This window comes from Petromyzon marinus, unplaced genomic scaffold, assembly GCF_048934315.1.
Source record: "Petromyzon marinus isolate PM22_M1 ecotype Great Lakes invasive population unplaced genomic scaffold, UKy_Petmar_22M1.pri1.0 PM_G_Scaffold_6, whole genome shotgun sequence".
NCBI classification, from domain to species: Eukaryota; Metazoa; Chordata; class Hyperoartia; order Petromyzontiformes; family Petromyzontidae; genus Petromyzon; species Petromyzon marinus.
The window spans coordinates 5,887,083-5,959,171 of NW_027423013.1; the positions used below are offsets into that span (position 1 = coordinate 5,887,083).

The window sequence follows — 72,089 nt, forward strand, 5'->3', positions numbered from 1 at the left end:
TGCTTTAAAAAATAAAGTCAACATAGCTTACCTTGACACTCGCGAACTTTAATGATTAAAATAATTAAAACAAAACTAAACACTCACACGCACATGGGCGCGCGGCGTTCAGCGTGCAGGGCATTAAAAATGGTAGCGTCCTCCCGCGATCTGATTGGTCGCCGCGTGCCAAAGTGGGGAGGGGGGGAGGGCCAGCGATCCGATTGGTCGAGAGGCAAACCTGGGAGCGTCTCCGGCGATGGTGCGCAGCGATTGGTCAACGGTTGTCCTATGCTAATTTTGGTATGCTAATTAATTTTAATCTGAATGCTAATGCAGTATATTTATCCATACTCATTAAGTTTAATGTTTATCCTAAATTAGTTAAAAATGTATGCTCGTTTAGTTAACATTCTATGATAGTATCGTTATATACTATCTGTGACATCGTGTATAAATCAGCCCCAAGTACTGTACTGAAGAAGCTTGATTCCATCTATCACTCGGCCTTAAGATTTGCATTGAACTGCCCATATTGGACTCACCACTGTGATCTCTACATTGGGTCAAACTTAACATCTCTTAATGTTCGACGGCTTGTGCACCAGATCTTATTTATTCACGATGTACTTGCAAAAAATTCCGCAGACTACCTACTGGATCTCCTCTCTGTTTCAAAGAACAAATTTGACCTCAGGTCTTCGCTCATTTACCAGCTTCACATTCCCTATTGCCGTGCAAAAACTGGAGGAAGGGCCTTTGCTATTGATGCCCCCAGGGTCTGGAATGCTATTGCCAATAAACTGCAACTTGAATCACTACCTATGAGATCAAAACTGCTCTAGAGGAGTTGTACACCCCTAGCTGCCACTGCTATTCAGTGGCCTAAAATATGGCTCTAGATTTTGGTGTTATAATTGATTTATGTAGTTTATTGTTAAAAATTCGGTCACAGTCCCTATGATCACTGTTACATTGGATTTATGGCTTTTATTTTGGTGATTTCGAAAAGTTTTTTTTGTTTTGGCCATATTTTTGTTTATTGTAGTACGGAGTTAGATTGATGGCCTTAATCTTAGTTGTCTTGTGGTTGTTGTTGTTGTTGTTATTTGACTCCCATCCCACTGGGATTTTTGCACACAGCGTTGGTGTACGGTGCTATTTCAGGAATATTTAGATTTTTTCCTGTATTTTCTGTCTGCACAGTCACAAAGTCACTTTAAGATGTTTTCTTGTTCATGTTTTTTGTTTGTTGCGGTTGCACCCGATTCAAGAGCCGAATGGCTCACAGGGCTATACCAAATAAATGAACTATGAACTAAATGAACTATACTTTTTTATGCTATAACAGCACTGCATACTGGCTGTGGTGGTACCTGCTATGATTACAGCAATGCATACTGACGGTAGTGGTACCTGCTATGATTACAGCAGTGTATACTGTGGTGGTACCTGCTATGATTACAGCAGTGCATACTGCTGTGGTGGTACCTGCTATGATTACAGCAGGCATACTGACTAGTGGTACCTGCTATAATTACATCAGTGCATACTGTGGTGGTACCTGCTTTCACTACAGCAGTGCATACTGACCGTGGTGGTACCTGCTAAGGTCACAGCAATGCATACTGCTTAAATGCTTTATCACGTGTCGTGAATGTGATAGTTTCATCCCAGAAATAGTGTCCTTGACCGGCCCAGAGCAGACATTTCCCTTTGCCTTAGAACCTGAGGTGGCACAGCATTAGCAATTCCAAGTTCTTTATGTGACCAATAGCAACGAATAATGTGGCAAGCATTTGAAATGAGTGGGTTATGACGTACTGTACTTCACTCTTATCGACCATTTACATAAGTCTGTGTGACTGGCGTTGTGCTGCCTTGGCTGGTACCAACTTCTTCTTTGACCACGTGGACCATGCGGATGAATGGTCTACGCGAGTCGAGCGACCGATGGAGAAGACCTATGGGGGCACGCGGCGGGAAACTCTCAGGCGAAATCGTGGAAGTCGCGTGACAGAAGCCACGCGTGGAGGATAGATGCATGCTGGCGAGACGTCGTCTTCAGTTTAATTTAAGTTTCATGTGTTAGGTGTAGAGCCCTGTGAGCCGTGCGGCCCTTGACTCGGGTGCAACCGCAACAAACAAAAACGTGAACATATTCATGTTGTGGGTCACTGTTGACGATGTGGGTCCCTACTGACGAGGTGAGTGTCCATATTCATGTTGTGGGTCACTGGTGACGATGTGGGTCCCGATTGAAGATATGGGTCCGGATTAAAGGGGTGAGCGTGCCTTTTGATGTGGGTCTCTATTGACGAGGCGAGCATCCCTGTTGACGATGTGGGTCCCTGATCACGATGTGGGTCCGTGTTAACGATGTTAGCACTCAATTGGTCCTCGTCTAATAGCCTATATGTTCTACTATATGTAAACCCATGCGACAATAAATGTTACAATACATAGCATGTATAAGAATTCAAATTCATGTCAACCACCACTCACCCTCCCCTCGACTCACTCCCACGCTCAGCCCTCCACTAGGGTACCCCCCCCCCCCGCCCACACCGGTGGCAGAGGGCCTTGTTTGACCCAAGACACCTCTCCTTCTTTCCACAGAGCTACAAGACAATCAGAGTCTAGTCGTCCTACACATCGTCAGCAAGACGGATGAGGTGAGCTACGTCTGGCTGTGTGTGGCGCCGAGCGTGAAGATTTTCTTCTCTTCTGCAGCGTGCGTCCACGTCAACTTTCACCATCAAGCGCGCCCAGACTCCTCCACGGCTCCGCTGTCTCTCCTGCCCTCGTCCTCCTGCTTCCGCTCCGTCCGATCGCCCCCCTCTCCTCCCGCCCCTTGCCGTCTCTCTTCACACGCGCACTCCGACCTCCCTCGCCTTCCACGTCAGGAGGTACGCCCGAGATCACTCGTCCTGCCCGCACCAACGGCTCACCCATCGTCTGACCGCGTCTCCGTTCATGCAGGTAAGGGCACCATCACGGCGTAGCGGTAAGCGGCGCTGCGCCATTCTCGCTCACGGCCAATACCAGCGACAATTAGGGGCCGTCCGTGAATGACGTCACGCACCTAGAGGTGGGGGGGGCGGGGTCAGACGTTTGTGACGATGTGTGACGAGGGGGGGGGGGGTTTGAGAAACGTGACGTGACATCAAATTGCGCAACTTTAAATAAATATAAACAAGTTCTACTTGATTAAATAGACTTTGTAATGTCTTCTACCTATGTAGTGAGTTCGAATTAGGTGCACACACGACTCCTTGGGAGGCAACGCTGATTTATTAGAACGGTAAGTAATATAACACTGCACATAAGGTGGTGACCACCAACCTACTCTAGCTGACACATACTTCTCAAATACTCTAGCGTGACCCAGCGAGGTGGGCTACTGCCAGGTCCGCTGACTGGAGGCTTGACTCTTCTTGGCGTCTTCACGATGCATCTTCGTTCTTGATACGGGCAGCCTCGAACCTCGTGAGGAGGCTGCTTATATGGGCTTCGGCGTGCCCGGGCCCCACCCCGGCCACGCCTCCCTTCGAAAACCCTCTCGAAGCCCCCCTGCTGTCCACGTGCCCTCCGAGGTGCCCCCTAGGCCCCCAGCCCCCACTGGGGTCCAGTCACGTGTCCAGCCGGGGTCACAGAGAGTGCCACGGCCCCACACCACCCTCGTGGCCTCCCGGAGCCCAGAACCGGCCCTGACGTCATTCCCGCCTCCAGCCGGGATGACGTCATGCGTGTGTGTAGACCCGCGTGGTCATGACGCTCCCCCGCATAGTGACGTCACGCTTGTGCGTGTGTACACAGTAGTGATTCTACAATCACTACATCACCCTCCCCCATGTAAAAAAACCAGCCGTCTCGGCTGTGACAATACAGAAAAAAAAAGCAGTGTGCCTCCAACAACAACGTCAACAAACAACCGGTGACCGACAATAATCACCCCAAGAAACATATGTACACACACCGAGAGGAGGGGAAGGGAAGAATGTATGGAATGAGGGGAACCAACAACAACATGTACACCAAAAGAACTGGTCAACCCACTTATCCCTTAGCACAGCCCATCCGTGTGAATTTGTACGCATGCACCGACATATGAATGTGGCTGCTTGACAACGGTGCAGGCAATCAACAAGGTGTGAGAGTCATGGACAGCGGCCAGTCTTCAAACGAATTCGCGTGGCCCTGCCTCCAGGGGAGGCGAGCACGCTCTCCCTGGAGGTCCTGGGGGAACTTGAAAAAGGCCCAAAAAGGGCACGGCCCCTCCCCAGGAGTTGGGCAACAGGATGAGCAGGAGTGACGTACGGGCGCTCCACTCTCCCCTTCAAGTCCACATCCGGTCAGCATAATCGGCGACTCCAAGGGCGGCAGGTGCATGAATCCTGTGACAAGAAGAAACCACCTCCTGAGGCACAGCACCACAAGCCCACGCCTCAGCTCGTCGGACACGACAGCCACCCGGCCCAGGGAAGTGGAGATGATCGTATTCCGCCCGGCGGAAGAAATAAAAACAAAAATACATAGATTCCGACGCATTGGATGCACAACCAACACCGGTAAATCAAACCAAAACCACACAACCACCCCATAGATGGCAGGGTCTCACACCGCCCTGTTACCGTTCCACCCCACAGGTGGCAATAGGGCGAAGACCGAAAGTCTAACACCCACCTACAAACACCACTTAACATTCCGGACGTCTCCCTACGTCCCAGGTCAAGAAGTCGCACTTCAGGGTCGACCCATGTACTGGCTCAAGGAAGTCACTCTTCAAGGTCGAGCCAGTATGCTGCAACCAAAGGTACAACCGTTGGATGTTGTACAACATCCCGGGTCAAGGAAGTCATGCTTCCAGGTTGACCCATGTACTGGGCAAAGAAGTCGCACTTCAGCGTTGCCTCAGTATCTACATTTTTTGTAAAAAAAGAATGTTAAATCGACGTGACAAAAAAATGCCTGCTCTTGCCCAGAAATGCTTCACACAAATACCCATGCATGTACAAAATGGCGGCCGCATGCACGAGCCGCATCCCCTGCGGTTTACCACGCTCACACAAAATGGCGACCCCACGCGCGTTTTCCGCGCTCGCACAACTCAGAAGCCCTCCCTTGAAGGCCAACCCAGACATCTCATGCCACTCGGTAGCACCCCCCGCCTTTCCGACGCGCACGTGTCGGCCGTATCGGGGGAATTATAACCCAGTCTCTCTCCAAGACTCGCATCGCAGCATGTAGCTGTTCCGACCGAGCTGAGAAGACACAAGAACACCTCTCTCCAGGACTCGCATTGCAGCAATCAGCTGTCCCAACCGGGTTGAGAGGACACACCAACCCCTCTCTCCAAGCCTCACATTGCAGCATTTAGCTGTACCAACCGAGCTGAGCGAGCAACTCACCACAAGCTCCCTGAGCCTCTGGCTCACTGTCTCAGACGCGCCTCAGAGTGTCTCGATCTCCGGGCCGCCAGGTCAAGCCATCAGCCACAGCATGACGGGACCACACTCTCCGAGCCATGTGAGCGAACTGCCCACTAGGATAGACACGCCACGGAGTGTCTCAATCTCCGGGCTGTCAGGTCAAGCCGTCAGCCACACCATGACGGGACCACACTCGTGTCAACACGCAACAATGACAGGGGGGCATTCTGGTCAGGATCTTTGGCCCAGATTAGCCACAGCCAGCAGCACAATCCAAATCACTGGCACCATGTCACCATCACAATTTAACGATCCGCAACAAGGATCACAACAATGTACGTCACAACCCGTATCAGTGCAGAGAGACAGTCTATGCAGTACACACAGTCCACACATCGCGATCTCGAGAAAAATCCCATACAATCAACACTTCGTTAACAAATGTGGCACAAGCTATACATTAACAATCACGAACAAAGCTCCATACAAAGCATACATTGTTAACACTCACAAGCAAAGTTTCGCACAGTCACACATTGACAACATTCACGAGCGAAGCGCCATACTGTATACGCAAAAACAATCGCGACTCCGCAACGGCAATCAAACAAAGTGTCAACAAATCATTAACCCGGCAATTCACTGGATCTTAACGGAGGCCGAGACCCCCCACATAGCCGAATTAATAATTAACTGGCTCCTTAAGATAGCAATCCCGACGCCGTACTTAACACTGTTACAAAGCAGACACACGCACGGGCGCCGCGTCAATCTGCCACGCACCCAACCCAACTAACACGCTTCGCAACCCAGCGAGTAAAAAAAACACCTAATCGCAACCCGGCGCACGCAAGATGGGTGAAGTGTGTTTTTAGGACCGGGTGCATTGTGTCACGACTCGCCTGAGAGGCCGTGAGGAACGGAGGCTGCACTGTGGAACTTGAAGACTCTTGGATGGTGAGCACAGGATGCCACCAAGACGGCCCAAGATCTCCCTCCACAGACGTTGAGAATGGCGGGAACGGCGTTTTGGCGGGAACCGCGTCCCGACCGCCCGCCAAGATGGCGGCCGCGCGTGTACCATGCGCGCGCGAATTTCCCGCCCAAGGAAACGGCAGCAGCGGCGGACTCTCTCCTCCAGCTCCGTCGCTCTCTCTCTCGATGGCGGCGAAGCAGCGACGTGATGTGCGTGCTGCTGCCCCGCCTGCAGCGCCATCTCCCTCCTTCACCGAGGCTGCAGAACCCCGGGGCTGCCCCGAAGATGATCGTCTCGCCTCCTCGTCGTGTGAAAGCGATCAGGTAAGTTGTAGTAATCGTGCACATATTATACTGACTAGGATAACACCTAACGTTATTTATTTTTCCGCAACTTCTGACACCAAATGTAGTGAGTTCGAATTAGGTGCACACACGACTCCTTGGGAGGCAACGCTGATTTATTAGAACGGTAAGTAATATAACACTGCACATAAGGTGGTGACCACCAACCTACTCTAGCTGACACATACTTCTCAAATACTCTAGCGTGACCCAGCGAGGTGGGCTACTGCCAGGTCCGCTGACTGGAGGCTTGACTCTTCTTGGCGTCTTCATGATGCATCTTCGTTCTTGATACGGGCAGCCTCGAACCTCGTGAGGAGGCTGCTTATATGGGCCTCGGCGTGCCCGGGCCCCACCCCGGCCACGCCTCCCTTCGAAAACCCTCTCGAAGCCCCCCTGCTGTCCACGTGCCCTCCGAGGTGCCCCCTAGGCCCCCAGCCCCCACTGGGGTCCAGTCACGTGTCCAGCCGGGGTCACAGAGAGTGCCACGGCCTCACACCACCCTCATGGCCTCCCGGAGCCCGGAACCGGCCCTGACGTCATTCCCGCCTCCAGCCGGGATGACGTCATGCGTGTGTGTAGACCCGCGTGGTCATGACGCTCCCCCGCATAGTGACGTCACGCTTGTGCGTGTGTACACAGTAGTGATTCTACAATCACTACACCTACAACATCAGAGTGCAGCGCTACATTAAATACGCACTACAATGACAATAGTTTAAAGGGATTTGAAGCATGTTTTTTTTTGGGGGGGGGGGGAGGGGGGCAGAACTTTGTGACGTCATAATTGAGGGGGAGGGGTCTGACTTTGTGTGACGTCGTGTGACGTCGTGTGACGATGGGGGGTCAAAAATCCTCTAAAATCGCGTGACGTCATTTAAGGTCGGCCCCTTACCTGAAGCAGTCCTGAGCGTCACTTAGGTGGACTCAGCCATAATTAAGGAGGTGGTGAGGTGGGTGGGGGTGCTAACATCAGAATTTGAGAGACGAGCGGCCAGCCGTGGTTCTGTCCACACCAGCCCCTGGTGTGGTTCCATTGCGACCCTCACCGGTGCTCGCTAACAGCGCACGTCCAGTGGGAGTCGATGAGTCCGTGGGTTTCTGTGCGAGAATGTGGGTCCATGTGTGGGTCTGTGGGTGCGTCAGTCTACATTGGGGAGCATTTGTCTTTGCAGTTTGGGGACTAGTGCAGCACTAGTGTGTAGTAGTGTATAGTGTAGTGTAGTAGTGTAGTGTATAGTAGTGTATAGTGTGTAGTGTAGTGTATAGTAGTGTATAGTGTAGTGTATAATAGTGTATTGCATAGTAGTGTATAGTGTAGTGTATAGTGTAGTGTATAGTAGTGTATAGTGGTGTATAGTGTAGTGTAAAGTAGTGTAGTGTATAGTAGTGTATAATAGTGTAGTGTATAGTAGTGTATAGTGTAGTATATAGTGTAGTATATAGTGTAGTGTATAGTAGTGTATAGTGTAGTGTATAGTGTAGTGTATAGTGTAGTGTATAGTAGCGTATAGTGTAGTGTATAGTAGCGTAGTGTATAGTGTAGTGTATAGTGTAGTGTATAATAGTGTTTAGTGTAGTATATAGTGTAGTGTATAGTGTAGTGTATAGTAGTGTATAGTAGTGTAGTGTATAGTGTAGTGTATAATAGTGTATAGTGTAGTGTATAGTAGTGTATAGTATAGTGTATAAGTGTTTAGTATAGTGTAGTGTATAGTAGTGTAGTGTATAGTGTAGTCTATAGTAGTGTATAGTGTAGTGTATAGTGTAGTGTATAGTTTACTATACTAGTTATCACGTGACTAGTGTAGCTAGCCAGGTGGTGACCACACTCGTGCGTGCATCTCCACCCGTCCGTGTTTGCAAGTAAGCGCTCGTGTGTGTATGTGCACCCGCGTGTTTGTTCGTGTCTGTATGTACGCACACTGTTGCACATGGTTCGCTCGTGTGGGTGCGTAGTGGAACGCACTGCTCATGAAAACGTTGCCTCGTTACGCGGTAAATGCTGCGGCACAACAGGAGGGAACTGCAGGGATGAGGCTCTCCAGTCTTGGTGCTGTGAATTAAAACAGCGCCAGGGTGGAGCGTCCCGTCCCTAAGGCTCGTAGCTGTGACGGAGCGAGAGTGATCAGCGGACAGCCACCATGGTTGCCAGGTAAGGGGAGACTTCACCCGGAACTCTCCTCCACACGTGTTCCCCGTGAACATTGTCGCAATAAACGTACGATCAGGGATCTTTAAAATATCCGACCTTTGTTGTTCCGCAATAATTTTAACGCTCAAACTCGTATCGAACTCTTCATGAATTCACTTGGTCAAACAGTTCAGGTACTCGGCAAAGCATTTCACCACCCGGTATGCAACAGTTAAACAATCTACTCCAAATCAACACCGAAATGTCAAATTATCATCCACCATTGACTTCCACATCGATGGAAGCCATTTGCCATGCCATCCAAGCCATTAAACACCGGAACAACGAACGTGCCATTCAAGTACATCTTGAAACCCATTATCTGAAGAAGTTTGTATTAAACAATAACTAAATAATAGAAACACGTTTACAATATTTAGCGAAGTTATAGTCACGGACTTTTTCCAACTTTAGCTCAACAGGACCACAAAAGCTCGGATATGTGGTGCATAATAAATGAATAAATCTGATTGAAATCATCAACTGGCCAAATACTTTCCGATTTCAACATCACATTATAAAAGAATAATATTTTAAATATAAGCGCACAACTTTATCTATCTGTGATGAACGCTGCACTTTCCGCTGTTTTCATGCAGGGGGCGCTGCAAACCTACGCACCCCCTGCATGGACGACAGAGGCGCAGGGACAGACGTTCGATTACGTTGGAATCAATCTGCAGACAGCGGTCTTCTCGCACGGCCAGCTCAGTGTTGCCTTATCTCGATCCCGCAATCCCAAACAGGTGAAAGTCCGCATCGAACCGAATCCCCGGCAAGGCCATCTACTTAATGACGAGAGAAAATTCACACGAAATGTCCTTTTCAATTAAGTCTTCCACATGTAAATTGATACAAGCTTTTAATGAAGAAATAAAATCATCCAATTCAAAACACAACACAATTCAAAGATGTTTCATTTTAAAACTTCAAAACGGAGCATGGGGTACTTGCGTGAATGCATCCTTCGTGTGCAAATGTTGTGACTTTCCTGGCCTGAAGGCCGTCAATGTGTTGGACCCTTATTGGTGCACAGCGTCTCAACAACAGCAGTGGGGTTTGCTTCAACCGATGGTTACGAACATCCAGACGTGAATCAGCAAGGAGCATTTATAGTCCCAGCTAGACAAAATCTACGTCAACACGTAAGACAAAACTACAATTCGTGTTGTAGAGAATGTACCTCCTCCTATACGTGTAACTTTCAAGTGGTATGCCTTGTAACTGATGAATGATCCGAGCGTGCTCCCTATTTCAAAGACGATGAGTTGCTCCAGAAGCAGACTCTTCGTGAAACACAAAAGTACCCTTTGACCTGTATCACAAGAACAACGGGTCTCACCTGAGTTCTCTGTACAGGTTACTTCCAAAACACACACACACACACACTTTGTCCTAACATCACTTATTCAATGTTTGACCCTCACAGACAAAATGTTACCTGTACGCGCACAGTCAGACAAGTATTAATTCTAAATTATTGACGGGCATATTAACAACATTGAATTACTGCAGCGAAATATACTGCATCACGTTACATCGTATTAACAAGAAGCTGTTTTAAAAAAATACGCACCGTCTGCTTAACAGTGTATGTACAACGTACTATTATTGCGTCATTCAAAACGAGTAGGCCGTTGCATGCTGGCGTCTGGGTCAAAATGTAGCAAATTCTAAACATTACGCTACAAATAATAGATCACGGCGTTTCGATGGCAACACAAGCAATCGTCATCAGGTGGGACAAGCACAGCAGCAATAAGAAACTGCTAGAGTAGGCGCCTACTACTTCAGCAGTTTCTCTTGCTGTGGTTGTCCCACCTGATGACGATTGTGCGTGTTGTGATCTAAACGCCGTGATCTGTTATGTTTCTACCCACGTGGTGACTTTACCGAAAGAACTCAAGAGTGTGGATTCCTGCAGTCACGAAAGCTTCGAATCAAGATTACCTACAAACTACACAACTGAGATGACGCATCAATCATCGCCCCCTACTGACAGGCTCTTGTCCACATGCAGGCTGGTGCAGGGTCACCACCCTGTGGCACACAGGGGCAGCTGCTACTTGGGGTTGCTCTTCGAGTGTTTCAGACGAGACACTAAACTCCAAGTTGCTGAGGCGGTTAAGCAAGCACCGTGTAAATGGAATTATTATGATAACATAGTGAATGCTTGGGGGATTATTGTCTCTCGCTCCTGGTTAAAGATCTACCCAACCCACAGGTCCACAAAGACTGGCCGCCCTTACTCTGCAGGTTGAACCTAGCAACTGAGTGTCCAACTTCACGTTCTTGTCATTAAAGGCCTGTGACAAAGGTGCATCCATTGTAGCGACATCATCTCAAGCTAACTCATCTACCGGGTCTCCACTTGACTTTGTATTGTCTCGGAGGAAGTCCACCCACACCTCCACTTCCACAAACTGCTGGGAGTTGCCTCGCTCTGCCTCACAGTCAGAATTCTCCTCTTGCTTCACGTTGCTTCCATTGATGTGAAGGTCCCATTTTGGAGTTGAATCTTCATCTTCACATTTCACCTTCACTTCTTCGCTCTTCACCATCACTTCTTCCCTCTTCACCATCACCTCTTCATATTTCACCTCGATACCTTTAAAAGTGTCCAAGCTGAGATTTTTGTCCGGTTCTTGTTTCATGAGGGATGGGCTTATTGTGGCACTTTGACTTTCACAAGCTGATTTCAGATTCCACTCCTTGCAGATCTTCTGATGCTTCCGTGTTCTCTGGTGTACTTGAAGATTTTATGACTGTGCAAACGCCTTCCCGCAGAGTGCACCTGAAGGGTCTCTCTCCCGTGTGTGTTTTCTGGTGTACTTTAAGATGTGATGACTGTGCAAACATCATCCCACACAGTGTACCTCAAGGGTTTCTCTCCTGTGTGTTCTCTGGTGTACCTGAAGATTTGATGAATGTGCAAATGCCTTCCCGCACACACTGCACTTGAAGGGTTTCTCTCCCGTGTGTACTCTGGTGTTTTTTCAGAGCAGATGAATGTGAAAATGCCTTCCTACAAACACTGCACTAGAAGGGTTTCTCTCCCATGTGTGTTCTCTGGTGTGATTTAAGACCAGATGACTGTGAAAATGCCTTCCCACACACACTGCAATTGAAGGGGTTCTCTCCCGTGTGTTTTCTGGTGTGTTTTAAGAGCAGATGACTGTGAAAATGCCTTCACACACACACTGCACTTGAAGGGTTTCTCTCCCGTGTGTGTTCTCTGGTGTTTTTTAAGAGCAGATGACCGTGAAAATGTCTTCCCACAAATACTGCACTTGAAGGGTTTCTCTCCCGTGTGTGTTCTCTGGTGTTTTATTAGATGAATCTGGAAATGCCTTCCCATACACACTGCACTTGAAGGGTTTCTCTCCCGTGTGTGTTCTCTGGTGTGTTTTAAGAGTAGATGAATCTGAAAAAGTCTTCCCACACACAGTGCATTTGAAGGGTTTCTCTCCCGTGTGTGTTCTCTGGTGTTTTTTAAGAGCAAATGACTGTGAAAATGCCTTTCCACACACACTGCACTTGAAGGGTTTCTCTCCCGTGTGTGTTCTCTGGTGTGTTTTAAGAGCAAATGAATCTGAAAATGTCTTCCCACACACACTGCACTTGAAGGGTTTCTCTCCCGTGTGTGTTCTCTGGTGTCTTTGAAAATGAGATGAATCTGAAAATGCCTTCCCACACACACTGCATTTGAAGGGTTTCTCTCCCGTGTGTGTTCTCTGGTGTGTTTTAAGAGCAAATGAATCTGAAAATGTCTTCCCACACACACTGCACTTGAAGGGTTTCTCTCCCGTGTGTGTTCTCTGGTGTCTTTGAAAATGAGATGAATCTGAAAATGCCTTCCCACACACACTGCATTTGAAGGGTTTCTCTCCCGTGTGTGTTCTCTGGTGTGTTTTAAGAGCAGATGAATCTGAAAATGTCTTCCCACACACACTGCACTTGAAGGGTTTCTCTCCCGTGTGTGTTCTCTGGTGAATTTTAAGAGCAGATGACTGTGAAAATGCCTTCCCACACACAGTGCACTTGAAGGGTTTCTCTCCCGTGTGTGTTCTCTGGTGTTTTTTAAGAGTCGATGAATCTGAAAATGCCTTCCCACACACAGTGCACTTGAAGGGTTTCTCTCCCGTGTGTGTTCTCTGGTGTTTTTTAAGAGTCGATGAATCTGAAAATGCCTTGTCACAGACAGTGCACTTGAAGGGTTTCTCTCCTGTGCGAGTTCTCTGGTGCTGTGTCAAATTTCCAGTCCAATCCGTGCAGTATGCATGCTGGTCGCATTGTTGACTTGTCGTCCCGGCTTGCTGTGCTGAGTGCATTTGCTCCATCAGACCAGCGTGAGCTGCAGACAGAAAATAAGAATATCCACACCATCTACACGTCAGTATCGAGCCATGGAGGAATGAATATATACAGTCACACGTGACTTACACGTCTATATTCATTCATGTATTCATGACTAGGTGTACTAGCCGGCTTCGACCGGGACTTGGATCCACCACGTCCGGCCGCCTTTGTCTCCCCAGTGGCGATGTTCACACCACGACAGTTACTCGTTTTAGGCTGAGTCTACCTAGGGGAGGCCCAGAAGCTGTTCAAATAATCGTCACCGGTGGTGGCCGTGAGCGGGAATCGAACTCGGGTCGCCGGGTTCATAGCGCGGCGTAGCGCTAACCGCTACACTACAATGCGTTAGGCTTCCACACACACACAGACACACACACAGACACACACACAGACACACACACACAGACACACACAGATACACACACAGACACACACACACAGACACACACACAGATACACACACAGACACACACACAGACAACGCTAACCGCTACACTACAATGCGTTACTCTTCCACGTGCGAGGGTCACGTGACAGATTTGACGTCACAGCTCACTTGCCGTGCAAAAAATCTATACATTATTGAGCTCCCCTCCCCCCACCCCAATAAAAACACAAAAGTGTATTTGTATAATGTTTGCATGGTGTACAGTCTGGAAAGTACCCACATGGCAAATTTCCAGTTTGTTGTATGTTGGGAAGTACGCTAAACATTTTGAACAGACACACACAATCACAACTTTGCTTTTTATATATATTTGGAGATGCAGTGAAAAATTTTCCCAAAATTCATCACGCGGTTTCAGTTTTTTGATTTTCAGTTTGATTTATTTTGGTTATAGTCCCGTGAGCCATTCGGCTCTTGAATCGGGTGCAACCACAACAAGCAACAAAACAAAAACACGACCAAGAAAAACATCTTACAGTGGCTATGTGTAACTGTGCAAACAGCACTGTCATGGCACGCAATGAGAGGGCAAATGTCAAATATTCCTGTAAGCTCTAGCATCTTCAACATTAATGTTGCCATAGAAACGTTGTGGGGTTTTTTGCTTCATTTAAAAAAGAAAAATGATTATCTGTTTTTATTTTATTTTCTATCTACGTGACTTTACCGAAAGAACCAAGAATATTAATTCCTGCAGTCACCAAAGTTTTAAGTCAAAACATTCACACACGTTGACAAAGCCTCACCTTGTGTTGTTGTGGGCAGGTCGCTTCTGATAACAAGAGCGGTATAGCAGCTCAAGCGGGCTTGGCCTGGTGAAAAAAATAAAAACTGCGTGAATATTGACAATAAAACAATGTTACAAAGTGGCGAGCCGGGTGAAGACAAATTAAACTTAAGCGAGATAATTAAAGTAAACGCAATCAGGCGAGGGCAGGAGGCAAGGCCCCGCGTGGCTAGGCCCCGCGTTGTAAAGTTCCAACCTGGACATCGATTCCCATGCTCGCTGCTACTCAACTGACATCCCTACGAGAGAGAGCGAGGCTCTACCTTGGTAAACAACAACAACAACAACCACAACAACCACCACCACCACAACAACCACCACCACTACCACAATGAGAATTTCTCACCTCGGATTTCAGTGCAAGCGCGCACACGGCAGCTTCCTGTTGCCTCGCGACAGCAGGAAGTAGTATGACGTCACTTCCCTCCCACGAGCTGCTCTGTAACTGAATAAATTATGTTAATGAGCCACCAGTCATCGGGCGTAACTTTGCCCAAATAAGGATTGTACTTGAACAGATAACGGAAGTGACCCAGACAGAGGTGACGTCACGCTCAGCGGTAGACGGGGTGGGGTGAATACCTTGGTGACATGACGTCACTAGCGAGGGACACCTCCCCCTGGCGTTTCATGCAGATGAGGTGATGCTGAGTAGTGACGTCACAGAGCAGGATTGGAGTTGATTTAGATTCATTTTCCATTGCTCCCTCCCTTGAACTCAGCAACAACAACAACGTGGACATTGCATCCCACTGGGATTTTTAGCACACAGCGTTGGTGTACGGTGCTTTTTTAAGGAATATTTTGCTGTTTTTTTCATGGATTTTCTGCTTGCAGAGTCACACAAAGTAGCCACTTTAAGATGTGTTTCTTGTTTGTGTTTGTTGTGGTTGCACTTGATTCAAGAGCCGAATGGCTCACAGGGGTATACCAAAATAAACTGAAATTATTGTGTACACACTGTGTGTCCGTACACTTTGTGTGTGTGTACACTATGTGTGTACACTGTGTGTGTGTACACTGTGTGTGTGTGTACTGTGTGTGTACATGTACACAGTGTGTGCAGTGTGTGTGTGTACACTGTGTGTGTGTGCACTGTGTGTACACTGTGTGTGTGTGTGTACACTGTGTGTGTACACTGTGTGTGTACTGTGTGTACACCGTGTGTGTGTACACTGTGTGTGTGTACACTGTGTGTGTGTACATTGTGGGGGGCACAGTCATCTCAGTCGACCAATGGGCATCTTTTAATCAATTTATTATTTTCCAATTTTCTTGTTTTTTTTTCTATTTACGTGACTTTACCGAAAGAACCAAGAATGTTGTAGCACATTCTCTATTTATTGCAGAGGTTCAAGGTTAAAATCCGACAGGCACACCTGGCTACCCCAGTAGCATTCACCACAATATGTGCAGTCTGCTAAACGGCAGATGTAAAACATAACGTTGCGTCATTCACAACGCACAGGTCATTGCATGTTGGTGTCATGGTCAAAATTGCGGAAATTCCAAACATTATCCAGAAACTCCACAACGGAGACACGCACCGCCTGTACCAACGACGGAGGCGCAGGGGCAGACGCTCGATTATGTTGGAATCGATCTGCAGATGGCCAGCAGCTCCGTGTCACCTTATCTCGATCCTGCAATCCCAAACAGGTGAAAGTCCGCATTGAACCGAACCCCCGGCAAGGCCGTCTACTTAATGACGAGAGAAAATTCACACGAAATGTCCTTCTCAATGAAGTCTTCCAGATGTAAATTGATACAAGCTTTTAATGAAGAAATAAAATAATTCAAAACACATCACAATTCAAAGACGCTTCTTTGCAAAACTTCAAAATGGAGCATGGGGTGCTTGCGTGAATGCGTCCTTCGTGTGCAAATGTTGTGACTTTCCTGGCCTGAAGGCCGTCAATGTGTTGGACCCTTATTGGTGCACAGCGTCTCAACAGCAGTGGGGTTTGCTTCAACCGATAGGTACGAACATCCAGACGTGAATCAGCAAGGAGCATTTCTAGTCCTAGTTAGACAAAATCTACGTCAACACTTAAGACAAAACTACAATTCGTGTTGTAGAGAATGTACCTCCTCCTATACGTGTAACCTTTAAGTGGTATGCCTTGTAACTGATTAATGATCCGAGCGTGCTACCTATTTCAAAGACAATGAGTTGCTCCAGATGCTTCGTGGAACACAAAAACACCGTTTGACCTGTATCACAAGAACAACGGGTCTCAGCTGAGTTCTCTGTACAGGTTACTTTCAAACACACACACACACACTTTGTCCTAACATCACTTATTCAATGTTTGACCCTTACAGATCACATGTTACAAGTATGCACAAAATCAGACAAGTATTCATTCTAGGCATATTAACAAAATTGGATTACTGCAGTGAAATATACTGCATCACGTTACATCGTATTAACAAGAAGCTTTTACAAAAAAGTTGCACAGTCTGCTTCACAGTGTATTTAAAACATACTATTGTGTCATTCAAAACGAGTAGGCCATTGCATGCTGGCGTCTGAATGAAAATGTAGCAAATTCTAAACATTACCTACAAACTACACAACTGAGATGATGCATCAATCATCGCCCCCTACTGACAGGCTCTTGTCCACATGCAGGCCGGTGCAGGGCCACCACCTTGTGCCACACAGGGGCAGCTGCTACTTGGGGATGCTCTTCGAGTGTTTCAGACGAGGTACGACATAAAACTCCAAGTTGCCGAGGCGATAAGGCAAGCAGCGTGTAAATGCAATTATTATAACATCGTGAATGCTTGGGGGCTTATTGTCTCTCGCTCCTGGTTAAAGATCTACCCAACCCACAGGTCTACAAAGACTGGCCGCTCTTACTCTGCAGGTTGAACCTAGCAACTGAGTGTCCAACTTCACGTTCTTGTCATTAAAGGCCTGTGACAAAGGTGCATCTATTGGAGCGACATCATCTCAAGCTTACACATCTATCGAGTCTCCACTTGACTTTGTATTGTCTCGGAGGAAGTCCACCCACACCTCCACTTCCACAAACTGCTGAGAGTTGCCTCGCTCTGCCTCGCAGTCAGAATTCTCCTCCTGCTTTACATTGCCTCCATCGATGTGAAGGTCCCATTTTGGATTTGAATCATCTTCACATTTTCCCATCACTTCTTCCCTCTTCACCATCACTTCTTCACATTTCACCTCGATACCTTTAAAAGTGTCCAAGCTGGGATTTTCTACCGGTTCTTGTTTCATGAGGGATGGGCTCATTACGGCACTTTGACTTTCACAAGCTGATTTCAGACTGCACTCCTTGTGGATCTTCTGATGCTTCTGTGTTCTCTGGTGTGTTTTAAGAGCAGATGACTGTGAAAATGCCTTCCCACACACACTGCACTTGAAGGGTTTCTCTCCCGTGTGTGTACTCTGGTGTGTTTTAAGAGCAGATGACTGTGAAAATGTCTTCCCACACACACTGCACCTGAAGGGTTTCTCTCCCGTGTGTGTTCTCTGGTGTGTTTTAAGAGCAGATGAATCTGAAAATGTCTTCCCACACACAGTGCACTTGAAGGGTTTCTCTCCCGTGTGTGTTCTCTGGTGTTTTTTAAGAGCAGATGACTGTGCAAATGCCTTCCCACACACACTGCACTTGAAGGGTTTCTCTCCCGTGTGTGTTCTCTGGTGTGTTTTAAGAGCAGATGAACCTGAAAATGTCTTCCGACACACACTGCACCTGAAGGGTTTCTCTCCCGTGTGTGTTCTATGGTGTTTTTTAAGAGTAGATGAATCTGAAAATGCCTTCCCACACACACTGCACTTGAAGGGTTTCTCTCCCGTGTGTGTACTCTGGTGTGTTTTAAGAGCAGATGACTGTGAAAATGTCTTCCCACACACACTGCACCTGAAGGGTTTCTCTCCCGTGTGTGTTCTCTGGTGTGTTTTAAGAGCAAATGACTGTACAAATGCCTTCCCACATACAGTGCACTTGAAGGGTTTCTCTCCCGTGTGTGTTCTCTGGTGTGTTTTAAGAGCAGATGAATCTGAAAATGTCTTCCCACACACAGTGCACTTGAAGGGTTTCTCTCCCGTGTGTGTTCTCTGGTGTTTTTTAAGAGCAGATGACTGTGCAAATGCCTTCCCACACACACTGCACTTGAAGGGTTTCTCTCCCGTGTGTGTTCTCTGGTGTGTTTTAAGAGCAGATGAACCTGAAAATGTCTTCCGACACACACTGCACCTGAAGGGTTTCTCTCCCGTGTGTGTTCTCTGGTGTTTTTTTAAGAGTAGATGAATCTGAAAATGCCTTTCCACACACACTGCACTTGAAGGGTTTCTCTCCCATGTGTGTTCTGTGATGTGTTTTAAGAGCAAATGAATCTGAAAATGTCTTCCCACACACACTGCAATTGAAGGGTTTCTCTCCTGTGTGTGTTCTCTGGTGTGTTACTAGATTACATGACTGTGCAAACGCCATCCCGCACATCGTGCACCTGAAGGGTTTCTCTCCCGTGTGTGTTCTCTGGTGTTTTACAAGATCAGATGACTGTGCAAATGCCTTCACGCACACACTGCACTTGAAGGGTTTCTCTCCTGTGTGTGTTCTCTGGTGTGTTTTAAGAGTAGATAAATGTGAAAATGCCTTCCCACACACACTGCACTTGAAGGGTTTCTCTCCCGTGTGTGTTCTCTGGTGTGTTACAAGATTATATGACTGTGCAAACGCCATCCCGCACATCGTGCACCTGAAGGGTTTCTCTCCCGTGTGTGTTCTCTGGTGGTTCTGAAAAACTGATGGCCATGCAAATGCCTTGTTACACACAGTACATTTGAAGGGTTTCTCTCCCGTATGACTTCTCTGGTGCCGTGTCAAATTTCCAGTCCGGTCCGTGCTGTATGCACGCTGGTCGCATTGTTGACTTGTCGTACCGAGCTGCGCTGAGTGCCTTTGCTCCATCAGAACAATTCTGCAGAGGAAGCGTCAGCTGCAGACAGAAAAAAAGAATATCCACACCATCTACACGTCAGGCACAGAGGAATGCACACGTGACTTACACGTCTATACTTATTAATATAATAAGATCTTACATATGAAAAGCTAATGGTCAGTGAGGTCAGCAGCACTGTAGGTTCTGGTGTCAAGGACATGGGCCTGCATTAGCTGAATCCACGATGTTGTCTGGATGCACAGATGCCAGAACAGCCTGTTGGAAATGAGAAGCCCAAAGGCTGCACAGAAGTCTAACAGCCTCCTACCGTTGTTATTGAGTTGATCTGGCCCATGCCTTCCAATGGCTCCAGACCAGGTGCCAGCATCATCACCAACTCGGGCATTGAAGTCACCCAACAGGATGACTCTATCAGGAGGGGCCACTTTTAGCTAACACCTGTGACAGGAGGTCATAGAAGGAATCTGAATCCACGGGCTTGCATGCATCCCTCCACTGATGTTCATCTTCGGTGGGGGCGTAAGCAACCACCACCACCATTCTCTGCCTCCTGTTGATGGGGAGGCGAGCCCAAAGTAGCCTGGGGCTTACAGCTTCCCACACCTCGCCGCCACCTTCCCACGCCGCCTTGATTCTTTTTTTCAGAATAAGAGCCACTCCTTGTTGTTTGGCATTCTCCTGCCCTGAGTGGAGGACTCTGCACCCCTCATGATGATTGGAGTCAGAGCCAGTCCACTGGATCTCCCGAATGCCACAGAGATCCAGGCGGTACCGGTCCAGCTCTGTACAGAGTAGCAGCCTCTCCTCCACGTGGCCACTCTCAGTGGCTTTTTGCCATTTCTAGAGGAACCCCAAGGGTAAGGATTCAGGCATTGCTCATTCTGTGTAACTTCCTGGATAATTAAATTATCATCATTTACACTCCGCACCCAGTTGTTATTTTTGCTGTCATCTGATGTACCGATTTGGGGAGGCATCACGCGCGTGCAGGGGCAGAGCCACAGGGGGGGGGGGGGGCTGGGGGGGGGCTTAGCCCCCCCTGAAATTTTGGGAAAGTCGGTAATCGGGATAACCCGATATCTGGCTGCTGCAAAATGCTGCAGGCTGCCACCTTGTGCTGCCATCTTGTGCTGCCCTGCAGGCTGCCACCTAGTGCTGCCCTGCAGGCTACCACCTCGTGCTGCCCTGCAGGCTGCCACCTTGTGCTGCCACCCTGTGTGCTGCCCTGCAGGCTGCTTGAGCGGCAGCCTTTCGAACTTATCGGCCACGTCAGCGGCTCCGACCTAATAATAAACTCCGCGTTCAAATCCAATAAAATGTGTTTCATACATTTGTGGCGCCCATTGGAAAACATAAACTGGATATCGCAGAATGTTGAAGTCAGCAACCCCCCAAAGTCAAAATCATGGCTCCGCCCCTGCGCGTGTGGACAGATGGAGGGGAAACTCGTGAATGTTGCGCGATTCTAGTTTATCGATAATGAAACTGTTCCAGTGGGATAAGGCGTTGCTGGAGAGCGTTACGGTATCCATCATGACGCCCACTCTCCCCCCCCCCCCCCCCCCTTGGTTATCATTTGCAATCAATGCAGAACTAGTGCACCACTATACGCCATCATGAACACTACAGCCGACTTAATCGAGATCCAAAACGCACAGAAATTACAGTGATACTCTGATTTAACGTCGCTTCGCAAATTAGGTGGTCACTTTATTAACCTCGCCACCCGATTTGCGTCGCCTCAACCCCCACACTCACGTCGCTGACAGCATCACCGTTCGTCCTCTCTCGTTATCCATCGCCTCTCAGCCCCTTCGCCTCCACCACCACCACCTACTACCACCATCACCACTTACTACTACCACCACTACCACCTACTACTACCACTACCACCACCACCATCACACTATCAATCGCTTCGGTATAACGCCGTTTCGATACTCAGGAACGCATCCCCGACGTCCACACACACAGATAGACACACAGAAAATTACTTTTATAGGCAAGGTTGTCTACAAGTGTAGCGTGAAGTGTATACAGTGCAACGCGGCTCAGTGAAGGGTATGACGGATGCTGCAGGGGCGGCTCCCTAAACAACTTTGTAGGGGTCACCGAACCACACTGTGAACCCTCAGTGTGCCGAGTGAATGTTTCTAACATTTGGCAAAACGCGGCGTTAACAAGAACGGAGTTAAAAGGAACAACAAGGCCACTTAGTCACTAACCGCATTCAAGTGGTGACGGTCAAAAACAACGGTGCTTCTGCATTGTGGAAATTCACCATGTGCGGATGTTGACAAGTGTATAGTAGGGTAGTGAAGTGTAGCGTATCAACGTGTAGCGTTTGTAGTAGTGTAATGTATAGTGTGACGTGGCTCGTAGCGATGGGCATGCTGGATGCCATGGTGCCCCAAACAAACTTCGTGGGGGTCACCAAACACCCGCAGGACCTGGGGCTGAAACCAGATGGAGTCCGATTTCAGCCGAGGCCACCCCTAGGCTGCGGCTTGAGGCTACTTGCACAAGAATTGATCGGTCCATGGGCACAGCTCGCAATCGACGTTCCAGTGGAGTTGTTCCTTGCATCCGCATTGCTTCTCCACCGTGACTGGGGGGGGGGGGGGGGAACAGCACGGGGCGAGAGTGCGAAACGAACGCGAGAAGCGTCGTCGTTTTGACCGCGAGATATTTTTTTTTGACCGCGAGATTTTTTTCATCGCAATCTTGCGATCGCCGTTGACGCCGCCGTCTCCGTGCCGGCGTTGCTTGGGTGGCTGTCCTAGCCCAAGTTTTTGTTTCTATCCTAGCCCAAGTATTTGTTTCTATCCTAGCCCAAGCGCTGTATATGCTGGTCATAGCGAAGTACCGTAGGATATGAAAGTATGTTATCTGCACGATGCGCCCTAATAAAAAAAAGAACAAAGGCAAGTTTTCCGAGGGACATTACAGTAGTGTAGAATAGTGTAGATTGGTGTATAGTTGTATAGTGTAGCATGCAGCGTAGTGTATAGTGCAGTGGTTCTTAACCTGGGTTCGATCGAACCCCAGGGGTTCGGTGAGTCGATCTCAGGGGTTCGGCAGAGCCCCCGCCACGGAGGTCCGGACACACTTGAATTATTGTGTAAATTTGTGATGACACACACGGCCCGCTTGGCCATCACTGGCTGCAGATGATCATGCTACACTGCTTGGCCAATCAGCGCTGCGGGGAATTTAGTGCGTACTCAGTAGTCAACATGTGACTGTTGTTGTCGTACGTCGTGTGATTTCTTTAATATTTTATCCATACTAACTATGTCGGGCAAAAGAAGAAAGTGATCGGACGAATATGTACAACATGGATTCTCATGTATCACGGAACGTGATGGGAGTGAGCGTCCTATCTGCATGATTTGCAACGCCAAGTTGAGCAACTCTAGTCTTGCACCGGCAAAACTAAAGGAACACTTCTTGAAGCTGCATGGAGACGGGGAATACAAGAACACAACACTTGCTGAATTCAGGGTGAAGAGAGCCAGATTCGATGAAAGGGCCTCTCTGCCTGCTCTTGGATTTGTACCTGTTAACAAACCGATCCTGACAGCATCGTACGAAGTTGCTTACCTGATCGCAAAGCAGGGCAAGCCACACACCATTGGTGAAACACTTGTGAAACCAGCTGCATTAAAGATGGCGAATCTGATACTCGGAACAGCGGCCGAAGGTAAATTATCCCAAATTCCCCTTTCAAATGACACCATCAGTGACAGAATAGAAGACATGAGTAAAGACATCTTGGCTCAAGTAGTCGCGGATCTGATTTCAAGCCCGGCAAAATTCAGCCTTCAACTCGACGAAACCACAGACGTTTCTGATCTAAGCCAGCTTGCTGTTTTTGTACGCTATGTGAAAGACGACATGATAAAAGAAGAGTTTTTATTTTGTAAGCCTCTTACAACAACAACGAAGGCAGCCGATGTGAAGAAGCTTGTGGATGACTTCTTCAGAGACAACAATCTTTCATGGGATATGGTTTCTGCAGTTTGTACGGATGGAGCTCCAGTCATGCTGGGAAGAAAGTCTGGTTTTGGTGCGCTAGTAAAGGCCGATGCACCACACATCATTGTGACGCATTGTATTCTGCACAGGCATGCATTGGCAACAAAAAACTTACCTCCAAAAATGGCAGAAGTATTAAAAACTGTGGTGGAATGTGTGAACTATGTGCGAAAAAGTGCTCTGAGGCACCGCATCTTCAGTGAGCTGTGTAAAGAAATGGGCTCTGAATTTGAGGTACTTCTGCTCCATTCTAATATTCGGTGGTTATCCCGGGGACAGGTGCTGAATCGTGTTTTTGCCATGCGTGTGGAATTAGCCCTGTTTTTGCAAGAGCACCAACACTGCCATGCAGATTGCTTCAAAAATCCTGAGTTCATTCTCATTTTAGCGTACATGGCTGATATATTCGCAGCTCTCAATCATCTCAATCAGCAGATGCAGGGTGGTGGAGTCAATATCATGGAAGCGGAAGAACACCTGAAGGCTTTTCAAAAAAAGCTACCGTTATGGAAACGACGAACAGAGAACAATAACTTCGCAAACTTCCCGCTTCTGGACGACTGTGCAAGTAAGATCGAAGATGTGTCTGGAATCGGAGATATTTCTGTATCCACGGAACTGAAGCAAACAATTGCCACGCACTTAGATGAGCTTGCAAAGTCTCTCGACGGATATTTCCCTACAAGAGAGTCATATCCAGCATGGGTGAGACAGCCGTTCACGTTTGCTGTTGAAACAGCAGATGTCAATGATGAATTCCTCGACGAAATCATTGAAATTCAGCAGAGCCAGGTTCAACAGCAACTCTTCAGAACAACAACGCTCTCAACGTTTTGGTGTCGACAAATGAACAAGTATCCAGTTATTGCTAAGAAAGCCCTGGATTTTTTATACCATTTGTTACAACATATCTTTGTGAGCAATCCTTTTCGAGGATGCTGGACATAAAAACGAAGAAAAGGAACAGACTTTGCTGTGAAAATGACATGAGAGTGGCACTTGCCAAGGTGAAGCCACGCATATCTGAACTGATCTCTCAAAGGCAACAGCAGAAGTCACATTGATTTCCAGGTATGTAATTTGTTGTGAGTTTATGCATTGTGTTGGTTTTATTCTTTGAACAAGGTAATGTTCATGCACGGCTCATTTTGTGTACCAGTAAAAAATATATCTATGTCTTGAATTTGAAAAAAATCACATTTTATTTTTCACTAAAGAGGGGTTCGGTGAATGCGCATATGAAACTGGTGGGGTTTGGTACCTCCAACAAGGTTAAGAACCACTGGTATAGTGTGTGATGTGTAGTCGTGCATTGCAGTGTATAGTGTGCGTGCTGAACTTCTTCACACCGTACGTAGCTAACCATGCTCAGGAGGTGCGGGGGAAGGGCAAACACTAAAAGTGCTTCTAAAGAAGAGCTTTAAATCTAAGCGCCTTCTAATATCGGAAGAGCATTCCAGACGGCCACAGAAGCACATCCGAGAGCGCTGCGCAATGATGCAGTGACCACCGCCTTTGTTCGATGGCCGAGCCAAAAAGCCGTTGCTACCAAGATGACCGGAGTTTGTTCCAACGGTTCACGCTCCTGGACGAGATCATTTTTTTTACCGTGGTTTATTTGTGGAAAGCCGAGTGGCTGAGCGGAATCAAAATGGCTGACTCCGTTTCAGATCGCGGGCTCCCAATTCCGTGTTTCGGCCGTCCGTAATTTCAACAATAAATGCTGCTACGTTTGAGTTGTACATTTTTGCTCGATACCAGATTAGAAAAATTCCGAAAATGTCCTTTCACTGAAATGTGACACACATGTAGAGAGAGACAGCAGAGGTTGTGGGTTCGATGCCTGCCCCTGCTGCTGCATATTTGGAGTCTGCGTCTCATCATCATCACGGTGGCTAGTAGATGTTAACTATCTCGCCTGATATGCAGGGGTCGTGGGTTCAATCCCAACTCTGACAATGACCGCTGTTGTATGTTTGGAGCGTTTCAGATCTGCCTTGTGCTCGCGGATCTGGTCAGAGACGTGATGTTTCGTTTACCCAACGTAACAATCACCACATGTGCAACTTCGTTTGTAGACTCCAGGGCATTGCAGGTCAGGAATGACATCCTTCACAGATGGGATTAGATCACGGATTTTATGTAATATGAAATAGTTGCCGCTTTTTAATGAATAGTTTTAGTTTATTTTCGGGGAGGGGAGGGGGGGTGGGTGGGGTGAGGTGTGCACCTTGAGAGGTGTCGTATCCTCTGTCACAGCACGTGACGGAGCGTCCCTCGGTGGCCCCCTCCGAGGTGACGCTGTACTGCGGCCCCACCGTGCCGGGGACGCCGTGAGTCTTGTCGCGCTCGCAATACTCCGGGCTGGCGTTCACGTGAACCAGGTCGCTCGCCGTGGGCGCCGTCAACCGCTCGTTCACCGCCTCCAGACGCCGGCGGGGCCAGCGGGCGGCGCCGCCCCTGCCGCCGTTGGCGCCTCCGGCACTGCCCCCACCGTTGTGGCTTACCAGCTGCACGGCGGAACTTCTGTCGTACTTTTCCTGCGGCAACCATAATCGTCGTCATCAGGGGATGTGGTGGTTGTTGAGTGAATGCGGGGAGCTCCCTTAGCTGTGAGGGACCCCCCCCTCCCCCACCCCCCACCCCCGTCTGTAACCCTCCTATGGATTCATCCTCACTCTTGGTTCTTTCGGTAAAGTCACGTAGGTAAAGAAAATAAAAGATAAAAAAATGTAATCACGACGTTTCGATTGCAACACAAGCAATCATCATCAGGTGTGACAACCACAGCAAGAACATTTTACTGAAGTGGGAGAGAAACCGGAGTCAAGGGGTTTATACTGGCCGTGGTAGGGGGGGGGGGAGTGGGCGGGGCTGTAGGTGCGGGAAGAGGGGCCAGTGGGGAGAGAGCCACGCATCTACAACGATTGCCGCCAACACGGATGGTGGCACTCGCAACAAAATAGCCGCACTGCCAAGCGCTGACGATGTAATTAACTCTGTAAAATAAACTAGTATCCGGTAAATAAGAGGGAACAACTATGAACTGTTCAATTTTACTTGGTTAATAACACATTTTAATGATTGCTCAGTTTGTATCTGTCCTCTGGGTTGAAGTTATGTCTGTGTTTGTATATCTGGATGGCTTCATGAACAAATCTTTGATGGTAGCCAGACGGCTTGCAGAGCACTTTGGTCTCGGAGAAAACAATATCATGGGAGCCCACGGCGTTGTAGCAGTGATCAGCCACGGCGGAAAATTTAGTCCTGCCGTATTTCAAATCTCGCGGATACGGTCTGAGACATGACATTTCGTTTCCCCAATGTAACAATCGAAACAAATGCAACTCAGTTTGTAAACTCCAGGGTATTGCATGTCAGGAATGACATCCTTCACAGATGGGATTAGATCAGGGATTGTGTACTGTACTGAATCGGACCTGGATCTTGTGCTTGTTTTTAAGATTTTGGAAATCTTTTTGGTAACGCCTGCTATGTATGGTGACGTGATGGTTCCCCCACCCCCACCATGCCCAGTATAAACCCCTTGACTCCGGCTTCTTTCCCACTTCAGCAAAATTTCTTGCTGTGGTTGTCACACCTGATGACGATTGCTTGTGTTGCAATCGAAACGTCGTGATTTTTTAAATATTTTTATTTTTTATTTTCTTTACCTCCGTGACTTTACCGAAAGATCCTTGCGGTCATGAAACTTCAAATCTAGAAGGCTTCATCCTCGTCACTCCCACCCCACACTCACCTCCTCTGGGTGCAGTCTCATCACCTGCAGCCGTGAGCTCACCTTCAGAAAGTTCCCAACGCTGCGAAAGTCGGCGAGCTGCTGCCAGCAGATTTTCAGCATGCAGGTGCCAAATAACACGTGGCACTTGCAGCCCATGTACGCCAGATTGTACACCGCCTGCAGCACCACCACCACCACCGTCATCATCGTCACCACCACCACCACACTCACCGCCACCATCATAATCGCCACTACCAACCGCCGTTCGCTAACAAGTGGCGGTGACGTCACGACGGCACCTGTGCCTGCGTCCGGGGATGGAATTCCTTTCCAGCTCAGACCCAGCGTGCCCTTCGCCACAAACATCACCTCCTGCTGTGTGTAACGGCTCTCTCGCTGCTCCAGCAGTTCAACTGCTGGGGTATGCTTTTTCGCCCTAAAGACGACCGCTTTGTGGTGTTGCGATCAAAGCAGCGTGGACGTTTTATTTTTTCTACCTCCGTGATGACTTTACCGAAAGAACCCAAAGGGGTGTGGATTCCTGCAGTCGCGAAAGCTTCAAATCAAGATTCATGCATAACAATAATCTTAAATGTAAGAACTGTATCCTGCGACCAGACGTTATTGTACTTGAAACATAAACCGGTAAAATTTTGATTTAAAGCTTTCGTGATTGCAGGGATTCATATTCTTGGTTCTTTCGGTAAAGTCACGTAGAAGGGAAAAATGAAATAATAAATAAATATATAAGCCAATTCAATTCTCACGATGTTTCGACTGCAACACAAGCAATCATCAGGTGTGAAAACCACAGCAAGAAAATTTGAAAAAAGTTGTGTTTTTTCCTTCAAATTTTGATGATGATTGTTTGTGTTGCAGTCGAAACGTCGTGAGAATTTTAATGTTCATATTTTTTTATTATTTTATTGTTTCCCTTCTACATGACTTCACCGAAAGAACCAAGAATATAACCGGTGAAAGTTAAAGCGAGAATCATTGCATCAATCACGATTGGTAATACAACCCGAGCCGACAAAGCCGAACCTAATTTGCATTGATCGCATAAAATAACTTTTTTCCATTACATTTGTTTTTTTAATGACAATACACACACATGCACAACCCACCCGTTCACCCACTCACCAGCCGGCCGGCCTCGTTGTTGTGCAAATTCATCGCCAAAGACTCCCCTCCTTGCCCGCTGCCACGATTGTGATCGCCCGCATCCACGAACCACTTGGCGAATTGGTATCCGTATTCGACGTCGTCTCCGGAGCCGCCCCGCCGAGCATCCGGCGGTAGCTTCATGGCGTGGGGAACGACCCAGGAGCAAGCACCCTGCAGGGCCCCCTGGCGGCAGGCGCGCGCCACCGCGTGGGCCACTCCGGCAGCGGTGACGGCGGAGACGAACGCGGCCTCGCGCGAGCCTGGGGAGACTCCCAGGGGGGCGTCGTGCGTGAAGCCCGCCCCGTCAGCTGGAGACGGTGCGGCCAGACCGGTGTGGGAAGGGGTTTTGGGGGAGAACACGCCAAGCAGGTGGTAGGGAAAACGTCGCCTATTTAGAGACAGACCCCTCTCACGGGATTTGCCCGGGGACCGAACAATGGGCTCCGCGGCCCTGCGAAAGGAGAGCCCCCGAATCGGCGGCGTGGGGGCGCGCAGCTCAGAAGCGGCAGCAGCACGAGCGGCTGGGGAGAGCTCCCACCCTCAAGGACCGACACGAGTGGGGACCAGGGGGATCGTCGCCGCGGGTAGGAGCCGAGCGCCGTCTCCAACTCCGCGGAATAGATCTCGGGACAGGGAAACGATCAGGTGACGGGTATTACGATCGCTGCTTTTACAGCGGCCGACCTGGGGAGCGAACTAGGGCCGGTGGGACGTCCGGGACCCCCAAGAGGCGTGCCAGGAGCGTCAGGAGCAGTGAAGCGAGCGAGCCGCAGCCTGGCACTGGCCCAGAGCGAAGGCGGTTGCAATCGGGATAACGGGGCGGCCGCTTGGGCCGCCCGCGGACATCTCCCGCTGCCCGAGGACGGGAACTCTGCGAAGCAGAGTCGCGTAGGGGAGGGGGAAACCCCTGGAGGAGGAACGCGGGAACTCCGAAGCAGAGTCGCGTAGGGGTGGGAGGTGGGCGACCCCCCCCCCTTTCCCCCCCAAAAAAAGCTTCTGTGTGCGTGTCTCGGGGAAGCGGTCGGGCACCTTAGGTGCGAGTGGATGTGGCGGGCTCGCTCTGACCCCTTACCCGACTCGGCCACGAGGTCCAGTGCGTCCTCCGCGCCAGGCACGGTGCAGTTCCACCGTTTGCCCTGGAACTGGTGCCGGCACTCGGACAGCGCCAGGTGGACGCCCTCGGCCACGTGCGCCACGTGGTCCCGGTGCCGCAGGCATATTCTGCGCTGTGCGGGAGACAGCCCCGGCACCCAAATGCACAGCGGCCGATACTCGGAGGGGTCAAAGTTGGGGGCCCACAGTGCGAGCGACCTGCAGAGGGATGGGGGCGGAAGTCACGGTGGCCGGGGGATGTTGACTACCTCGCCTGGTACGCAGGCAGTTGTGGGTTCGATCCCAACCCCTTAAAAAATGCCTGCTGCTGCATGTACGTTTTGAGTTTGCATGTCTCTCCCCGTGGTTGCGTGGATTCATCTCCAGGTCCCTCTGGTTTAGAATCAACGTCTCTACGCGTTTGGAGTGATTTGGCTGCTGCTATAAATCACCACGTGATGATGATATCGGCCACTTGCTTGAGCTATAAAGTGCGATAGCCAGGCCTCTCCTGAAAAAGTGCTACATGATAAAAAGTTAAATAGAGCAAATATCTGTGGAATTTCTACAGGTTTGTAAATTTGAATATTACACGATGTACACACACACACACGAGTTATTCTTCTCTGAAGTTGTGTAGTGACACAGCGCCGACCGCTGTCCAGCGGCGGCAACTGCTGTGGACAGCGAGTGCACTCACGCCGTCGAGAGTCTACACACGGCCGCTGCATGCCGGCAGGGCGGAGGAACCGGGGCAAGGGTCACGGAAGACCTCACAGGGAGGGAGGCCCCTGGAACCCTCTGGTTGGTTTGAGAAGGGAGGTGGGGCCAGGGGCGGGGCCAGGGCAGGGCCAGGGGCGGGGCCAGACCAGGCCAGGGGCCAGGGGCAATATAAAAGCAGCGGTGAGAGCGCTCCGGGCTGCCGGTACTGGGAATGGACTCTTCTTCTCATTGTCGCCTTCACCGGTAATTGTGCGGCCGGACAGCGGTTGGTCGTCTCGGTCGACGCAACGCGGTTCAGGGTCGTGTCTGGGCCGCGGCTGTACGGCAGCGTGGTCGAGAGAGAGAGGCCGGAGTTGGTGTAACGGAAATAAGAGACGGTGCCTCCTGCGACTGCATCGTCTCCGACTGTGCGTGTGCGTGCCGCACGCCGGAGGAGGACGCTACATGGGCGCAGGATGGGAAACAAGCAATTGTCTTTTAGCGCGCAAGACCCCGGCCGAGCCAAGTGACTCTTTCCTCAGCGGCGACCTGGCGATCATCACGCTGACACTTACAGCAGTAGGCAAACACTCTCAACGCGTGCTTCTAAATGTGGAGGAAATAATCGGAGGACCCCGGAATAAAAATTCTTAAGACGACCACGGGGAAAATATAGCAACTCCAAATATACGGCATGTGTCAAGGTCGCGATTGAACCCACGACCTCCTGCATAACAGCCGAGGTCGTCAACATCTCATAGCCACCATGGTGCCCCAATATACCGCGGTAGATACTGTATATGTGATGTATATACACGCACACGATAAAAAAAATCCCGTACAACAACCGTATTGAGTGTGCAAAATAGAGGCAAGGTAAGAAGGTTGCTCAAATCGACGTCGAAACTTGTGAGCTCTCATCGCAGCAGTGAGGACGAAGACAGCGGCAGTGGCGGCGGCTTGCGGTCACCACAAGGAGGCGCTGGCGACTGCCCACAGCTGTGCCAAGGCGCAGAGCCCCAGCGGGAACCAGTCCACACGTCGCAGGGGATCCATCGAAATCCTCGTGGTCAGCGGCGCTGCGCAGAAGAGAAGCGGCCCGGTGGTGACGATGTTAACTCCCTCGCCTGGTACACAAGAGGTCGTGGGTTCGACCCTGACGATGCCCGCTGCCGTATGTTTTGAGTTTTCACGTCTCGCTCATCATCATCATCATCACCACCATGGTGGCTGGGAGATGTTCATTACCTCGCGTGGTACGCGGGATCGAACCCACGACCGCTTGCGTACCAGGCGAGGGAGTTAACATCTCCTAGCCACAGTGATCGTGACCAACTCGACTGCCGTCACTCTGGTGGGTACGATGGAATTAAGCTGCGGTAACGACGTTAAATCTATGAATGCATGCGGGGTATATGGAGGTGCGGGCTATCTGAATTTCTGCGGGTTACATGCTTGAAACTACGGTAGTCTCAATGGAGCGTGGCTGCTGGTGGAGGGGGGTGAGGGCATGTGAGGATGATGAGTCTCCCCGGTATCGTCTGAAGAGCGCGATGGGCCGGGGAGTTTCATGCTCCCCACCGTGAAACACTTGCACACGCACACACAAAGACAAAGGTCCCCCGTGCAAGCCTTAGACCGTCGAGGCAAGTACCGTTAGCGAGTAGCGGCGCCACGCTCGGCCGCCTTTGTCTCCCCTGTGGCGAGGTCTACCCATCGCACCAGGTGTGCTCATTTGAGGCCGAGTATACCTAGGGGAGGCCCAGGACCGGTTCAGATAATCGTCACTGGCGTTGGCCGTGAGCGAGGGAACTGAAATCGGGTCAAGAATTGACTCCACCTACGTTCATCAGATTTATATTTTTAAGGCCGGAAGTTTGACCACTCGCTCGCTCCCTTCGGGGCGAAGCGGCTAAGGAGCGAAATCCTTTCGCGTGAAGACGAAAAAAAACTCGCCCGCAATGTGGCGCCATTCCGATTGCAAACGGTGCGACACTTCGGGACGTGCTCCACGGGCCGTGGACGAGTTTCCCCGTCGTCGGCAGTCTCACCTGGCAGGTGCACAGGCAGGTACACAGCCTGGCAGGCAGGTAGGTAGGCTGGAAGGCAGGAAGGCAGGGCAGGCAGGTGGGGCAGGCAGGCAGGCGGGTAGGCAGGCAGGCAGGCGGGCAGGTAGGCGGGCAGGCAGGCAGTGGAATCCACACCCCCGCAGTGTCAGCGGAGGGCCCTTTTATAGATCTTGTTGTTTGTCAAATTAGTCATCACGGCGTGCTCATCACGAGTCCACGTGCTCCCGAGATGATCTCATCCCACACACACCTGCAGCCACTTTCCACAAAGCCCTGCCCCCCTCCCCACGTGCGTCCCTCGCTCCTCATCAATCAAGAGACACCCTGCCCCCAACGCCATCACTCTGACTGCCACAGTGATAGACTTGGGGGGTGGGTTATGTCCGCAACGTTGTGTCCAGGTTCACGCAGATGCGTAAACGTGGTTTTCTCGACATATTATTTATGTTGAGTTTAACACGTAGGCTTTCGCGACCAATATTATTCACAATCAAGGTTTTTGGGTTAGATCGTGTTATTTAATGTGTTTTAACTCTCCACCACCCGACACGGCCAAACAGTAAAAAAAGTGTCACGTTTAAAAAAGACAAATAGTTCACTGCTTTAGCCAATCGGTGTGTTGAAGAGTGAATCAACATCATTTACATTTTTTGAGTAGTACGACGTTTCGCTGGTAATTACATTCAGTATCAACGGGCGATTTGCCAGAATGGTGAAGCCCTCTCCACTTGCTCCCGGTCTTAAATAGAGCAGCAGCAGGGTGACGTCATCATTTAACCCAGTCTGGTGCGGTGATTTGAGGCGGAGCGGGTATTGTAATTATATAATAGATTGGTAATCATTCAATCGTTATTCATTGGTTTTTTTCCCATGTAAGGAATTGTTTGGATTGCCACGTACGGCGCGAAAGAAGTCCAACGTCTATGTTGAGTGATCGCTGCACTCTCACGGGTCACTACGCTCTACCGTACAACACCGCGCGGTCTGTCAAAGGCCCTCCTCGCTCGTGGGTGAGTTATTCAAGGCAGAGCCATACGGTGAAGAACAGAAGTCAACGGAAGCCCGCGAATGTGTTAACAAATTCATCAATAACGGAGGTTTTTTGGGGTCAGATCGCATAAATGTGTAAATGTTGTGTTGTTGAACCCGCCGCCACCCGAGACAGCCAACCAGTGAGGGTTGTCACGTAAACAGAACGTGGCCAATTCGTCACTGGTACAGCACGCCGGTTGTGTGTTGGAGAGCTGGCTAGCTGTCACCTGAAGCTCGTTGTGATTAATGGCGAAACGTCATGGTACTCAGTTTGTTAATGTCGTGGCTTGGCTGTCCAACACACAACCGGTGTTCTGTACTAGTATACTACACTATACACTACACTATACACTACACTATACACTACACTACTATACACTAATATACACTACACTATACACTACACTATACACTACACTATACACTAATATACACTACACTATACACTACTATACACTACACTATACACTACTATACACCAATATACACTACACTATACACTACACTATACACTACACTATACACTACACTATGCACTAATATACACTACACTATACACTACACTATACACTACTATACACTACACTATACACTGCACTATACACTGACATACACGACACTATACACTAATATACACTACACAATACACTACACTATACACTACTATACACTACACTATACACTGCACTATACACTAATATACACTACACTATACACTAATATACACTACTATACACTACACTATACACTGCACTATTATACACTACACTATACACTACACTATACACTACACTATACACTACACTATACACTACTATACACTACACTATACACTGCGCTATACACTAGTACACACTACACTATACACTACTATACACTACACTATACACTAATATACACTACACTATACACTACACTATACACTACTATACACTACACTATGCACTAATATACACTACACTATACACTACTATACACTACACTATACACTACACTATACACTAATATACACTACACTATAAACTAATATACACTACCCTATACACTACACTATACACTAATATACACTACACTATACACTACACTACACACTCGTGCTGTGCTAGTGACGAATCGGCCACGTTCTGTTCATGTGACAACCCTTACTGGTTGGCTGTGTCGGGTGGTGGCGGGTTTTAACGACACAACATTTATATTTGTACGCGATCTGACCCCACAAAAACCTCTCGTGGATGATAATGTTCGTTACAGCCTGCTACGTGTTAAACCGTTCAGAAATGCTTCGTATAATTCACAGCAGCCATTATAAACCATGATGTTGTCTTAAACAGAGACATCCTCCGACGAAAGTAAAATCATTGATCGGCCTACGCTTTAAAAGCGCTGGCATTGCAGCGGCACTGCGGTGTTACCACACAACAAATCTGCACCGCTGATTGTAGAGGCTTGGGGGGATTTGCCAAGGCCACTCCGTCATCAAGAAGGGCCCCTGGTGACTGTCGCGGTCCCCAAGTGACGAGATTCATTCCCCGGGCCGGACGAACGAACGGCCGGGGGCGGCGCAGCACGTGACGCAAGAGTCACGTCGGCTGGGGGTCTCGGTCGGTGATGCCCAGAGGGGCGGCAAGGGAAATCCGGCCAGGCCCCTCTGACGGCCGATAGCCGAGAAGCACCGAACGTCGGTGAAGCTGCTTGTTGTGATTACTGACGAAACGTCGTGTTCACGTTGTTCATGTTTGGGCTTTGCTCTCCAGCGCACCGCTGTTGCCGTGCTAGTGACGAATTGGGCCACGTTCTGTTCACGGGACAAACTAACTGGCTGCGTCGGGTGGTGGCGGGTTTAACGACACATTTATATATTTACGCGATCTAACACAAAAAACACCTCTATCACGGAGGTAATTCATGATTTGCAGCAGAATGTAGTTTGTGTGTTACAAGTCCTGCCACGCGCGACAATGGTCAGACAACATTTGTCTTTATCCTGGGACCTCCTGTTGCCAGCGCCAAAAAGTGATGGTAGGTTTGTCCACCTTTTTGTCTGGCAACGAAACAGCGGCGTCAAGATGTTAAAACGCCAAAACTGAAACCTTTTACAAGGAATCACGTTGCTGCATTCACCACAATGCTTGTAGTCAAAATGCAAACAAAAAACGTACTCTGATCATATATGATGATGCATTGTCTTTGAAACTGCTTGGGTCTACACCAGAGACGCATTTTTGGCCTTTTGGCGTCCTCTGGTCTAACACCGTCTGAGACGAGGCTCCTAAGAAAGCTGTCTCTGGTGTGGGCCAATCAGTTTTCAAAGACAATGCATCATCAAATATTATCAGAGTGTGTTGTTTTTGTTTGCATTCTGACCACAAGCATTGTGGTTAATGCAGCAACGTGATTCCTTGTTAAAAGGTTTCAGTTTTGGTGTTTTAACATCTTAACGCCGCTGTTTCGTTACCAGAAGAAAAGGGGAAAACCCCTATGATCATGTATTCGTCTGTTTGGTTTTTATTTTATCCGCAAATTTCAGGACTAACTGAGCAGCACTTCAATTACTGTTTTCAAGCCGATGCGGTTGAGTTTCTAAGAGACTGACGTTGTACAATGGACTGATATCCTTTAGGCTCTTCACTGAAATCTATTTGAAACCCAATTTCATCTCAAAATGCCTTTTTTTGCTGATGGATTTCTGAGCAGCTCCAGTTGTTTATCTTGAGTGTCGTTGGGACGGACGGATGGACGGATCTGCAGCGAGGGCATTGAGCCAGAATCGCCGAGACCCTGGGTTTGAATCCAAGCAACAACCGCCTAATGTTTAAACCGTACCCTTAAATGTGTACATTTGATGTCGGCCAAATCACCAACGACTACGCTAACCATCGTGCTAAAAATAGTTCTCACTTAATTTGGGCCAAGTTCCAGCTCTACACAAATAAATATTTTTTTTCTCACCATAATTCGACTCGTCCAATCAACATGCTGTTTGTTCGCCTCGTCGCAGGGCATCGACGTGAAGTGTTGTGCCCCCTCCTCCTGGTGGGTGTGTGTGTCAATCGAAGGTCATTTGAAGGGAATCTCAGAAACGCTTGCGAAATCCGCCTCGCGAGCGGGGGGAGGGGGGAGGGGTGGTGGAGGCCGCCGCTCCGCTTCGCGAGAGTTCCAGACGGACACTTCGTCACGTGACGTCATACGGAACGCACGTTTCTGGAATAACGTTTGGGGGGAAAAAAAGATGCCAAAAACACATCTGAGCATGAATTTTGATTTGAAGCTTTCGTGACTGCAGTGATTCATATTCTTGGTTCTTTCGGTAAAGTCACCACGTAGAAGGGAAACAATCAAATAATCAAATATATAAAACAATAAATTCTCACGACGTTTCGACCGCAACACGAGCAGTCATCATCAGGTTTTCACACCTGATGATGATTGCTTGTGTTGCGGTCGAAACGTCGTGAGAATTTTATTGTTTTATATATATTCTATTATTTTATTGTTTCCCTTCAACGTGACTTTACCGAAAGAACCAATAATATATCTGAGCATAGTTAAGAGGCGTGCGTGCAACTGTCCCGATTAAGCAAATGGCGTGGTAAAGTGGGCTTGGCCTGCCTTTGTTTATCATCATGGCTCTGGAAGAAATCCCCAACCCCTCACCCGGGGTCGGTGGGGGGAGAACCCGGCCCCTCAACGTCCCGGCTCCCTGTCTCTCCCCAGCGCAGGGTGGCACCCCCAATTTGACTGTGCCCCCAACCACAGGTAAGTAGACACCGGGCAGCATGTGCTGTGTATGTCCGACGCTACACAGGGTCCTCGCGACGTGGTGATACTACGCCGTATCAACGACAATCGTACGATCCGTGATGATCGTACGATCCATCTGCTAGATACCGTCATATCCCCGTGATTGTTGTAGCTGGTTTAAATTTGTTTTATTTCCTGACCGGGAAAAACTAAAACATCAATAACAAATAGGTTCGTTAACGTCGTTAATAAATGGGCATCGTCCATTACATTAATGCTCTGCAATATTTTTCAAAATAATTGACGCCACGGTGATTGACCTGCATGATTTTCATAATGAAGATAATTACGTAATTTGTTTCAGTGGAGCTGACAGCATGTACCGAGTACGTTATAAGTGTGACAGATGGCCTTGATTATAAAATACTAGCTGTACTACCCGGCTTCGCCCAGGACTTGGATCCACAACGCCCGGCCGCCTTTGTCTCCCCAGTGGGGATGTTCACACACCACAGCAGTTACTCGTTTGAGGCTGAGACGACCTAGGGGAGGCCCAGGACCGGTTAAAATAATCGTCACCGGTGGTGGCCGTGAGCGGGAATCGAACTCGGGTCGCCGGGTTCGTAGCGCAGCGTAGCGCTAACCACTACACTACAATGTGTTACGCTTCCACACACACACAGACACACACACACAGACACAGACACACACACAGACACACACACATGGACACACACAGACACACACACGGACACACACACAGACACACAGACACACACACAGACACACACAGACACGCACACATAGAAACACACACAGTCACACACAGACACACATACAGACACACACACAGACACACACACACACAGACACGCACACACGCATACACACACACAGACACACACGGACACACGGACACACAGACACACACAGAGACACACACACAGACACAGACACACACACAGACACACACACACAGACACACACAGACATACACACACAGACAGTCACACACAGACACACACACAGACACACACACAGTCACACACACAGACACACACAGACACACACACAGACACACACACACAGACAGTCACACACAGACACACACACACAGACACACACACAGACACACACAGAAACACACACAGACACACACACAGACACACACACACGGACACAATGTATAAACCTCCACCCACTCGTGCGAGTGATGAATATAATAGATAAGTGCCAATAATGCATTGTAAACACGCGTCTACATCACGTGCTATCGCAATTAACTCATTAACCCGATTGGCAATCATTGACATCCACGCGCGTGGCTTCCCAGCGTCACGTGGCCGTCAAGGCATCGGCCAATCAATTATGCAAATTAGTGTCGCAATCCCACTGATTGATGAATCAAGGCGGGCAGGCTGAAGGAGGAGTGCGCCTAGTGAATAGTGAATTGTTCACTCGGTGCGTGTGTGGAGCGGTGGCTACCGCCGGCGCTGTGGAGGGCTTGTTAATGATCGTTCACTGGACTCGACATTGGTGGTGGTGGTGATGTTGTAAGGAGTTGGGGCACAAAGTGAAGCTTCACCAGGCCAGCAGGACGGTCTGTTGTCTCGCGTTTACGTTTGTTATTCGAGCTACAAATAGCCGAGTGGGGGGTGGGGTGTGGACGCGTGGCAGACCCCCAACTCTGTGCGTTCTCTACCGTAGTCTCCAGATTCATAGACGCACTTTCTGGAGAATGTGACCATTCTTAATTTCAACAACAACAACAAACACCGCGTTAAGCAGTGGTAGTAGTAATAATACTGTAGCTCTTGGGTTACGTTATGCATTTCGTACAATGCCGAGCCGTTTGGATTTTTTGCGATGACCATAATATTAATGACTTAAAGCTTTCGTGACTGCAGGAATCACATTTATGTTTACTGCCTCAGCAGCTCTCCCGCTATATGATATTGTTATTATTTTTATATATATTTTTTATCTACGTGGCTTTACAGAAAGACCCAAAGAATATAACAATCATGTTTGTCAATCATCATCATCAGCTGCGATAGCATTAAGTGGCATCATCAGTTCAATCATCATCAGCAGCAGCATCATCATCGGCCCTCAACAGCAGCAGCAGCATCATCATCACTGCCCTTGTCGCTATCTGACAGCATCATCAGCACTGCCCTTGTCGCTATCTGACAGCATCATCATCGGCAACAGAGGCAGCAGCAGCAGCGTCACGACCGCCATGCAGTGCAGCGCTGCCAGCGAGACTCTTCCCAACTCCAACTCCTTAGCAGGAGGAGGAGGAGGAGAGGCCGCAGCCGCGAGCACCACGTGGCCACTCGCAGGCGCTGCGTCACGTGGTGTCGGCACCGGGCTAGTCTCACTATCGCAGGGTTACCTGCGCGTAGCTCCAGATGTGCCTTGGCCAGGTGTGTCTGTGTATCAGCCAGGTGTGTCTGTGTACCAGCCAGGTGTGCCTGTGTACCAGCCAGGTGTGTCTGTGTACCAGCCAGGTGTGCCTGTGTATCGGCCAGGTGTGGGTGAGTGACAGCCAGGTGTCCCTGTGTATCAGCCAGGTGTGTCTGTGTACCAGCCAGGTGTGGGTGAATACCAGCCAGGTGTGCCTGTGTATCAGCCAGGTGTGCCTGTGTATCAGCCAGGTGTGTCTGTGTATCGGCCAGGCATGGCTGAGTATCGGCCAGGTGTGTCTGTGTATCAGCCAGGTGTGTCTGTGTATCAGCCAGGTGTGTCTGTGTATCAGCCAGGTGTGTCTGTGTATCAGCCAGGTGTGTCTGTGTATCGGCCAGGTGTAGATAAGTACCAGCCAGGTGTGGCTGTGTATCAGCCAGGTGTGGGTGAATACCAGCCAGGTGTGTCTGAGTGCCAGCCAGGCGTGGCTGAGTGCCAGCCAGGCTCTCAGAAGGGCCACGCTCGTTGGAGGTTCACGACGGGCGTGCGGCCGGTGTCGACGCCGGCGTGGGCGGCGGGCGAGCGGCGGGCGCCCCGCCCGAAGCCGGAGTCGCGTTCGCCCGGTTGGCAAGCCGGGCGGGCGGGCGGCGAGCTCGCGGGTCGCGGTGCAGGCGACGGCGAAGACGCCGCCGGGACTCGTGCGGGCGCGAGGAGCGGAGGCGACGCGGAGGCGCGGTCTGGCGTGCCCCGGTCGGACGCCAATCTGCGGGGCGCCTCTCACACAAGTGTCGGCAGCCCAGGTGCGAGTCGCCGCACGGGTGCGCTGCGGGTAGACCCGAGTCCTCCAGGTGAGACTCGGTCCGGTGAGCCCCAGCCAGGCGCTGCGAGTCGTGCAGGCGTGCCGCAGGTAGGGCGGCTTATTCCACGTGCTGGCGGCAGTGATGACAGTGGTGGTATTGATTACGGTGGCAGTGGTGGTTATGACATTGGTGGTGATGGTAGTGGTATTGATGATGGTGGTGGTGTTGGTAGTGGTGGTTGTAATATTGATGGTGGCAATGGTGGTAATGGTAGTAGTGGTATTGACGGTCGTGTTGGTAGTGGTAGTGCTGGTTGTAATATTGATGGTGGCAATGGTGGTGATGGTAGTAGTGGTTATGACGACGGCGGTGGTGGTAGCAGTGGGGTGTTATTGTGGCACGGCGTGAAAGCCCTTGGCACTGCTGCTGCTGCCGCTGTGAGCCAGGCAGGCACCAGGCGCGCCCCGCCGGCACCCCCGGCCGGGGTGATCTGCCGCGTGGCGCCGCGCGACGCCTCGCACGGCCGTGCCATCCCACAACGCTCACAGGTAACGGAGCTCCTTCGCCACCCCCCTCCCTCCCCCCCCGCGATGTCGCGAACGTCAACACAATTCTCTCCGCGTGGTGGCCCCTGGGCGCTGGCGGTCCTCCGTCCAGAAGTAGCGGTTCACGCAAAGGCGGCTCAACGCAAGCGGGCCCTGTCGATGAGACCACGGCAGTGGGAACCGGTCTAGATGTTGAACCTACCGGTGGTTAAACCGACGCCCGTGAGATTTCGCGGTCCCCAGGAGGCCGTGTCGCTGATGGGATGTGTTAAAAACACACAACTGCTTTATTTTTATATGGAGGCGCAGATATGCGGAGGCAGATTGCCAGCTTGGCTCTTTTGCTACTTATTTCCACGACGAGGTTTTTGCGGTTTGCATTATGAAGACTCGATGGTTTCACACGACGCACAGAAGCATGTTAGAAGCACTCAGCCTTTGCGCATTCCACAGAAAAAACTACAGGGACTCTTCTACTGACGAGCATTCGACTTGCGAAGTTTCAGAGATACGAACAAACCTGTCCGTATGTCCAGTTGCCTGTTCAGACCGAGAGTCGTAGGTTCAACTGCCGCGCAATAGATGACGGTGGTGGCATCAACACCTGCAGAACATGAAGAACCAGTGGCATCTACATCTGTAGAACGTGAAGAACCAGTGGCATCTACATCTGCAGAACGTGAAGAACCAGTGGCATCTACATCTACAGAACATGAAGAACCAGTGGCATCTACATCTGCAGAACGTGAAGAACCAGTGGCATCTACATCTGCAGAACAGGAAGAACCAGTGGCATCTACATCTGCAAAACGTGAAGAACCAGTGGCATCTACATCTGCAGAATGTGAAGAACCAGCAGCATCTCATCTACAGAACGTGAAGAACCAGTGGCATCTACATTTACAGAACATGAAGAACCAGTGGCATCTACATCTGCAGAACGTGAAGAACCAGTGGCATCTACATTTACAGAACATGAAGAACCAGTGGCATCTACATGTGCAGAACACGAAGCACCAGTGGCATCTACAGAACATGAAGAACCAGTGGCATTTACAGAACATGAAGAACCAGTGGCATCTACATCTGGAGAACACGAAGAACCAGTGGCATCTACATCTACAGAATACGAAGAACCAGTGACATTTACAGAACATGAAGAACCAGTGGCATCTACACCTGCAGAACACGAAGAACCAGTGGCATCTACATCTACAGAACATGAAGAACCAGTGGCATCTACCGAACACGAAGAACCGGTGGCATCTACGTCTACCGGAGATTATACATCTTTTAAAGACATTCCCCGTGTTTAGTGTACTTTGGACTTCGGAACGCATCGACTTACAAACAGACCTCTGTAATCTAACTCATTCGTAAGTAGGAGAGTCCCTGTATCAGCAGTCCCAGAAGAACTGCATTCCTGCCCTCTTTCTTGCTGCCTTAGGTGACCGTCAAAAGAAACTGAGAGCAAACGTGACACCGACCAATGACCAGGACGGGCAGCAGCAGCAGCAGTGATGCTGAGCTGGGTAACTACTGGGTCGTGTCCGTCGTCACTGGGGCTCATCAGCACAGTTTAGTCTGCTGCAAAGTGTCCTGGAAATCCAAATGTGTTGCGGCCACTTCCACGCTCTGTGCAGCGTGGCTAACGCCACCACGAATAGTCGCCTCTGTAACTGAACGCACAACCCACCAGCATCCCATCACCATCTTCATCACAACCACAGCAGCAGCAGCCGCAGCAGCCTCAAACGGGCTTCGCTCTGCGGTAACTTACCCAGTCACTGCTGCCCTCTGCTGGGGATCAAGAGCGGTGTCCAATTTGGGTTAGGTCACGGGAGATGTGGCTTTTGATATTCAGGGTTAATTTCAATTGCACAGTAGGGCATTAAGACCACACATTTATTTCACCGATCTGTTGTGCAAATGAATGAATGCACGTGTGTGTGTGTTGTGTTTGCTGTGTTGTGTTGGCTGTGCTGTGTTGGCTGTGTTGTGTTGGCTGTGCTGTGTTCGCTGTGCTGTGTACACTGTGTGTGTACACTGTGTACAGTGTGTGTGTACACTGTGTGTGTGTACACTGTGCATACACTGTGTGTGTGTACACTGTGTGTACACTGTGTGTGTACACTGTATGTGTACACTGTGTGTAAACTGTGTGTACACTGTGTGTGTACTGTGTGTATACTGTGTGTACAGTGTGTACACTGTGTATACAGTGTGTACACTGTGTGTGTACACTGTGTGTGTAAACTGTGTGAGTACACTGTGTGTGTGCACACTGTGTGTGTACATTGTGTGTGTGTACACTGTGTGTGTGCACACTGTGTGTGTACATTGTGTGTGTGTACACTGTGTGTGTGTACACTGTGTGTGTACTGTGTGTATACTGTGTGTGTACAGTGTGTACACTGTGTACAGTGTGTACACTGTGTACAGTGTGTACACTGTGTGTGTACACTGTGTGTACATTGTGTGTGTACACTGTGTCTACACTGTGTGTCTACACTGTGTGTGTGTACACTGTGTATGTACACTGTGTGTGTACACTGTGTGTACAGTGTGTATACAGTGTCTACACTGTGTGTGTACACTGTGTGTGTACTGTGTGTATACTGTGTGTACAGTGTGTACACTGTGTATACAGTGTGTACACTGTGTGTGTACACTGTGTGTGTAAACTGTGTGTGTACACTGTGTGTGTGCACACTGTGTGTGTACATTGTGTGTGTGTACACTGTGTGTGTGTACACTGTGTGTGTACTGTGTGTATACTGTGTGTGTACAGTGTGTACACTGTGTACAGTGTGTACACTGTGTACAGTGTGTACACTGTGTGTGTACACTGTGTGTACATTGTGTGTGTACACTGTGTCTACACTGTGTGTCTACACTGTGTGTGTGTACACTGTGTATGTACACTGTGTGTGTACACTGTGTGTACAGTGTGTATACAGTGTCTACACTGTGTGTGTACACTGTGTGTGTACACTGTGTGTACACTGTGTGTGTACACTATGTGTGTGTGTACACTGTGTCTGTGTACACTGTTTGTGTCCGCATTGAACCGAACCCCCGGCAAGGCCATCTACTTAATGACGAGAGAAAATTCACACGAAATGTCCTTTTCAATGAAGTCTTCCAGATGTAAATTGATACAAGCTTTTAATGAAGAAATAAAATCATCTAATTCAAAACACAACACAATTCAAAGATGTTTCATTTTAAAACTTCAAAACGGAGCATGGGGTACTTGCGTGAATGCGTCCTTCGTGTGCAAATGTTGTGACTTTCCTGGCCTGAAGGCCGTCAATGTGTTGGACCCTTATTGGTGCACAGCGTCTCAACAACAGCAGTGGGGCTTGCTTCAAGCGATAGGTACGAACATCCAGACGTGAATCAGCAAAGGGCATTTCTAGTCCTAGTTAGACAAAATCTACGTCAACACGTAAGACAAAACTACAATTCGTGTTGTAGAGAATGTACCTCCTCCTATACGTGTAACTTGCAAGTGAAATGCCTTGTAACTGATGAATGATCCGAGCGTGCTCCCTATTTCAAAGACAATGAGTTGCTCCAGAGGCAGACGCATCGTGAAACACAAAAGTACCCTTTGACCTGCATCACAAGAACAACGGGTCTCACCTGAGTTCTCTGTACAGGTTACTTCCAAAACACACACACACACTTTGTCCTAACATCACTTAATCAATGTTTGACCCTCAGACAAAATGTTACATGCACGCGCACAACATTGAATTACTGCAGCGAAATTGACTGCATCACGTTACATCGTATTAACAAGAAGTTATTTTACAAATATGCACCATCTGCTTAACAGTATATGTACAACGTACTATTGTTGCGTCATTCAAAACGAGTAGGCCGTTGCATGCTGGCGCCTGGGTCAAAATGTAGCAAATTCTAAACATTACGCTACAAATAATAGATCATGGCACTTCGATGGCAACACAAGCAATCGTCATCAGGTGGGACAAGCACAGCAGCAAGAAGAAGAAACTGCTGGAGTAGGCGCCTACTACTTCAGCAGTTTCTCTTGCTGTGGGTGTCCCACCTGATGACGATTGCTTGTGTTGTGATCTAAACGCCGTGATCTGTTATGTTTCTACCCACGTGGTGACTTTACCGAAATAACTCAATAGTGTGGATTCCTGCAGTCACGAAAGCTTCGAATCAAGATTGTCTACAAACTACACAACTGAGATGACGCATCAATCATCGCCCCCTACTGACAGGCTCTTGTCCACATGCAGGCTGGTGCAGGGCCACCACCTTGTGCCACACAAGGGCAGCTGCTACTTGGGGATGCTCTTCGAGTGTTTCAGACGAGGTACGACACAAAACTCCGAGTTGCTGAGGCGATTAAGCAAGCACTGTGTAAATGCAATTATTATAACATAGTGAATGCTTGGGAGCTCATTGTCTCTCGCTCCTGGTTAAAGATCTACCCAACCCACAGGTCCACAAAGACTGGCCGCCCTTACTCTGCAGGTTGAACCTAGCAACTGAGTGTCCAACTTCACATTCTTGTCATTGAAGGCCTTTGACAAAGGTGCATCTATTGGAGCGACATCATCTCAAGCTTACACATCTACCGGGTCTCCACTTGACTTTGTATTGTCTCGGAGGAAGTCCACCCACACCTCCACTTCCATAAACTGCTGGGAGTTGCCTCGCTCTGCCTCACAGTCAGAATTCTCCTCCTGCTTCACGTTGCCTCCATCGATGTGAAGGTCCCATTTTGGAGTTGAATCTTCATCTTCACATTTTACCTTCACTTCTTCGCTCTTCACCATCGCTTCTTCCCTCTTCACCATCACTTCTTCACATTTCACCATCACCTCTTCACATTTCACCTCGATACCTTTAATAGTGTCCAAGCTGGGATTTTCTTCTGGTTCGTGTTTCATGAGGGATGGGCTCATTGCGGCACTTTGACTTTCACACGCTGATTTCAGACTGCACTCCTTGTGGATCTTCTGATGCTTCTGTGTTCTCTGGTGTACTTGAAGATTTGATGAATGTGCAAATGTCTTCCCACACACACTGCACTTGAAGGGTTTCTCTCCCGTGTGTGTTCTCTGGTGTACTTGAAGATTTGATGAATGTGCAAATGCCTTCCCGCACACACTGCACTTGAAGGGTTTCTCTCCCGTGTGTGTACTCTGGTGTGTTTTAAGAGCAGATGAATCTGAAAATGTCTTCCCACACACAGTGCACCTGCAGGGTTTCTCTCCCGTGTGTGTTCTCTGGTGTGTTTTAAGAGCAGATGACCGTGAAAATGCCTTCCCACAAACGCTGCACTTGAAGGGTTTCTCTCCTGTGTGTGTTTTCTGGTGTCCTTGAAGATTAGATGAATCTGAAAATGCCTTCCCACACACAGTGCACTTGAAGGGTTTCTCTCCGGTGTGTGTTCTCTGGTGTTTTTTAAGAGTAGATAAATTTGAAAATGTCTTCCCACACACACTGCACCTGAAGGGTTTCTCTCCCGTGTGTGTTCTCTGGTGTGTTTTAAGAGTAGATAAATCTGAAAATGTCTTCCCACACACACTGCACCTGAAGGGTTTCTCTCCTGTGTGTGTTCTCTGGTGTGTTTTAAGAGCAGATGACCATGAAAATGCCTTCCCACACACACTGCACCTGAAGGGTTTCTCTCCCATGTGTGTTCTCTGGTGTGTTTTAAGAGCAAATGACCATGAAAATGCCTTCCCACACACAGTGCACTTGAAGGGTTTCTCTCCCGTGTGTGTTCTCTGGTGTCTTTGAAGATTAGATAAATTTGGAAATCCCTTCCCACACACACTGCACTTGAAGGGTTTCTCTCCCGTGTGTGTTCTCTGGTGTGTTTTAAGAGCAGATGACCATAAAAATGCCTTCCCACAAACACTGCACCTGAAGGGTTTCTCTCCTGTGTGTGTTCTCTGGTGGTTCTGAAAAACTGATGGCCATGCAAATGCCTTGTTACACACAGTGCACTTGAAGAGTTTCTCTCCTGTGTGAGTTCTCTGGTGCCGTGTCAAATTTCCAGTCCGGTCCGTGCTGTATGCACGCTGGTCGCATTGTTGACTTGTCGTACCGAGCTGCGCTGAGTGCCTTTGCTCCATCAGACCAATTCTGCAGAGGAAGCGTCAGCTGCAGACATAAAAAAATAATATCCACACCATCTACACGTCAGGCACAGAGGAATACACACGTGACTTACACGTCTATACTTATTAATATATTCATGATGTAGTGAAAAAGTTTTCCAAATGAATCAGATTTGATGAATCTGCAAATGCCTTCCAGCACAGAGTGCACCTGAAGGGTTTCTCTCCACGGGCTGTTATGGCACACAATGAGAGGGAAAATGTCATTAATATGCCTGGAAGCCTTCATATCTTCAAGATGAATGTTAACTCATTAATATGCCTGGAAGCCTTCATATCTTCAAGATGAATGTTAACTCAAAACTCTAAGCACACAATTTCAGCTGTCTGACTACAAAAGGAATATTTATGAAAGCTAAATTCAGCTGACATAGCAAAGGGTGTTGAAAACAATACAATTTGTGTTATGCAGAAATGCATAAATTAACGTTCAATCGGAACTTAGAGGTGTGAATCCAGGCTCAGATGTCCTTGAATGCTGCGGATGAACAGTTCCGACTTCAGCTGAATGTGTGTGCTGTGTTCACCTCCTGTTTCCATTCTTATAAAGAGTTCCTTAGGAAAACAAAAATAAACTATTGTTTTGATATAACCTCCGTGTGCAATAGAGTTAATAGACTTTACTGCAAACACAAACTTGACACTGTCACACACTGCCATGAGTAAACAGGTGGTGGTGTGACCAGAACCATGCCTGGCCACCTTCATCTGCTCAGCATTAATTCTTCCTCACTCCACCAAGTAATGCATCGAGGATCAATCAACATAGCCGAGGCTATCCGTGTCTCTGTCTCTCTCTCCCCGTGGTGAAGGTGTTCCCCTCCACACATTCAGAGTCAACAGCGGCACGCGCTTAGCGTCTTTGACCGATAGACATTGACGCACGTATTGTTGGTTCTTTCAGTAAAGTCACGTAGATAGAAAATAAAAATAACAGATTAAATTCAATAAGATAAAGACCACTTGTGTTGCGATCGAAACGTCGTGGGTTTATTACTTTATTTTAAAAATTGTATTTTTCATTTATTTTTATTATTTTATTTTCTATCTACGTGACTTTACCGAAAGAACCAAGAATATTAATTCCTGCAGTCACCAAAGTTTTAAGTCAAAACATTCACATACGTTGACAAAGCCTCACCTTGTGTTGTTGTGGGCAGGTCGCTTCTGATAACAAGAGCGGTATAGCAGCTCAAGCGGGCTTGGCCTGGTGAAAATAAATAAAAACTGCGTGAATATTTACAATAAAACAAAGTTACAAAGTGGCGAGCCGGGTGAAGACAAATTAAACTTAAGCGAGATAATTAAAGTGAACGCAATCAGGCGAGGGCAGGAGGCAAGGCCTGCGTGGCTAGGCCCCGCGTTGTAAAGTTCCAACCTGGACATCGATTCCCATGCTCGCTGCTACTCAACTGACATCCCTACGAAAGAGAGAGGGGCTCTACCTTGGTAAACAACAACAACCACCACCACCACAACCACCACCACAACAACCACCACCACCAACACGATAATTTCTCACCTCGGATTTCAGTGCAAGAGCGAAGCGATCGCTTCCTGTTACCTCGTGACGTCACACGACAGCAGCAGGTAACATGACGTCACGTCCGGGGTACAAGACACTCCCCTACCACGAGCGGCTCCGTAACTGAATAAAATTATGTTAATGAGCCCGGGCCATATGTCGAGGGATGGGGGCGTGGGTGCTGAACCCGTCCCAATAAACTCGCGACGGCTTTCACGAACTCATTATGTTAATGAGCCACCAGTCACTGGGCGTAGCTTTGCCCAAATAAGGATTGTACCGGAACAGATATCGGCAGTGACCAAGCAGAGGTGACGTCACTCTCAAGGGCGCGCTGGACGGGGGTGGGGTGAATACCTTGGTGACATGACGTCACTAGCAAGGCTCACGTGACATTGACTTTTCCAAGACAGAGGTTCTTTGTAAGCCATCTGGCTACCATGAGAGATTCGTTCATGAGGCTATCCACATATACAAGCACAGAGACAATTTCAACCGAGAAGATGGATTCTGGCTTAGCAATCATTGGAACGATTTGATAAACCATTTCAGGTCTTAATTGATTATTCACGCTTACAGTGGCTTTCAGACAGCATACATTAATTTTTCGTCTTCCCCCTCCTCTTTTCAAAACATAGATGGACTAGTCCTTCTAAATAAACTGCCAAATCGCTGCGCGTGGTGCTAACGTTTAAAAATACATAAATACACCGTTTAAAAATAAATAAATTTATGCAAACCGACACACCTGATGACGACCGTTTGTGTTATGGTCAAAACGTCGTGAGAATTTTTATTGTTTCATATATATTTTATTATTTTATTGGTTCCCTTCAACGTGACTTTACCGAAAGAGCTAAGAATACGGAATATCATTTGGGTAATTTTTTTGGAACTCAGATGAGATTTCTGATATTACCGCGTTTTATAAATATTTCCATAACCAATAACTTTTTAAAAAAATTTTAATCAGACCGCGCTAATACCAACGCGAGTGTTTATTGTTGATGGTGAGTTTTGTAAATCCGTCGTACGGTTAAAAAGAATAAAGTTTTCCCGTAAAAAAAATAAAAATCTCTCCGCCTTGGAGCCAATCAGGTTTCAGTTTCTCCCCTCCCACGTGACGCAGAGTTTTCTGGCTCCTCCCCCTCCTCGCTCGCCGCCATTTTGAGAGTCGTGAGGGAGGTGAAGCCTGCGGCCTTGACAACGACGAAGATTCACCAGGGTCAGTGACAACCTCACACTCACACACACTGTGACAACCTCACACTCATACACACACTGTGACAACCTCACACTCACACACACTGTGACAACCTCACACACACACTGTGACAACCTCACACTCACACACACTGACAACCTCACACTCACACACACTGACAACCTCACACTCACACACACTGACAACCTCACACTCACACACTGTGACAAACTCACACACACTGACAACCTCACACTCACACACACTGACAACCTCACACACACACACTGACAACCTCACACTCACACACACTGACAACCTCACACTCACACACTGACAACCTCACACACACACACACTGACAACCTCACACTCACACACTGACAACCTCACACTCACACACACTGACAACCTCACACTCACACACTGACAACCTCACACACACACACACTGACAACCTCACACTCACACACTGACAACCTCACACTCACACACACACTGACAACCTCACACACACACTGACAACCTCACACTCACACACACTGACAACCTCACACTCACACACACTGTGACAACCTCACACTCACACACTGACAACCTCACACTCACACACACTGACAACCTCACACACACACTGACAACCTCACACACACTGACAACCTCACACTCACACACACTGACAACCTCACACTCACACACTGACAATCTCACACTCACACACACTGACAACCTCACACACACTGACAACCTCACACTCACACACTGACAACCTCACACTCACACACTGACAACCTCACACTCACACACTGACAACCTCACACACACACTGACAATCTCACACTCACACACACACACTGACAACCTCACTCTCACACACACTGTGACAACCTCACACTCACACACACACTGACAACCTCACACTCACACACACTGACAACCTCACACTTACACACTGACAACCTCACACTCACTCACACACTGACAACCTCACACACACTGACAATCTCACACTCACACACACACACTGACAACCTCACACTCACACACACTGACAACCTCACACACACACACTGACAACCTCACACTCACACACACTGACAATCTCACACTCACACACTGACAACCTCACACTCACACATTGACAACCTCACACTCATACACACACACTGACAACCTCACACACACACACAGACTGACAATCTCACACACACACACTGACAACCTCACACACACACACACTGACAATCTCACACTCACACAGGCTGACAACCTCACACTCGCACACACACACTGACAATCTCACACACACACACATTGACAATCTCACACTCACACAGGCTGACAATCTCACACTCACACAGGCTGACAATCTCACACTCACACACTGACAATCTCACACACACACTGACAATCTCACACTCACACAGGCTGACAATCTCACACACACACACTGACAATCTCACACACACAGGCTGACAATCTCACACTCACACAGGCTGACAATCTCACTCTCACACAGGCTGACAATCTCACACTCACACACACACACTGAAAATCTCACACTCACACACACACACTGAAAATCTCACACACACACACTGACAATCTCACACTCACCCACACTGACAATCTCACACACACACAGGCTGACAACCTCACACACACTGACAATCTCACACTCACACACACACACTGACAATCTAACACACACACACTGACAACCTCACACTCACACACACTGACATCTCTCAGGGACATGATCTAACCCACGCCCTCCTGTATACCAGGCGAGGTAGTTAACATCTCTCAGGGACATGATCTAACCCACGACCTCCTGTAGACCAGGCGAGGTAGTTAACATCTCTCAGGGACATGATCTAACCCACGACCTCCTGTACACCAGGCGAGGTAGTTAACATCTCTCAGGGACATGATCGAACCCACGACCTCCTGTAGACCAGGCGAGGTAGTTAACATCTCTCAGGGACATGATCTAACCCACGCCCTCCTGTATACCAGGCGAGGTAGTTAACATCTCTCAGGGACATGATTGAACCCACGACCTCCTGTATACCAGGCGAGGTAGTTAACATCTCTCAGGGACATGATCGAACCCACGACCTCCTGTAGACCAGGCGAGGTAGTTAACATCTCTCAGGGACATGATTGAACCCACGACCTCCTGTATACCAGGCGAGGTAGTTAACATCTCTCAGGGACATGATCGAACCCACGACCTCCTGTATACCAGGCGAGGTTGTTTTGTTAACAAAGTAAATAATCTCCTCATCGTGTAAATGTACACGCGTGTGTGTGTGTAGAGAGAGTCACGAGTGATAGATAATTAATAATTAAGCTGAAGTTAGCCGTCCAAGTGGGAACGTGAAGAGTTTGCGGTGTTGGTTTTGGTGACGGTTTGTTTTTGGCGGGAAAAGTGGAAACGGCTGCGCTGGGGGCTCGCATGAGGTAAACTTTTAATTAAACACAACTCTTAAATTACTCGCCTAATGTTTATTTTATCATCGTAATATACACGGCGTTTAATATTTGCGCAGGTTGAGCACGTTTCGGGCGACGGGGGGAGCGGTGGCACAATGGTTAGCACGCATTGACCAGCGTGGTGAAGTATGGTCAGTACACATTGACCAGAGTGGTGAAGTATGGTCAGTCCACATTGACCAGGGTGGTGAAGTATGGTCAGTACACATTGACCAGAGTGGTGAAGTATGGTCAGTCCACATTGACCAGGGTGGTGAAGTATGGTCAGGTCACATTGACCAGCGTGGTGAAGTATGGTCAGTACACATTGACCAGCGTGGTGAAGTATGGTCAGGTCACATTGACCAGCGTGGTGAAGTATGGTCAGTACACATTGACCAGGGTGGTGAAGTATGGTCAGTACACATTGACCAGCGTGGTGAAGTATGGTCAGTCCGCATTGACCAGCGTGGTGAAGTATGGTCAGTACACATTGACCAGGGTGGTGAAGTATGGTCAGTACACATTGACCAGCGTGGTGAAGTATGGTCAGTCCACATTGACCAGCGTGGTGAAGTATGGTCAGGTCGCATTGACCAGCGTGGTGAAGTATGGTCAGTACACATTGACCAGCGTGGTGAAGTATGGTCAGTTCACATTGACCAGCGTGGTGAAGTATGGTCAGGTCACATTGACCAGCGTGGTGAAGTATGGTCAGGTCACATTGACCAGGGTGGTGAAGTATGGTCAGTACACATTAACCAGAGTGGTGAAGTATGGTCAGGTCACATTGACCAGGGTGGTGAAGTATGGTCAGGTCACATTGACCAGAGTGGTGAAGTATGGTCAGTACACATCGACCAGGGTGGTGAAGTATGGTCAGTACACATTGACCAGCGTGGTGAAGTATGGTCAGTACACATTGACCAGCGTGGTGAAGTATGGTCAGTCCACATTGACCAGAGTGGTGAAGTATGGTCAGTACACATTGACCAGCGTGGTGAAGTATGGTCAGGTCGCATTGACCAGATTGGTGAAGTATGGTCAGTCCACATTGACCAGGGTGGTGAAGTATGGTCAGTCCACATTGACCAGGGTGGTGAAGTATGGTCAGTCCACATCGACCAGCGGTGTGAAGTATGGTCAGTACACATTGACCAGGGTGGTGAAGTATGGTCAGTACACATTGACCAGCGTGGTGAAGTATGGTCAGTACACATTGACCAGGGTGGTGAAGTATGGTCAGGTCACATTGACCAGCGTGGTGAAGTAGGGTCAGTACACATTGACCAGCGTGGTGAAGTATGGTCAGGTCACATTGACCAGGGTGGTGAAGTATGGTCAGTACACATTGACCAGCGTGGTGAAGTATGGTCAGTACACATTGACCAGCGTGGTGAAGTATGGTCAGTACACATTGACCAGCGTGGTGAAGTGTGGTCAGTAAACATTGACCAGCGTGGTGAAGTATGGTCAGTCCACATTAACCAGAGTGGTGAAGTATGGTCAGGTCGCATTGACCAGCGTGGTGAAGTATGGTCAGTACACATTGACCAGCGTGGTGAAGTATGGTCAGTACACATTGACCAGCGTGGTGAAGTATGGTCAGTCCACATTGACCAGCGTGGTGAAGTATGGTCAGTACACATTGACCAGGGTGGTGAAGTATGGTCAGTACACATTGACCAGCGTGGTGAAGTATGGTCAGTACACATTGACCAGCGTGGTGAAGTATGGTCAGTCCACATTGACCAGGGTGGTGAAGTATGGTCAGTCCACATTGACCAGCGTGGTGAAGTATGGTCAGTCCACATTGACCAGGGTGGTGAAGTATGGTCAGTACACATTGACCAGCGTGGTGAAGTATGGTCAGTATACATTGACCAGCGTGGTGAAGTATGGTCAGTACACATTGACCAGCGTGGTGAAGTATGGTCAGTCCACATTGACCAGCGTGGTAAAGTATGGTCAGTCCACATTGACCAGGGTGGTGAAGTATGGTCAGTCCACATTGACCAGCGTGGTGAAGTATGGTCAGTACACATTGACCAGGGTGGTGAAGTATGGTCAGTACACATTGACCAGAGTGGTGAAGTATGGTCAGTCCACATTGACCAGCGTGGTGAAGTATGGTCAGGTGGCATTGACCAGCGTGGTGAAGTATGGTCAGTACACATTGACCAGAGTGGTGAAGTATGGTCAGTACACATTGACCAGCGTGGTGAAGTATGGTCAGGTCACATTGACCAGCGTGGTGAAGTATGGTCAGTACACATTGACCAGAGTGGTGAAGTATGGTCAGGTCACATTGACCAGGGTGGTGAAGTATGGTCAGTACACATTGACCAGGGTGGTGAAGTATGGTCAGTACACATTGACCAGCGTGGTGAAGTATGGTCAGGTCACATTGACCAGCGTGGTGAAGTATGGTCAGTACACATTGACCAGCGTGGTGAAGTATGGTCAGTCCACATTGACCAGCGTGGTGAAGTATGGTCAGGTCACATTGACCAGGGTGGTGAAGTATGGTCAGTACACATTGACCAGGGTGGTGAAGTATGGTCAGTACACATTGACCAGCGTGGTGAAGTATGGTCAGGTCACATTGACCAGCGTGGTGAAGTATGGTCAGTACACATTGACCAGCGTGGTGAAGTATGGTCAGTCCACATTGACCAGCGTGGTGAAGTATGGTCAGGTCACATTGACCAGCGTGGTGAAGTATGGTCAGTACACATTGACCAGGGTGGTGAAGTATGGTCAGTACACATTGACCAGCGTGGTGAAGTATGGTCAGTACACATTGACCAGCGTGGTGAAGTATGGTCAGTCCACATTGACCAGCGTGGTGAAGTATGGTCAGGTCGCATTGACCAGCATGGTGAAGTATGGTCAGTACACATTGACCAGCGTGGTGAAGTATGGTCAGGTCGCATTGACCAGCGTGGTGAAGTATGGTCAGTACACATTGACCAGCGTGGTGAAGTATGGTCAGTACACATTGACCAGCGTGGTGAAGTATGGTCAGTCCACATTGACCAGCGTGGTGAAGTATGGTCAGTACACATTGACCAGGGTGGTGAAGTATGGTCAGTACACATTGACCAGCGTGGTGAAGTATGGTCAGGTTACATTGTCCAGCGTGGTGAAGTATGGTCAGTACACATTGACCAGGGTGGTGAAGTATGGTCAGTACACATTGACCAGCGTGGTGAAGTATGGTTAGGTCACATTGACCAGAGTGGTGAAGTATGGTCAGTACACATTGACCAGCGTGGTGAAGTATGGTCATTACACATTGACCAGGGTGGTGAAGTATGGTCAGTACACATTGACCAGGGTGGTGAAGTATGGTCAGGTCACATTGACCAGCGTGGTGAAGTATGGTCATTACACATTGACCAGGGTGGTGAAGTATGGTCAGTACACATTGACCAGGGTGGTGAAGTATGGTCAGGTCACATTGACCAGCGTGGTGAAGTATGGTCAGTACACATTGACCAGCGTGGTGAAGTATGGTCAGGTCACATTGACCAGCGTGGTGAAGTATGGTCAGTACACATTGACCAGGGTGGTGAAGTATGGTCAGTACACATTGACCAGCATGGTGAAGTATGGTCAGGTCACATTGACCAGCGTGGTGAAGTATGGTCAGGACACATTGACCAGGGTGGTGAAGTATGGTCAGTACACATTGACCAGGGTGGTGAAGTATGGTCAGTACACATTGACCAGGGTGGTGAAGTATGGTCAGTACACATTGACCAGGGTGGTGAAGTATGGTCAGTCCACATTGACCAGCGTGGTGAAGTATGGTCAGTACACATTGACCAGAGTGGTGAAGTATGGTCAGTACACATTGACCAGCGTGGTGAAGTATGGTCAGGTCACATTGACCAGCGTGGTGAAGTATGGTCAGTGCACATTGACCAGAGTGGTGAAGTATGGTCAGTACACATTGACCAGGGTGGTGAAGTATGGTCAGTACACATTGACCAGCGTGGTGAAGTATGGTCAGGTCACATTGACCAGCGTGGTGAAGTATGGTCAGTACACATTGACCAGGGTGGTGAAGTATGGTCAGTACACATTGACCAGCGTGGTGAAGTATGGTCAGTCCACATTGACCAGGGTGGTGAAGTATGGTCAGTACACATTGACCAGCGTGGTGAAGTATGGTCAGTCCACATTGACCAGCGTGGTGAAGTATGGTCAGTACACATTGACCAGAGTGGTGAAGTATGGTCAAGCAAATCCCTCCTCAACTTCTCACCGGGAGATGAGCATGATGTTTTGTGTTTCTCATTCGTGATGGGACTTTGTAGTATGAACGTTGAGATGTATAAGGGGCACCGAGGGGTGATCAATAAGTTCTGAATTAATCATTGGTTTTGTCGGTAAAGTCACGTGTGTAGAAATACAATAAAATTATATTAAAACAAAAAAACACAATCACGACGTTTCGATCACAACGCAAGCGATCTTCATCAGGTGTCAAGAACAATTCACGGAGTTAAATACAGCAAAAAGATGAGAGACGAGAATTCAATAAACCTGAAACAACATTATGTGAAGCACATCCAGTCAGGCCAACGACACAGCTAGACACTTCCTGGCGGACCACGAATTTCAGAAGAGTGTTACATTTCGTGTTCAACCTTTGGATTGCACGTACCACCTGATGAAGATCGCTTGCGTTGTGATCGAAACGTCGTGATTGTTTTGATTTAAAGCTTTCGTGACTGCAGTAATTCATATTCTTACCTCAATTGGTAAAGTCACGTTGAAGGGAAACAATATTGTTTATATATTTTATATATATTTTATTGTTTCCCTTCAACGTGACTTTACCGAAAGAGCTAAGAATGTCGTGATTGTTTTTTGTTTTTATATAATTTTATTGTATTTCTACATACGTGACTTTACCGAAAAAAACAATGAGTAATTTTATGCAGTCACGAAAGCTTTAATGCTTTATTAAGTTCTGAATTGTCTCGTAGTAAGGTAGGGGCAACTGATGAGGGGTTGACAGCTGCGCCATCGAGAGGGAATCTTGATGGTGACGGTGTTTGTCTTTGTGGGTGAAGGACGCCAGTGGGAGAGCCTCGCCATGGACACGTCAGGTGACGAACTTGGTCGTGGTGCCAGCAGCAGCAGCAAGGCCGCTTCTGACAGCCGGTGATGGCTCTGTGGTGATCGTGATGGGGTTGGTGGTGGCGATTGTGAGGGTGGTAGTGATGGATGGTGATCGTGATGGGTGGTGATCGTAATGATTGTGGTAATGGTGGTGATGGTTGGGGATCGTTATGGTGATTGTGAGGGTGGTAGTGATGGTGGTGATCGTGAGGGTGGTAGTGAGGGTGGTTATCGTGATGGGTGGTGATCGTAATGATTGTGGTAATGGTGGTGATCGTGAGGGTGGTAGTGAGGGTGGTTATCGTGATGGGGTTGGTGGTGATCATGATGATGGTAGTGATGGTTGGAGATCGTTATGGTGATTGTGAGGGTGGTAGTGATGGTGGTGATCGTGAGGGTGGTTATTGTGAGGGTGGTGGTGATGGTGGTTATCGTGATGGGGTTGGTGGTGATCATGATGATGGTAGTGATGGTTGGAGATCGTTATGGTGATTGTGAGGGTGGTAGTGATGGTGGTGATCGTGAGGGTGGTTATTGTGAGGGTGGTGGTGATGGTGGTTATCGTGATGGGGTTGGTGGTAATCACGATGATGGCAGTGATGGTTGGGGATCGTTATGGTGATTGTGAGGGTGGTGATCGTGAGGGTGGTGACCGTGAGGGTCGTGGTGATGGTGGTGATTGTGAGGCTGGTGGTGGTGATTGTGAGTGTGGTGGTGATCGTGATGATGGTGATCATGATGGTGATGATGTTCATGACGATGGTGCACGTGATGGGGATGGTTATGATGGTGATCGTGGTCATCAGGGCCATAGAAAGTAATAGACGACGGTTAGGCAATACGTAAAAAGATGTATTCTTGACCAGGGAGTATACATTTTGTGAAGTATAATTACCTTCTCAGGGAGTATAATCTCCAAAGTTTTGCACTATTGGACATTGTGCTCCCTAGTTGGATCGTATTCTCCCCGTACAGAAATTCACGATCACATTGTGTCTCGTACATTTTCTCTCCCACCTGTCACAATCCCAACACCAGGTACGATTCCAACACCAATTATGGCCCTTCCACCCAATTATCTCCAGCCGCCGAGGAGGCCTTGACCCTGCTCTCAAGCCCCTCAGGCAGGCCCACCTCTGACGATCTGACAAACGAGCTGGAAGCACTGGTGCAGGAGATTAACGATAAACGTGCCAGGGACTTGGAGATGTTGAACGAGTTCCAGAATTCACTATTATTCGAGGTGAGAGGATGTTACTACGACCCAGGGTCGCCTTAATCTGGCTCTCTTGAGCCTCTAGGGCTTAACGCCTGGGTCCTTAGGCGCCCTCATTCTGGCTTTGAAACTGTGCGAAGGATTTATGAAACAAGCCTCAGAGTTGTAACACTGAACCTGACGGGGAGCCTTCAGACCAAATTGAACGAGGGCCATTTTCAGGAAACGGTTGGCAAAAATCATCAATGATGATTGCATGTGAAAGAAATGCTGTATCTTAAAAAAAAAACTGACTCAAATCTGATGACTTGATCTCCCTGTTGTACATTTGGGTAAGCAACTTCCGTTGAGATCTTAGAAGTCACCTTTCTTGAGGTGCGCTCTTCAGTGGTCGTTCATGTAACCCACGTAGCAACAAACTCGTTTTTTTTACCAGCTCGACCAGGGGGTGGGCAATTTTTTTGACTCGCGGTGCCACAGTGGGTTCTAAAATTTGACAGAGGGGCCGGGCCAGGAACAGATGGATGGAGTGTTTGTGTGAACTAAATATAAATGACGTGTTAAAAATCATTACGTGAAAGGATCTGGCCTTTAACAGGTAGCAAAGCATTCATTTGCAAGGCAATTTAACAAGTTGCACGAACATAAACGGTACAAAAACATAAATTTTGATTTAAAGCTTTCGTGACTGCAGTGATTCATATTCTTAGCTCTTTCGGTAGTCACGTTGAAGGGAAACAATAAAATAATAAACTATATATAAAACAATAAAAATTCTCACGACGTTTCGACCATAACACAAACGGTCGTGATCAGGTGCGTCGGTTTGCATTAATTAATTTATTTTTAAATATATTTTATTGTTTCCCTTCAACGTGACTTTACCGAAAGAGCTTAGAATATGAAATACAAAACGTGTCGTAACTCGCGGTCAAAGTGCGCCATGTAATGGGGAAATGGGGGCATTACAGGATAAAGGTAAAATTTCATTTAACAATAATAATAATAATATTTGGACAAGTTCGGCGGGCCGGATTATAAAGCCCAACGGGCTGTAGAAGGCCCGGGGGCCGTACTTTGCCCACGTCTGAGCTAGACACAACTCTTTCACCATACGGCAGGATTCCTCACGGCTATTAGGCCACGTGACATCATGCACGTTATCTCTGTCTTGGGGGAGCTTGGCTGCAATCTCGCTTTATCTCTTATCTCCAGCTATTTAACAACAAAAAAACACTCAGTGGGACACTCCAAGAGCATTTGACTTACAGCCCACCGGTTGCGCATTTACTTACCGTGACAATATGTGTTTCCCTCAAGTTTAGTTCAAATAAATGTTTAACGAGGTGAGAACTCAAGGGACCAGGATAGTCTCATTATTCAAAATCGATCCCCCGAGTCCAAGGTTGACAAAAGAGTAAGCAACAAAGAAAGTACAGAAATTATCAAATAAAAAATCGGAAGAAAAAACAACAACAGCCGCCATTCACCGCTCCGCCACTAACTGGTGGTAATGCCACCAAATAGCTTGCGCCTTTGAATCCATGGTGCCCGTTTCGAAGGCAAGAGGTCATTGGACAGGCCCAGATCATTGTGGGTTAACTGACAGAGGTAAATGGCAGATGCACGGCCTGTGAGCCACACTGTGCCAACTTGTGTGTTTTAGCCGCCCACTGCTCCACTCTTGAGCGTCGCTCCTCCACCCTACGTTGATGCTTGCAGAGCGACTGCCTCCAACTGCCCAGTAGCATCCTTCATGAGCCTCCTCCACAGAGGCCGATCTTGACAACGCTGGTACCAATCCTTGGCAAGTCCAATCAGCTTTATATTCTCCTGTACCACAGCAGCCCCTGTGTTCTGTAGCTTGTACCATGACCATGCAGTCCCTTCTATCTGGCTAGACAGAAACTGATTGGGCATGCGGTGGCTGGGCATGTGGGCTATGTGACCCAGCTAACACACAGTCTAGCCTCATTGAGGAAGTCACTGGTGTGACTTTGTCCAGATCTTTCAAGAACATGTGAGTTCCTCACAACACAGCAGGGTGGATTGGAGGCAGGCCAGCCTGAATGTTTCAAACCGATGCAAAATGTTCCTTTAAATGTGTTCAGTTCCATGAAAACAAAACACGATCATATGAGGAATTGAAAACATTTCCCTCCATTATTGCTTGTAAAATTGCCCTTTCGCCCCCCCCCTCCCCCCACTGTAGGTGTCTCAGGTGTGCGATGCTATCCGCTCCTCCATCATGTCACGTCACGAAGGCTACAATATCCGCTTGACCATGCAGTTTGGGGAAATGGCGACGGTGCTGCAACAAGCTCGACAACAAGAGGTAGCTCTCGCCACCTCGTGGCAAGCCCTGGACTCAATCATGCAGTTACAACAGAGGCCCTAGAGGGCGTCAGTAATGGTCGTGTCAGACATGAGCCCTGGGGTGTTTATTTACAGAGAGAAAAAGCAACGTTGGAAGTTCACAACGCCCATGGCGGATTAACAACGGATTTGTTGGTTAAGTCACGTAAAATAGAAATAATAATAATAATAAAAGGAAATGAATAAAAATAAAACCTACGATGTTTCAATCGCAGCACAAGCGGCGATCGTCATCAGGGTTCATATTGGCCATGCCATGTTCTGACTGAGTTCGTACCGGATTGAGGCTTCACTTGAGCCTAACGAGGTGCAGAGTAATGGGAGAAAACTGGCAGAGGAAAAAAAAACCCTACAGAGGAATCGAGCCGGAGGACTCCACCATTTGTGAGGTGCAGATGTGCGTGTTTGGCAGGGGTTTTACACGAGACCAGCATTTGAAACATTCATATGCCAGGTTCCTAAACTTAAATACAAATTGTTGGCTAATCCTTCACTCACAACGCTCCTCCACACGTGGAATTATATCACATTTGTATAACATCTAAACATGATCCTGGCCCACTCAGTTTTTATAATTGTCAAGTCAAAGTTGATTTCCTGCTCAAATGTGCAATGGTGTTGTGTTTTTACGGCCCTTAACCAGTCTTAGAAATGTCACATTTCAATGATGGGTGTGAGTCGACCCATAGGACAACCACTGTTTACTTCCCTACTTAGTGGTACTAATTGTATTGGCCCTTGAGGGCTCATAGGCTGAGTCAACCCCCAACCTTAGGATTTTATTGGTTTTTAATAAGCTATTAATTCCATAATTGGATGTTATAAATTTGAGCGCTTTTCAGTTTTGTTGCATAGATAGTGTGAGTTTTCAGATTTTAGTTAGACCTTTTCGGCAATGTTAATTGTAAAATGTTGTGAAATGTATTCTAATATATTCTTAGCTGTTACTGCAACTGCTTTTAAAATTGCTTTGTACTTGCTGTGCTTTCGTGATGTTTCATGAGTGCTGACCCAGGGCTCACTGAAATAAAATACATCGAGACTCTGGGCTTACACTTGGTTATAAAGTTAATACTGGTAGGAACCTCCTGGTTATTACACCACCAGCCCACGGGATTATTGTTAGGTCCGTCCGTCGTGCATCCACCAATGGGAGGGGTGGGGCTGGGTGGAGAGGGGAGGGTGGGGAGGGGCTGGGTGGGGAGGGGAGGGTGAGGAGGGGAGGGTGGGGCTGAGTGGGGATGGGTGGGGCTGGGTGGGGAGGGGCTGGTCACCCCGTGGTGCCCTTATAAAACTCAACGTGTAACCTACTCACGCCGGCTCATGCCCGCCCTCACAGTCGAGCATATTTACGGAATACACCACGTGGTGGTGCCGCCGTTGACCCTGGCCATTGACCGAGCAGCCCAACGTTCCTACTACCAACTCCCTCCGCAAGAGAATCTGTTATCTTATGGTTGTGCCTCTACGTGCCTTTGGCCTTGCTTTACATACCCTTTAACTCTCTAAACATTGGGCCTCGCTCTTTGGCTCTTTAGGTAAAGTCACGTAGTAGGTATAAAATAAATAAAATCCGCGACGTTTCGGGCGCAACACAAGCGTCCGCCGTGAGGTGGGACAATAACAGCAAGAAAACAATTGCTGAAGTGGGCAAAAGGGCTGCTGTGACAAGAGGCTATGTAGGTAAGAGAGGGGTTCAGGAGCCAGGGAGGAGAGAGTAGAGGGGGTGTGGAGTAGGGGCAGTGGAGTGCTGCAAGTGAGTCACATCTAGATTGGGTCTTGCGTTTCATTATCAAGTTACATTTTCCGAAAGCGCACGAACCTGCTCTCATCCGCTTATTTTGTAAGTTTGATCCCAGGCGGCCTTCAGTTTTATGCGTGCCTCTTATGGCAGCCAGGATGCGTTCTTGATAAACGGAACACTTCGTGAAACAGCGCTGTAGGAAGTCATCATAACATGCTTCCAATGGAGATGCATTACCGAATGAGCATTGGTTTTCCTCTGACCAAATATGAGCACTTTATTGGGGTATCAGTACCCGCCTTAATTACGATACTGTGCACATGATAAATGTTTAGAGTTTTTATATGTATTTAAAACAAGTTCAATGGTTAAAGACGTAAGAGTTATTCCTGTACATGTGTAGTGGGTTCTTTAAGACAGCGTAGAGACGAATCGGTAGAGGCAATGCTTATTTATTACAAAGGTGCTTAACACAATACAATACAGCCTTCTACTTGAAGGGGTAACGGCCCCTTCACCCGCTGCTAGCTGAGGAGGTACGGCTTCGGTCTAACTCGCCCTATTCCTGGGCTATTCATTTACTCACCTAGCCACCCACACACTCAGTCATTCACTCACCTAGCCGCACACACACACAGTCACTCATTCACCTAGCCACCCACACACTCACTCACCTAGCCACCCACAGACACAGTCACTCACCTACCCACCCACACAGACACTGTCACTCACTCACCTAGCCACCCACACAGTCACTCACTCACCTAGCCACCCACACAGTCACTCACTCACCTAGCCACCCACACAGTCACTCATTCACTCACCTAGCCACCCACACACTCAGTCACTCACTCACCTAGCCACCCACACACTCAGTCACTCACTCACCTAGCCACCCACACACTCAGTCACTCATTCACTCACTCACCTAGCCACCCACACACACTCATTAACACACTCACCTAGCCACCCACACACTCAGTCACTCATTCACTCAGTCACTCACTTAGCCACCCACACACTCATTCACTCACCTAGCCACCCACAGACACAGTCACTCATTCATTCAGTGACTCATCTAGCCACCCACACAGTCACTCACCTAGCCACCAACACTCAGTCACTCATCTAGCCACCCACACACTCACTCATTCACTCAGTCACTCACTTAGCCACCCACACAGACACTTAGTCACTCATTCAGTCACTCACCTAGCCACCCACAGTCACTCACCTAGCCACCCACACAGTCACTCATTCACGCAGTCACTCACCTAGCCACCCACACATTCACTCACTCATTCACTCAGTCACTCACCTAGCCACCCACACACTCATTCACTCACCTAGCCACCCACACACTCAGTCACTCAGTCACTCACCTAGCCACCCACACACTCAGTCACTCACCTACCCTATGCCCAACTTCCTTCATGTCTCCACGCTCATGTTCAATCGATTCCAGTTCGATGTCAAACATGCATCTCTCCATACTTTTATTTTCAAACACTGTTCTATTTTCTCTTGGGGTTTATATTTGCAAGCGTATTAACCTGCTAAATACACGCACTGTACAGAATGGCAACCCATGTTTTTCAATGGGATTGTCAATGAGTCAGGGTATATTTTTACCAGCCCCCCCCCAAAAGGGTCTTTAATTTCAGAGCTCTCCGTTATGAAATTAAATGGGCAATATTAGTGCCATGGGCTACAGCAAGAAAGGAGCATCACTCGTGGTGGGAGCAAAAACTTTGGCTATGAGCAAGTTGAGAACCCCCCCAAATTGTAAATTAATTGGAGCCGCTAAAGTTACCGCACCCGAGGACTGCCAAGTGAAATCTGGTTTGGGGCTCATGGACAAAATGGCAATGCACACGGCAGACAAACTCGGCAGGTTAAGGAGACTAACCATAATTATTTTAATTTCAACATTCTTCATTTCCACTGCGACCTTTAAAATCTTTCGGTGCAGTCAATATAGAAATCTAAATTAATCCTCCAAAAAATGACAACTAAAATGTAAACACATCAAATTGCACTTTCGACCTATACCCACGGTTAACTTTCAACAAGATGGGACATTCACAAATAATACACAAAGTGACAATGATGTTGACACCGACGTTCAATACGGCATGAAACATGTTGAGTTGTCTTCTATGAAGGCTGGGCAGTGGAGAAGCACAGTTTGAGGGTGTAGAAGTATGGAACATCTGAGAAAATAAAAACAGGGGAGCCACATGACGTCTTCACTGGAGCACACAAAAACTTAAAACAATGAAGCGATTCTTAGGAGGGTCTTTGTCGGTCGACAAACTCGTTCAGGGAGCTAAGATAACGTTGAGTTGTGATAAGTGAAAGTGCTTGGCTATGTCAACTTTCAATTCCATTCTGTATATGCAAACAACGAAATCCAAATCGCCCATAAATAACAACCTGTTAATATATAATACAACAATCTACAACTGCTTTCACTTCCTGCAATTTCACCCAAGGCTGCTAGGCAGCCAGTGTACACAGATGGTGCTATGGTAATAACAAGCGCCCCCCCCCCCAAATCTGAACATTTGGTGCTCAACAGAGCGTACGACCAAAGATTTGCCGATAATGCAGCACTGCTTCAATGTCATCGCACCAACACAAATGGCCAACACCCCACAACTTACTTGCGTTCTTCAGGGGGTGATGGTTAATGCACGCCAGAGCCTCCATGGCATCGTTCTTGGTCTCCCACTCCGTCAGGCCGGACACGCTCCTATCGGCTGGACACGTGGACGGACCGTTGCTCATGGAGTCATTTGGGTCGTGTAAAACGCAACACCCTTCACCATTTTGATTTAAAGCTTTCGTGACTGCAGGGATTCATATTCTTGGTTCTTTCGGTAAAGTCACCACCACGTAGAAGGGAAACAATAAAATAATAAAAATATAAAACAATAAAATTCTCACGACGTTTCGACTGCAACACAAGCAATCATCATCAGGTGTGAAAACCACAGCAAGAAAATTTGAAAAAAGTGGCGGTTATTTTTAACGTTAGCACCACGGAGAGCGATTTGGCAGTTGTTCAGATGGACGAGTCCATCTATATTCTGAAAAGAGGAGGGGGGAGACGAAAATAATGGATGCGGTCTGAAAGCCACCGTAAGCGTGAACAATCAATTAAGACCCGAAATGGTTTATCAAATCCTTCCAATGATTGCTAAGCCAGAATCCATCTTCTCGGTTGAAATTGTCTGTGTATATATTTATTATTCTGTTGTTTCCCTTCTACGTGACTTTACCTAAAGAACCAAGAATATGAAACCCTTTGCCGTGTTTAAAGGGTGGTGTCAGTCGTTGGTGAATTTCTGCAGCAGGAAGGCTTCAGTCCGATGCCTTGGCTACGCTAACACGCTTCAGTCAGCTTGGGCGCGAGTGAATAGCAAGGACTGCTCTCGGGAGAGAATTTCTCACAGGGTTTCTTGAGCATGGCCTCATAGCACACGTTGCAGATCATCTGGTGTCGTGCTGTAAATCAAGCGACGATTGCATGGAGAATACAGTACACGATTTATTCTGTGCCATGACACGTAAGATAAATAATAAACATACTTTGCGGGACTTACTTTTTCCAGAAAACACTTTGAAAGAGCGGGGCCTCGCAATCGACATTTCGTCGCACAGCTGCGGGGACAGAACGGGTGGCGTTCACGTTATAGTTGGTAACAGTTAACGTGCACCGGTAAAGCATTCGGGAGATGTCATTTTAATTGCAGGCACAAATCCCGTTGTCCATTTTTAAATTTACATTCGCCAGCTTTGGAGCAGTCTTTCAAAGTGCTCAGATTATTGTGAACACCAAGCATAGACTCAGGGGGAATGCAACCATTTGCAGAAACAATGTCCAAAGACTGAAATGGAAACCTTTCGAATACGAATGAATATGAATCGTAATGTATTAAACAGGACAAATTAACGCGAGGTGTTGTCTAGTCTGTAACAAAAAAGTCCCTTTGGAACATCGACTGCATTATTTATACATCTTATGTTTTAACCGCTGAAAGGAAACTACATTACACCATTTTACATTTGTCCCGTCACAGGAAACGTGTCATGGGCCACCACAAACTCCACAACATCAATAGGCTCATCTTAAAAACCCACGATTGTTTCACGTGCAAACTTTGGACTTGAATATTTATAAAAGCTTCACCTGGGAAAACTTTTAAAGAAACCGAACGCGCTCCCCTTCTGCGCTGCTGGCAGCAGGCTGAAGGGGCGGCGGGGGCACGGACCTGCGCGAACATCTCGGCCGTGATGTCCGTGGGCGCGTTGAAGAAGTGCAGCACCGCGGTGGGACGCTGGTTGCGGTTCTTCGCCGCCTTCTCGCTGTCGGCATAGCGGTGGTTGCGAGAACCTGCGTAGTCCCTGTAGCTGTCGGTGCCGTCCGGCAGCTCGAACGCCTGGCCCGGCACAATCGACCGCTGCCTCGACACGCTGCCGAAGAAACTGTTTTTAGTTTTTATTTTATCACGTTCCAAATTTCATGTGCTCTTTGGTTCGATTCGGTAAAGTCACGTGGGTAAAAAATAAAATAACAAAAAATCACGACGTTTCGGCCACAACACAAGTAGCCTTCATCAGGTGAAGGGACCGGACTGTCCAGAGGACAGCGTTGGAGTGAAGACAGCAAGCCCAGGTCGCGTCCTTTAAGCTTGTTGTCGCGGCATCTTTTGAGGAAGGTCAGCGTCTCGATGAGCTTTGACTTCTTGTCCCATTGTCTGTTGAAAGCTCTAACAGATAGGTGAAAGCCCTCCCCGTAGAGCTTCAAATCTAGAATCCAAATTTCACGTTCGCTATTTCAATAAAGGCCCTCCCCGTAAAGCTTCAAATCTAGAATCCAAATTTCATGTTCGCCACTTCAATAAAGGCTCTGGACAGTAAGTAATCGGGGTCCTCGTGAGCTGTGTGACAAGTGTTTCGTTCACGGTATTCATCAGCTCTCTTTTTCACCGTCCTAAAATTTCGTCATTTGCACTAAATATTTACTAAAGTGTCTTCCCTAAAGAGAAAGCAGTATCCAATTACATTAACAGGATATGACGAGTTACATTTACCAATTTAACACGGGAACAAAAAGGCTCACCAGAGGTTGATTTTATTTCCAAAGATCTGAGACATATTGAGGTGAAAAACCACCCTGTGCACGGCGTACTGATCTCCCATCTCGACCATGGCGGCTCCCGGCTTGCTCTTCAGGAACTTAACCTACAAAAATAACAACCCGTAAGACGGTTCAGCATCGCGCAATCTTGCACGAAAATATCTACAAGTTTCGTTGTAACGCATTGTTTAAATGTGAAGTGTTGGCCGAGGGGCCATTAGAAAACATGCACAAAGAACACTTCGCATTGGGTACATTTTTGTAAAGAAAATGACCAAATGTGTATGTTGTCAATCGGTGAACAAATTTGGTCGTGTGAATCTCCCACTTTATATAACACGATCAGCGCACGACGTGCACCACACGCATGCGTACGCATTGCACCGCGGTTGAACCTTTGGAAGAAAAAAAACGGGGACTCATTTCAAAGCAGGTGCGCGCAACACCCAGCGAAGGCACCTTCTCCACGTCGCCGAAGAGGCAGAGGATGTTAAACACGCGGTCGCAGTTGAAGCGTTCGGCGTCCAAGTCGTACACAATGAGGACCTTGTTGTCGGCCTGCTGGTTCATCATGGCCTGCACGTGCTGGCCCTGGGTACCACCCAGGTTGCCCATTCCTCCCATGCCCATTCCTCCCCCACCGCCCATGCCCATGCCGTCGCCGCCAGATCCGTAGTCGACGCCCGGTGGCGATGGCTGCTGGTGGCCTGTGACGCAAATACACAAGAGGGGGAAACGCATCGTGAACAGCTGAAACTCTCTAAACTTCTCTGAAAAACAGATTTACCACAGCCATCATCCTACACACACGTGTGCCCTTTCCTATAAGATCAGGCAACCCAGGATTCACCACTCTACCCCTTGGAGACACTGGAAAACATTGGTCCAGAAGACTCAGTTGCCTAGGGAAGACTAAACTAGTTTTTATTTTAGGTTGAGGCCCACCAAGCTCTTATTCAGCATAGCTTGTTTTAAATACCCAATACATCTGATAACTGTTGGAAATATCGTCTCTTAAAACACAAAGCAACTCGTACGTTGCAATTGTTAACCGCAAAAAAAGGTTTTTAGGATGCACCTTAACACTAATTCCAAATAAGAAATGTTCTCAACAGGCAGCAGGTTCTTTCAATCTGACAGCAAGCTGAAGGAAACCGAAATTACAGCATTCGCAACAAAGGGATTACCTCCACAGTCGCCACCACCGCAAGCGTGTGCTTTGGGATGTTCGCCAAGGAGAGACGTTTGCTTCGCTGGCATCACTGCATTGCCCTCTGAAAACAACAAAAAAACGATCACCAAATTCACCCACGGGAAACATAAGCGCTCACTGCTGCACAAAATATGACAATCCAAAAAATTAATTCTGCACCCAGAACATTCACACTACCAACACATTAAGAAATTCCGGGCACACTCCACAAGGGGGCGCGCTGCGTCTGCCCATAAAACAATCGGCGGTATTTTAAAAATGCAGATTTCACACGGCGCAACATAAATAACGAGTGCCATACAAAATACAGCGCGTAAAGAAATGCTCATCGCAAGAAGAAGAAAAAAACAAAATTTATTGGAGGTGTACAGATGCACGCGACAAATTGTTCTGAGGTGCGGCGTCAGCGAGTGTCCGTGGTTGCCGCCTGCGATGCCCGCTCGTTTCTTACCCAGTCTACGCTTCGACGGGAACACAAAGTTGCCCAGAGTCGGGCGGCGGCTGACGACCCATCGCGAGGAGGATGCAACAGAAAGGCCGGCACCTTCTTTCCTGCGCCAACAGCAGTCAGACTCGGCACAAACGGACCCCCCCGCGTTGTCCGTGCCACCGCACCTCTCGCTCTCCGGCGACCCTTTTTGGTTTGGGGCTTAAAATTGGGACGCTTGAAGTGGGCGACGGGGCCTTACGAACCTTTAAAATGAAAAAGATCGCCGCTTATAAACCGATGCGAAATGCGTTGTGTCTGGCATCTGCAATGTCAAAAGCCTCGTTTGCAAACAAAACTTTAGCAAGGCAGTCTAAACGTACGAGCGTGGAGGTAAATTCTCACCAACGGAGCGATTTTAAGCCCCAAACGCATCGGCACGCATTCCGTTCGGCTTATTTCCAAGTCCCGTTCGCGGTGAATGCGGGCTTTCGTCGCTCCCGGCTTCTTCGCGGCGGTTCCGGTGCTTTGCCGGTCTGTCAGCGCCGTGTCCCCCGGTGCCTGCGGCTGGACGCGGGTTATCCGATGGCCTCTGCCAAGCGGCACGTGGCGGTTGCGGTGCAGCGGACGCGGCGTGCTGCGCCGAGTGTTCCGTGACGTGGCGCTGCAGGCGTGGGGTGCGCGGGTCAGCCGTGCGTGTCACAGCGGTGGCGGCGTGTTGGTTGCTTGGTCCCTGGTGCCTCCCAAGTGCCGACGAGGATGTCGCCAATGTCGCCGTTCGTGTCGTCGCCGTTAACGTCGGTGGCTGTTGGCTGCCGGGCGCTTGATTGCTCGTGTGTTGCTTGCAAATTGCCTCCGTGTGCTTCTGTGTGCGGCAATGCTCGCAGATGCTCCTTGTAGCGTTGATGTTGGGAGTGAGGAAAATACTCTTCGAAGCGTTTACGGAAATTTGGCGATTAAATCAAACCGCACCGTGTCCCTGAAGCTCCTTTGATAAAGTGGCGAGACTTACCTCTTCGGAAACTAATATCTGTGCGTACACACAATGTACTCGGGACAAAGATACCATTTTCCTGTTCAGGCTCAATCGTACCAAATGAAAAGGGTTACTTTATAATAAGTGATATTTTCAATCGTAAATATCGGCTTTTCTGACATCCTCTAAGCTTCTCCGCTTAGTATCCAGACACCACATAATGCAGTCAAGGTTTCTCAACCCTACAAAATATAAAAACGCAACGTGCAATGTCCACCTCAAATATGCCAGTGAAAGTTGGCACCTACTTCTGATCCAACAGACACACACCCTGGTAAATCTAAATATAAAAGTAAAACCTTGGATTGCGAGTAACTTGGTCTGCAAGTGTTTTGCAAGACGAGCTAAAATTGTAAATAAATATTAACTTGATAAACGAGCGAGGTCTTGCAATACGAGCAGTGTACGTGTAGACACACTTTGTACTGCCGTGAGTCACGTGATCACACAACTGATAGACGAGTGCTTTGATGTACGAGCGCTTTGGATTACAAACACGTTCCCGGAACGAATTATGCTCGCAATGCAAGGTTTTACACTGAAGTGTTATAATGCCCAGCCTTGATACACCCCGAACAACCGAGTACCCGCCTATGGGCCACATGCACTTGACGTTGGGAAAATCTTCAAAGCTGATCAAAATCTAAAACGCCACCAACTTAATGGCAATGTCTATCGCATGTCCAGTACCAGGGCAACAGCTTTAATGGTAACATAAAAATGAATCCAATGGATTATTGAACACTCCAGCAGCCACATGCCTCCTTGTGAATCCTGTTCTTCACAACATTCACTTATACTGCCACATTGTTCTGAAGGGTAAACTAGAAAAACAAAGTACACGGGCACGAGTTTAAAACCAATCTGCCCAGAGTAAACTACGCAAGCTGAGCATGGGCTAAAAAAACACAAAGATTATTTACTTATATGTTGCGCTAGCTGTTACTACCCGGCTTCGCCCGGGACTTGGATCCACCACGCCCGGCCGTCTTTGTCTCCCCAGTAGCGATGTTCACACACCACAGCAGTTAGTCGTTTGAGGCTGAGTCGACCTAGGGGAGGCCCAGGACCGGTTAAAATAATCGTCACCGGCGGTGGCGGTGAGCAGGAATCGAACTTGGGTCGCCGGGTTCATAGCGCAGCGTAACGCTAACCGCTACACTACGGGTCACGTGACAGATTTGACGTCACAGCTCACTTGCCGTACAAAAAATAAGTGCATTATTGAGCTCCCCCCCACCCCCCAGAAAAAAAGTGTATTTTTATAATGTTTGCACGGTGTACAGTCTGGAAAGTACCCACATGGCAAATTTCCAGTTTGTTGCATGTCGGGAAGTACGCTAAACATTTTGAACAGACACACACAATCACAACTTTGCCTTTTATATATATGGAGAAGATAGGTATAAACGAAAATAACCTTGACCAGCTCTACACAATTGCAGTGATTGCATGTTTGATACAGAAGAGGGGAGTGGCGTTTCAAATAACTTCCTGTGACATCGACCAAGTTCTGTAGATTTTTCGATTTAAAGCTTTCGTGACTGCAATGATTCATCTTCTTTGGTTCTTTCGGTAAAGTCACGTAGAATGAGAATAAAATAATAAATTGATAAAATAAC

The 72,089-nt window shown here is 48.3% G+C and overlaps 3 protein-coding genes across 6 annotated transcripts in view; all 3 read right to left on the bottom strand.

Moving 5' to 3' along the window:
• Positions 1-10,957: 10,957 nt before the first annotated feature.
• On the bottom strand, positions 10,958-19,466 carry LOC142918275 (uncharacterized). The gene is made up of 3 exons (XM_076062410.1): positions 18,972-19,466; positions 17,937-18,802; positions 10,958-10,965 (listed from the first exon to the last, which is right to left on the bottom strand). The coding sequence occupies exons 1-3, from the start codon at positions 19,463-19,465 to the stop codon at positions 10,958-10,960; spliced, it is 1,368 nt and encodes a 455-aa protein (XP_075918525.1). The 5' UTR covers position 19,466.
• Positions 19,467-21,432: 1,966 nt separating this feature from the next.
• Positions 21,433-32,412, bottom strand: LOC142918281 (protein Wnt-5b-like). The gene is made up of 7 exons (XM_076062415.1): positions 32,250-32,412; positions 31,169-31,277; positions 29,477-29,715; positions 28,381-28,712; positions 27,298-27,414; positions 25,726-26,035; positions 21,433-22,065 (listed from the first exon to the last, which is right to left on the bottom strand). The coding sequence occupies exons 2-7, from the start codon at positions 31,252-31,254 to the stop codon at positions 21,971-21,973; spliced, it is 1,179 nt and encodes a 392-aa protein (XP_075918530.1). The 5' UTR covers positions 31,255-31,277; positions 32,250-32,412; the 3' UTR covers positions 21,433-21,970.
• A 30,669-nt stretch (positions 32,413-63,081) lies between these two features.
• LOC116937360 (heterogeneous nuclear ribonucleoprotein L-like) overlaps positions 63,082-72,089 on the bottom strand; it is a 22,669-nt gene continuing 13,661 nt past the window's right edge. For 2 of the 4 annotated variants that reach the window (XM_076062417.1, XM_076062416.1), the window contains exons 8-14: positions 68,979-69,065; positions 68,251-68,498; positions 67,774-67,895; positions 66,923-67,124; positions 66,254-66,311; positions 65,312-65,407; positions 63,082-64,858 (exon numbers count right to left, since the gene is read on the bottom strand). In XM_076062417.1, the coding sequence (XP_075918532.1) occupies positions 64,803-64,858; positions 65,312-65,407; positions 66,254-66,311; positions 66,923-67,124; positions 67,774-67,895; positions 68,251-68,498; positions 68,979-69,065 (869 nt within the window). In that variant the 3' untranslated portion in view covers positions 63,082-64,802. Of the gene's footprint in view, positions 64,859-65,311; positions 65,408-66,253; positions 66,312-66,743; positions 67,125-67,773; positions 67,896-68,250; positions 68,499-68,978; positions 69,066-72,089 lie in introns of those variants that run through there. The other 2 variants (XM_076062419.1, XM_076062418.1) reach the window with 2 other exon arrangements.

Bases quoted from the DNA above. Each gene is read 5' to 3' on its own strand.
- LOC142918275 (XM_076062410.1), bottom strand. From the start codon at position 19,465: ATGGAGCAAAGGCACTCAGCGCAGCTCGGTACGACAAGTCAACAATGC. The intron at 18,803-18,971 runs GTCATGTAATCT...GCATTTTCAGAT, and splicing joins TGCGGGATGGCGTTTGCACA to TCATCTACTCTTAAAAAAAC.
- LOC142918281 (XM_076062415.1), bottom strand. From the start codon at position 31,254: ATGGATCCCCTGCGACGTGTGGACTGGTTCCCGCTGGGGCTCTGCGCC. The intron at 28,713-29,476 runs GTAAGGGGTCAG...CACCGTCTCCAG, and splicing joins GGACCTCGTGGCCGAGTCGG to CTGACGGGGCGGGCTTCACG. The intron at 22,066-25,725 runs GTGCACACCTCA...CCCCCCCCCCAG, and splicing joins AGGATACGACACCTCTCAAG to TCACGGTGGAGAAGCAATGC.